At 40.8% G+C, this 59861-nt stretch overlaps 2 protein-coding genes across 4 annotated transcripts; one reads left to right on the top strand and one right to left on the bottom strand.

Annotated features, from left to right (window-relative positions):
* Nucleotides 1–12585: 12585 nt before the first annotated feature.
* On the bottom strand, nucleotides 12586–54642 carry AP3S1 (adaptor related protein complex 3 subunit sigma 1). Its single transcript, XM_077817341.1, has 6 exons — nucleotides 54438–54642; nucleotides 44832–44923; nucleotides 40769–40880; nucleotides 33175–33246; nucleotides 23493–23600; nucleotides 12586–13172 (listed from the first exon to the last, which is right to left on the bottom strand). The coding sequence occupies exons 1-6, from the start codon at nucleotides 54504–54506 to the stop codon at nucleotides 13044–13046; spliced, it is 582 nt and encodes a 193-aa protein (XP_077673467.1). The 5' UTR covers nucleotides 54507–54642; the 3' UTR covers nucleotides 12586–13043.
* Nucleotides 54643–54783: 141 nt separating this feature from the next.
* ATG12 (autophagy related 12) lies at nucleotides 54784–59603 on the top strand. 3 transcript variants are annotated; one of them, XM_077817345.1, is made up of 5 exons: nucleotides 54784–54957; nucleotides 55356–55492; nucleotides 57562–57624; nucleotides 57914–57976; nucleotides 58828–59603. In XM_077817345.1, the coding sequence occupies exons 1-4, from the start codon at nucleotides 54789–54791 to the stop codon at nucleotides 57971–57973; spliced, it is 429 nt and encodes a 142-aa protein (XP_077673471.1). In that variant the 5' UTR covers nucleotides 54784–54788; the 3' UTR covers nucleotides 57974–57976; nucleotides 58828–59603. The 3 variants fall into 3 exon arrangements, with proteins under 3 accessions (XP_077673471.1, XP_077673470.1, XP_077673469.1); XM_077817344.1 differs by having other exon boundaries at nucleotides 58683–59603; XM_077817343.1 differs by having other exon boundaries at nucleotides 57914–59603.
* The last annotated feature ends 258 nt before the right edge of the window (nucleotides 59604–59861 follow it).

Below are 59861 nucleotides of genomic sequence, written 5' to 3'. Positions count from 1 at the left end.
ATTGAGCTATTCACCATCCTCACCACCAGCCCCCCCAACACTCTTGCACACAAGAATGCCCCCTTTCCCAATGTTTGTGGAACTTCTGAATCCCTGGAAACAAAGGCTGGATTTTGGCCCTGAAACACAGTTCCTTTTAAAAAAGCAGATTTAGTCAAGTTAACGTAAAGGAAATATAAAGATATTATTATGTAGTTAGGGACAGAACAAACAACCAGTAAATATTCTCACTGGCCCTATGCTAAAAAAAAAAAAAAAACACTGAACAAAACAAATGCAACACTTTGGTCATTAGTCAGCAGAACTCTAAAACTTTGGCCCAATGCTTGCTGGTAATAGGACAAAATACGTGGAATGCCTGTGAGAGTGGACCTTCTCACAGTGGATACTTCCTCCATTCTTTGCAGTTTCCCCTTACGTGCTTTATTCTAGATGCAGTCTTGCCAGTGCTACCCAGAGCAGTACTTTTCATTCAGTGATCCATGGAGGAATGCATCAGTGGATCCAGCCCAAAATCAAAGAGGCAGATTCTTAGCTGATGTAAATTGTCATCATTCTAACGGCAACTCCCTCCTTCCACTGGAAGTATGACAGGTTATGTCAGCTGATAATCTGCCCCATAATTTGTTTTGATGTTTTTTATCTGACTACCCTATCACTTTGCAAACTCAACAGCATACCGATTTCCTGCCCATTACCACCCACGGGCCTTTAAAATATTACTGCTTTCCAAGTATCTCAAGCCAATTGAATATCTGTTTTTGATTATTATATCCCAGTTATATAAGCTTGCGTTTTTGTAGCTGAATCTCATTGTGTTACTTCCTAGTCATGTTTCTAACTTATCTTGTTTTATATCTGTCTCTACATATCTAATTCAACCCTTCTCTCCCCACATTTAACCTGCAGATTTAATTAACATGATATTTTTCTGCTTCCAAACTATTAAAGTTGTTATATTTACAGCTCTTCAAAATTTCATGGCAGAAGCGCACACACACTACTCTAGAAACATTACAGCTGGTCTTGGCAGACAATGATTCAGAAAGAAATTTAAAATTTCAGATATGTACTTTTGATAGCAAATATGGGCACCACACCATGCTCTTCAGGAGGTGAGTGAATAAAAGCTGTTTGCAGGTAGAGCTGAATTCAACTTCAAATTCAAAAATGAACATATCATAATAACAGTTTAAGTACTCGCAAAAAGAAAAGGAGTACTTGTGGCACCTTCGAGACTAACCAATTTATTTGAGCATGAGCTTTCGTGAGCTACAGCTCACTTCATCAGATGCATACCGTGGAAACTGCAGCAGACTTTAAATATAGACAGAGAATATGAAACAATACCTCCTCCCACCCCACTGTCCTGCTGGTAATAGCTTATCTAAAGTAATCATCAGGTTAGGCCATTTCCAGTACAAATCCAGGTTTTCTCACCCTCCACCCCCCCACACTGCATACCGTGGAAACTGCAGCAGACTTTATATATACACAGAGAATATGAAACAATACCTCCTCCCACCCCACTGTCCTGCTGGTAATAGCTTATCTAAAGTAATCGTCAGGTTAGGCCATTTCCAGCACAAATCCAAGTTTTCTCACCCTCCACCCCTCACCACACGGTATGCATCTGATGAAGTGAGCTGTAGCTCACGAAAGCTCATGCTCAAATAAATTGGTTAGTCTCTAAGGTGCCACAAGTACTCCTTTTCTTTTTGCGAATACAGACTAACACGGCTGTTACTCTGAAACCTGAGTTTAAGTACTATAATTTGTTACAATTTCCACGACTACTCTATTTTCAAACAAGGGAGCCGTTGAATTGCTGATACACTTTATATTTTAACTCATAGAAATCCAACTAATATTTGAAACCTTGGTCCTTTCAAAAATTTAACATGAGGCTAGCTCATCAGTTCCTGAACTTAATAAACAGTCTTTGGGCTGGATATTTTCCCTCTCCCAATTCTCCTAAACAAACCTTTTATCCCAGCTGCCAGGTCTTTTTAACCAGCTTCCTTCCCACCACACCATACCATACCTTTCCATAGCAGCAATACACCAGCATGATATTCCCTTTTGGCTGCCCAGTTTACCTCTAATTCTCCATTTTTTCCCCTTAAAAAGCAACCTCTTCCTGTGTTCCCAGCTGCCCACTGTTCCCATAACCTTCTTCTCTTCCTCCTCTCACACAACTATACAACCCTCCAGAAAACACAACCCACTATACCACCATCCTTTATCATCAGCACACATAGGTGTGAAAGTAGAATGAATTATATTGAAATTATAATTCATTAAAGAAATGCATCTGGTGGGTTTGTTGAAATATAGTTGTCAGGAAGAGAAACATTAAGGAGTGTGAGACAAAGGGTCCTCAAACTAATTAACTTAGAGCTCCTACTGAGCTAGGAGATTGGTAAATGTTAGTATGCAAATAAGATATGTATGTATATTTGTCAGTTTCTGCTTCCTTTTGTCTCTTATGTTAAATTGGCTTTGGCTGACCTGTATAAATAAGCTAGCTTGAGCTTTTGCAGGGGGCTCACAATCACATGGGTGCATTGACAAAGCGCTTTGCTAATAAACAAAGTGGTCTGACAAATTCTGTGAGCCTTGAATCTGACTTTGACAATTTGGAGGTCCCACCGAGATGGCAACCATCTTCACTGGGGCCGTGTGACTCCTGACACTTCTTAGGACGGCCGTGGCAAGCCGGCACCTGGGCATTTGGCTTGAGCGGTCCTCCGCCAGAACAGAAGGGTGCATGACCACAGTGACGTCTACGCCATCGAACCTGTTGGTTCCCACTCTGTTCTGGTAGGGATCCCGGGATCTGACATCAGGAATCTGGTCAGGTAATTATTTCTGTGTTTTGTCCAGACTGAGGACTGTCTTGTCTCTGTGTCTATCCGTCCTCCCTGTCGTGTGTTTGAGTCTGGGCGCCGTCTCCATCTGGGGATCGGCTGACCAAAGGGTTCCTGTCCCCACGGTCTGAGTGAGTGAAAGCTGCACAATCGCAGCCTCACCGCACCTTGGGTAAAACCCTTGGTGTGAAAGCAAGGGCGATTGAGGCAATAGCCTCTGGGCTCCTTTTGTGTGTTGCACTGGGCATCGCTCTGACGAACCTGACTTTCCTTCTTGTGTGATTGATGTGTAAAGTCCTCCTGTATGGGTAACCAAACGTCTAAGTCGGGACAGTTCCCTAAAGGAACGCCGGTGCATTTTATGTATTTTAGGAAGGGTCCAGACTCTTGTAAATTTCTGGAAAAATGGTCTAGGCTAACTCAGGAGAATCCCAAAATTCAGTGGCCACTGTTAGGATCCTGGGACAAAGACCGAGTAGACGTCTTAAAAGACAAACTCGGCCAACCTAAAACTAAATTGGCAAAAGGAGAGGTTGATTATTTCATGCAGTGGTGGGAAGAGGCAAATCATAGGTGGACAGAATCAAAACATGCCTCTCTCAAAGATTCTGGCTTCTATCCCACCAGATGCAACTCATTTTACTGTTGTTGATTTGTGCTCTGCTTTCTTTTCTGTCCCGGTTCACCCTGACTCCCAGTTCCTGTTTGCCTTTTCTTACAAGGGGCAACAGTACACATGGACCACACTGCCCCAGGGGTACACTGAAATCCCGTCGTATTTTTCCTAAGCATTAGCCCGAGACCTTGCTGACCTTGTTTTCCCGTCCAGGTCCACACTATTCCAATATGTAGATGATCTACTCCTCTGTTCCCCTTCATTGTCTGCATCTGAAACTGACTCTTTAGTGCTCCTTACTGCCTTACCAAATAAGGGTCACAAAGCTTCTCGCTCTAAACTACAACTCTGTCAAGCTTCTGTCACATACCTTGACTTTCTCTTCTCCCAGGGTTCCCGTGCATTTTCTCCCATCCGCGTCCAAGCTATCCTTAGCTTTCCCCGACCCCGCGCCCCACGCCAGGTCTGGAAGTTTTTAGGCATGGCTGGATTTTGCAGACAATGGATTCCCTAATATGCCTCCCTTGCAAAACCTCTCCAGGAACTCACTCGATTCTCTGTGCCTGACCCCATGCCGTGGCCCCCTGAGGCCAATTCTGCCTTTGTTTCCCTCAAACAGGGTTTGGCTTCTGCCCCTGCCTTAGGGCTGCCTGACTATTCTAAGCCTTTTACCCTTTTCTGCCACGAACAATCTGGGTGTGCACTTGGAGTTCTCACTCAGATGCACGGAGAAAAAAACCGCCCAGTGGCTTATTTCTCTGCCACTTTAGACCCTGTTGCCCAAGACTTACCTCCCTGCGTGCTGTGGCTGCTGCAGTGTGCCTAGTCGAAATGTCTGATTCCCTTGTTCTCTGCTCTCCTCTTACCCTCCTGGTCCCTCACTGACCTCACCCTGCTCCAAGACTCTGCCCCAGAAACCGAGAGAGAATCCTGGGTTGCCCAAGGTTGCTCTCTACATCCCGATTCTTTTTGGCGCTCGCCTACTGGCGCCTTTGTAGCCCCCTTTTCACTCTATCCGCCTCTGGCCACCCTGCTACATGGTGTATTGCATGTCGGAAAGGAGGGGATGGTCTCTGCTGTAACAAAGACAGGATGGTGGGCCCCCCATTTTAGCTCTTTTGCAGCCCGTCACTGTGCAGCCTGTACCATTTGCCAAAGCCATAATATTGGTAAACCTGTAAAAGTGGTCCAGGGGTTCTGGGGCCTGCCTCAAGCACCGTTCTTGCATTGGCAACTTGATTTTCTACAAATGCCTAAGTGTCAACAATATGAATTTATATTGTTATGGTATGTTTATTCTCCGGTTGGATTAAAGCCTTTCCTTGTCGCAAGGCTGACTCACTGTCTGTTGCCAAATGTTTGTTAAATCATATTATTTAGGGAATTCCTGCTACTCTGTCCAGTGATCGGGGTACACATTTTACTGGATAACTTATTCAACACCTGGGCCGTATATTGCATATCAAACCCCTGTTGCACTGTCCCTACCACCCACAGCGTGCAGGTGCAGTTGAAAGACTAAATGGTGTACTTAAGAATAAGCCTGCTAAAATTTGTGACTCTATAGGATTAAGCTGGCCAGTAGCCTTACCATTAGCCCTTATGGACATGAGATCCACTCCATCCCAAAGGCATAAATTAAGTCCCTTTGAAATTGTTATGGGACGCCCTATGCGAGCTATGACTACCATTACTCCCGTTCCAGATTTGAACTCGACTCACAGTGCGCTCCTTCAGTATTGCAAGGGACTGATGCAAGCTGTAAGTCACTTCCATTCACAGGTTCGAGCCGCCTGGTCCACGGAACCCACCTCCGACACTTGCCAGAACCTCGAGCCAGTGATTGGGTCTACGTATGGTGCCATCATCGAAAGAACGCCTTGGAGCCCCAGTGGAAGGGTCCTCATCAGGTACTGCTTACTACACGGATGGCTGTTAAACTATCTGGCATCGCAGCGTGGATACATGCTTCACAGTGTAAGAAGGCACCATCCCCAGAGAACCAATCATCACCTCAGGACAACGCAGAGTCAATTTTGACTCCAGAATAAGACGTAGAGGAACAGTCTGCAATACCTTACAATCTATGCTCTCGTAAGGGTTGCCAGAAGCAGACGCTGTTTCTCGGCTGCTGGTATCTTACAGTCTGGGGAGACCATGATGACAATTCTTTTATCCAGCAGCAGGTGTGGATAGCTCAGACCCTTAATATTTCTAATTGCTGGGTCTGCAGCCATATCCCAGCCCACTCTCAAACTGGTGTTCCTATCCTGGCTATCCTACTCAAGTCCCCAGACCTCACCGGAGGGCCTCGTCTGTTTAACAAAATATGGAACAGCAATGACACTTAGCCCTGGTCTACACTAGGACTTTAGGTCGAATTTAGCAGTGTTAAATCGATGTAAACCTGCACCTGTCCACACAATGAAGCCCTTTATTTAGACTTAAAGGGCTCTTAAAATCGATTTCCTTACTCCACCCCTGACAAGTGGATTAGCGCTTAAATCGACCTTGCCAGCTCGAATTTGGGGTACTGTGGACACAATTCGATGGTATTGGCCTCCGGGAGCTATCCCAGAGTGCTCCATTGTGACCGCTCTGGACAGCACTCTCAACTCAGATGCACTGGCCAGGTAGACAGGAAAAGAACCGCGAACTTTTAAATCTCATTTCCTGTTTGGCCAGCGTGGCAAGCTGCAGGTGACCATGCAGAGCTCATTAGCACAGGTGACCATGATGGAGTCCCAGAATCGCAAAAGAGCTCCAGCATGGACCGAACGGGAGGTACGGGATCTGATCGCTGTTTGGGGAGAGGAATTCGTGCTACCAGAACTCCGTTCCAGTTTTCGAAATGCCAAAACCTTTGTCAAAATCTCCCAGGGCATGAAGGACAGAGGCCATAACAGGGACCCGAAGCAGTGCCGCGTGAAACTGAAGGAGCTGAGGCAAGCCTACCAGAAAACCAGAGAGGCGAACAGCCGCTCCGGGTCAGAGCCCCAAACATGCCGCTTCTATGATGAGCTGCATGCCATTTTAGGGGGTTCAGCCACCACTACCCCAGCCGTATTGTTTGACTCCTTCAATGGAGATGGAGGCAATACGAAAGCAGGTTTTGGGGACGAAGATGATGATGATGATGATGATGAGGTTGTAGATAGCTCACAGCAAGCAAGCGGAGAAACCGGTTTTCCCGACAGCCAGGAACTGTTTCTCACCCTGGACCTGGAGCCAGTACCCCCCGAACCCACCCAAGGCTGCCTCCTGGACCCAGCAGGCGGAGAAGGGACCTCTGGTGAGTGTACCTTTTAAAATACTATACATGGTTTAAAAGCAAGCATGTGAAAGGATTACTTTGCCCTGGCATTTGCGGTTCTCCTAGATGTACTCCTAAAGCCTTTGCAAAAGGTTTCTGGGGAGGGCAGCCTTATTGCGTCCTTCATGGTAGGACACTTTACCACTCCAGGCCAGTAACACGTACTCGGGAGTCATTGTAGAACAAAGCATTGCAGTGTATGTTTGCTGGCATTCAAACAACATCCGTTCTTTATCTCTCTGTGTTATCCTCAGGAGAGTGAGATATAATTCATGGTCACCTGGTTGAAATAGAGTGCTTTTCTTCAGGGGACACTCACAGGAGCCCATTCCTGCTGGGCTGTTTGCCTGTGGCTAAACAGAAATGTTCCCCGCTGTTAGCCACTGGGAGGGGGGAAGGTTGAGGGGGTAGCCACACGGTGGGGGGAGGCAAAATGAGACCTTCTAACGAAAGCACATGTGCTATGTATGTAATGTTAACAGCAAGGATTACCCTGAAAGAGTGTAGCCATTGTTTTATAAAATGTGTCTTTTTAAATACCGCTGTCCCTTTTTTTTCTCCACCAGCTGCATGTGTTTCAATGATCACAGGATCTTCTCCTTCCCAGAGGCTAGTGAAGCTTAGAAAGAAAAAAAAACGCACTCGCGATGAAATGTTCTCCGAGCTCATGCTGTCCTCCCACACTGACAGAGCACAGACGAATGCGTGGAGGCAAATAATGTCAGAGTGCAGGAAAGCACAAAATGACCGGGAGGAGAGGTGGCGGGCTGAAGAGAGGGCTGAAGCTCAAATGTGGCAGCAGCGTGATGAGAGGAGGCAGGATTCAAGGCTGAGGCTGCTGGAGGACCAAACCAGTATGCTCCAGTGTATGGTTGAGCTGCAGCAAAGGCAGCTGGAGCACAGACTGCCACTGCAGCCCCTGTGTAACCAACTGCCCTCCTCCCCAAGTTCCATAGCCTCCACACCCCGACGCCCAAGAACGCGGTGGGGGGGCCTCCGGCCAACCAGCCACTCCACCACAGAGGATTGCCCAAAAAAAAGAAGGCTGTCATTCAATAAATTTTAAAGTTGTAAACTTGTAAAGTGCTGTGTGGCATTTTCCTTCCCTCCTCCACCAGCCCTCCTGGGCTACCTTGGTAGTCATCCCCCTATTTGTGTGATGAATGAATAAAGAATGCATGAATGTGAAGCAACAATGACTTTATTGCCTCTGCAAGCGGTGATTGAAGGGAGGAGGGGCGGGTGGTTAGCTTACAGGGAAGTAGAGTGAACCAAGGGGCGGAGGGTTTCATCAAGGAGAAACAAACAGAACTTTCACACCGTAGCCTGGCCAGTCATGAAACTGGTTTTCAAAGCTTCTCTGATGCGTACCGCGCCCTCCTGTGCTCTTCTAACCGCCCTGGTGTCTGGCTGCGCGTAACCAGCAGCCAGGCGATTTGCCTCAACCTCCCAACCTGCCATAAACGTCTCCCCCTTACTCTCACAGATATTGTGGAGCACACAGCAAGCAGTAATAACAGTGGGAATATTGGTTTCGCTGAGGTCTAAGCGAGTCAGTAAACTGCACCAGCGCGCCTTTAAACGTCCAAATGCACATTATACCACCATTCTGCACTTGCTCAGCCTGTAGTTGAACAGCTCCTGACTACTGTCCAGGCTGCCTGTGTACGGCTTCATGAGCCATGGCATTAAGGGGTAGGCTGGGTCCCCAAGGATACATATAGGCATTTCAACATCCCCAACAGTTATTTTCTGGTCTGGAAATAAAGTCCTTTCCTGCAGCTTTTGAAACAGACCAGAGTTCCTGAAGATGCAAGCATCATGTACCTTTCCCGGCCATCCCACGTTGATGTTGGTGAAACGTCCCTTGTGATCCACCAGAGCTTACAGCACTATTGAAAAGTACCCCTTGCGGTTTATGTACTCGGCGGCTTGGTGCTCCGGTGCCAAGATAGGGATATGGGTTCCGTCTATGGCCCCACCACAGTTAGGGAATCCCATTGCAGCAAAGCCATCCACTATGACCTGCACATTTCCCAGGGTCACTACCCTTGATATCAGCAGATCTTTGATTGCATGGGCTACTTGCATCACAGCAGCCCCCACAGTAGATTTGCCCACTCCAAATTGATTCCCAACTGACCGGTGACTGTCTGGCGTTGCAAGCTTCCACAGGGCTATCGCCACTCGCTTCTCAACTGTGAGGGCTGCTCTCATCTTGGTATTCATGCACCTCAGGGCAGGGGAAAGCAAGTCACAAAGTTCCATGAAAGTGCCCTTACGCATGCGAAAGTTTCGCAGCCACTGGGAATTGTCCCAGACCCGCAACACTATGCGGTCCCACCAGTCTGTGCTTGTTTCCCGAGCCCAGAATTGGCGTTCCACCGCATGAACCTGCCCCATTAGCACCCTGATGCATGCACTGGCAGGGCCCATGCTTTCAGAGAAATCTGTGTCCATGTCCTGATCACTCACGTGACCGCGCTGACGTCGCCTCCTCACCCGGTATCGCTTTGCCAGGTTCCGGTGCTGCATATACTGCTGGATAATGCGTGTGGTGTTTAATGTGCTCCTAATTGCCAAAGTGAGCTGAGCGGCCTCCATGCTTGCCTTGGTATGGCGTCCGCACAGAAAAAAGGCGCATAACGATTGTCTGCCGTTGCTCTGACGGAGGGAGGGGCGACTGACGACACGGCTTACAGGGTTGGCTTCAGGGAGCTAAAATCAACAAAGGGGGTGTCTTTACATCAAGGAGTATTTCAGGCAGGACTTCACGGAGGGTTCCAATAAGAAATGGTGCACCTAAGTTATTGTTCTTATTGGAACAAGGAGGTTAGCCTGGCCTCTGATTGATACATGGCTAGATTTACCTCGCTGCACCTTCTCTGTGAGTGACTGCAGTGTGACCTAGAGGAATGAGTCTCCTAGACAGGGGAGGAGGCAAATGAGTACAAAACAAATCTGGTCTATTTCTTGTTTTGATCCACTCCATCTATCTTTTACATCTTTGGCTGGCAGCAGACAGTGCAGAAGGACTGCATGCCATCCACATCTCATGGCTGCTCGGCAGAAGATGGTACAGTACGACTGCTAGCCATCCTCATCTCTTGCCTGCCTGGCAGAAGATGGTACGACTGCTAGCAATCCTCATCTCTTGCCTGCCCGGCAGAAGATGGTACACTACGACTGCTAGCAATCCGTATCGCCTGCCTGCTCACCATAAGACGGTTCAATAGGACTGACTGCACGACTAAAGAGAATGACCTGGTCAAGTCACTCTAAATTAAGTCCCTGCGCCCATGTCTGTCCAGGCGCTCCCAGCCGACGTGGCCAGGAGCACCACGGACATGACGATGACGGCTACCAGTCGTATTGCGCCATCTGCTGCCACAAGGCAAGGGGTTGCTGCTACTGTGTAGCAAAGCCGTACCGCATCTGCCAGCACCCAGGAGACATAGGGTGACGGTTACCTGAGTGGGCTCCATGCTTGCCGTGGTATGGCGTCTGCACAGGTAACTCAGGAAAAAAGGCGCGAAACGATTGTCTGCCCTTGCTTTCACGGAGTGAGGGAGGGAACGGGGGCCTGACGATATGTACCCAGAACCACCCGCGACAATGTTTTAGCCCCATCAGGCATTGGGATCTCAACCCAGAATTCCAATGGGCAGCGGAGACTGCGGGAACTGTGGGATAGCTACCCACAGTGCAACACTCCAGAAGTCGACTCTAGCCTCGGTACTGTGGAAGCACTCCGCCGAGTTAATGCACTTAATGCACTTAGAGCATTTTCTGTGGGGACACACACACTTGAATATATAAAACCGATTTCTAAAAAAACAACTTCTATAAATTCGACCTTATTCCATAGTGTAGACATACCCCTAGGAAGCGGTGGGAATAAATGCATCTAAATGGATAAGTGTGGTGAAGGGAAAAGGTCATCGGTGTTGGGTGTGTATTGGGACAGGGCTGGATCTGGGGAAAAGCCGTTGCCTTCAGCATATTGTGGCTAATGGTGTATGGGATTATTCAAACAAAACTAAAAAGTGGCGGGCCGGGTATGGAGATATGAATTTTTTTCTCAACCTGGGATCAAACAGAGAAATCAATCTCATGTTCCCCCTACAGTAATCTTAGTGAAAACAATACAATCTTTCAAGGTCATGCAAATAACACCACTCCTCGTAAGGAGAATTACCCTGTACCCTTTGGGGGATACTACTCCTCCTTTGCAAACACCTATATGACAAATGGGTGCAACCGACTCTTCCCGGCCTTAATAGGCCATCACTGGGTGTGTGGGACCAGAGTTTATACCGCACTACCAGCTAATTGGTCAGGAATCTGTTATCCTGCCCGACTCTTCCCACAATTCCGAGTGCTAGGAACCTTCCCTCGAGAACACCTCCGCAATTTCAGGTGAAAAAGAAGGGATTTAACAGATGCCCAATGGTATGTAAATAACATAAGCCCCTTAACCTGGGAAGAGGCCATTGGCGGTTCCGTCATACCATTAGGGGGAATAATACATCATGCAAAAAGGCTCCTAAGGTTACAAGCAGTAGTTGAAATAATGGCAAATGAAACCGGAGAAAGTTTAAGAGCCCTGGCCAAAGAAACAGGGGCAATCCGACAGATGGCCCTCCAAAACCGTCAGGCATTGGACATAGTGCTGGCGGCAAAAGGAGGGACTTGTGCTCTCATTGGAAAAGACTGCTGTGAGTATATACCAGACAACACCAATGAGGTAACAGATCGTTCTAGCCACTTAGAACAAATCACATATCTTCCCCACAAAGAGCCAAGATCTTTATGGAAGTGGCTAAGTAACCTTTTCAATTTCTCTGGCATAGGAAACTGGTTGTTTCAGGGAGCCCTAACTCTCCTGTCTGGAATCCTCATAATTTTTGTACGTTTTCATTTATTTTCCTGTTGTATCCAAAATTGTGTCAGGCATGCTACACAGATAGCTGCCCCAAACCAGAGTACTAATTTGATGATTTTAAATATCCCTGATGAACAAAGAGATAAAGAACGATTGATATGTGGAACCCAGTCATTGCGTAGCTTGACCAAAAGGAGGGATTGTGAAAGCAGAATGAATTATATTGAAATTATAATTCATTAAAGAAATGCATCTGGTGGGTTTGTTGAAATATAGTTGTCAGGAAGAGAAACATTAAGGAGTGTGAGACAATGGGTCCTCAAACTAATTAACTTAGAGCTTCTACGGAGCTAGGAAATTGGTAAATGTTAGTATGCAAATAAGATATGTATGTATATTTGTCAGTTTCTACTTCCTTTTGTCTCTTATGTTAAATTGGCTTTGGCTGACCTGTATAAATAAGCTAGCTTGAGCTTTTGCAGGGGGCTCACAATCACATGGGTGCACTGGCAAAGCGCTTTGCTAATAAACAGAGTGGTCTGACAAATTCTGTGAGCCTTGAATCTGACTTTGACATAGGTCAACATGAAAAGATTTTCAGAATTAAGAACACACGTGTGCCACTTTTGAAAACATCTTTTTGTAACAGAAGTCTACACATTTCTACCCATTTTTAATAGAGGCAAATTTCTTCTTCAAAACAATCTTGAATAATCTGTGTGTGAAATTCATAGTTCCAGAACATTCACACAATATTTTAGTATAATTCTTTTAACATTTGGACATCAAAATGATACATTAACACTAACACAATTTTTTTTATACACACGCTTTGCTCAACAAACAGGAAGCAAGTGATTTGTTGCTAAGAGTAGATTTCAGACAAAAACATGTTTAGAAGTCCAGTTAATTATGACTTTATTTAAACAAAAACAAAAGACAGTTTAATGTTTTCATGCAACACACACACTCTGATCTTAAATAATCATGACAAACAGCAAAAGTAGATAAGGAATGCTGCACTAATCATAGACCTTAGTGGATATACAAAAAGACTCAATATTATAGGTTATATAAAGTAAAGAATATCTTAAATACTTTTCCAAAATACTGCAGCAGCCAAGACAGTGATATGCCTTACAAGGGCATAGGAATGGAATTTAGAAAATCACACAGGAACTACCCATTTCCTTTAAAATCATTGCGCAAGACAAAAGCAACATTCAACTTCACATACTAATTTTACACAGAGTTTCTATGAAGTACCTTTACTTTTTATCCAAATAACAAAAGTTAGAAATGTCTTTGTTTGGTAAACCTCAATTACATTTTTCCTTGATTTTACCTGTAGTAGCCATTTTATTTAAAAGAGGGCAGGTTTGGAACTTTTATACTGATGTCACCAATATTAATATTTCTTGGGATCTCTGGAAGATTCATATTCTTTACAGCTGACACAGCCCGGGCTGGGGCTCCTGCTAAACCAGCCTGTATATAGATGTAAAGAAAAAAAATACAACACAGGTGAAGCCTATTACTACAAGTGGTATAGGCAGACAACACTAACATTTAAATTGTTTGCATAGTTATGAGATTAGAAAGACCAGATAGTAGTTTGGGTTGGAATGAAATGGGTTATTTGGAAATACTAAACCAGAAAGAGAAAACAGTTCACACAACGTCTAAAATATTATGGAAACACGCTGTGTCAATTTGATGAAAAGTATATGGGAGTAGGGAAGGACCAGAGGAAACCAGGCTAAGTAATATGTACGTTGTAAAACCACCACACTGAGATATAGCTGAAGCTAACATACTGTCTTTAACTTGTACTGATCCTAAAGCCACTTACATGATCCATAATCTCAAATCATTCGAGACACCTGCAATTCCTAAGAATACCGAGACATTAACAGTCATAGCTTAATTTTATTGGCTTGAGTCAAGTCAAACACTAAACAATTGTATTTAGTGTTAATTTCCTCTGCTCTGGTCTTTAATCAGTTAAAGTCATTCATTAATCTGTAAAATAAAAGAACATTTTACAACTAATTTTATTCTAGTACTGCCATTTAGACAAAGTTGCTGCCATGCCTAAGTACCACAGGCTAGATCCTCAGCTGGTGTAAACTGACATAGCTCTGCAAACTTCTATGCAGCTACACCAATTTACAGCGAACTAATGATCTGATCCCAAGTCTGTACAAGGGGCAAAAAACCCATACAACTCTTTATTTTAAAACATTTTTTGCACAGTAACTGGTTTTCTAATGATTTATTCTAGTATTTCTTTTAAAAAGTAATGACTTGAAAAATACATAAAATACATTTAGGATCAAAGGCCCATATTTTTAGAATTGCACCACCAACAACAAAAATGTAGTACTGGAATGTACACAACTGCACACAATCACAGTAATTACGTGCATGCAACTCTGAAAAGCTGGGCCTAACATTTTCAATGGAATGCAAAACAAAGCATGAATCATTTGAATTTCTTCTGCCCACTTACTAACGATGCTGATTTTTTCCCCTTTAATATTTAAGGGGAAAAAATGCTCATGAGTTAAGTTTTTTATGCCAAGCATTATTACCCTGTAGATTTTTTGTATGGCCAAATGACAAGTTGTATCCCCTGAAAACAAGGATTTGTAGTAGAAATACTGACTAAATAATTTCCAACTCAGAGCTCTATGGGATACAGAGAACCTCTCTCCATTATTAGTTTCTAAATACAGGTGTTCCTAATTGAAAAGCATAAAGAATTATTTAAAGATAGAAACTAGAATCAAATCACCATTGTATTTACTAGTGTGCAGAAAAGCTAAAACTTATTTTAAACACCATAACTTTCCCCCTTAATAAAACAACTCATTGCACATGTATGGTCAGATGTAGAATGTGAAAACAAGACTGACTGTCTTGCTGAAACATATGTAGAATTTACCTGTATCAGTATTTCAGGTTTACAACACAGGAAAGAGACCCATAAGCAGCTAGAGTGTTAGACAGGCTGCTGGCTATTCTCACTAATATTACTTTTTTAAAAGTCTGCAAAATGGTTTTAAAAAGCAAAAGGTATTTGGAAAGATAGAGATTTAAATTTAATATTCTCTAGATTAAGAACATCAAAACTTGTCTATCGAGGCTTAACATAGTGCTTAATACATTAACAATTTTTTTGAATTAAATTTACATAGGCAATTCTCAGAACTAACGATCTTAGAAAGCAATATTCCTGTACAATATTTATACTTGGGGGACTTAAGTAATGAGCTAATATAAACAAATGGCAAGAAAAAAAATGTAAAAGCTATTCCAATAAACAAAAGATTAAACATTTGGAGATGGAAGATATCTTAAGATTTTATTCTAAACTGGGTAAGGACCCTGAATTCTGAGTGAGCAACATGGCAAAAAAGGATGGTGGTTTTCTGGAGACGTCTGATTCATACTTGTTCATAATAGTATTTTCTGTAATTAATTACTGCTCAAAGTACAGTCTCTACATGTAATGTATAATGTTTTTAAAAGATAGTTTGTAGTATTTACAGTAATTGGGGTAAGGTGCATGTGACATCTGTGGTATCAGCTTGCAGTGGTGAACAAAACCCCCACAGATATGCAACAATTCATTAGATATTGCTACGCAATATCCAGATTTAAAGACGGACTACAACGTGGAACAGTATTTTTTCTCTCTACTGCTCTTTTACAAGGACTAAAGTTGATCTAAGATTTTCCCCAACCCTATACAATTTTGTTTTTATACAAAAGACAGAAAAACCTAAGATGAAATCCTCACTTCTCTGGACTTTTTATGCCCCGTGGAAGGGTTAGTGCAGTGCAAACGGGCTCTTAAACTTTCGGATCCAGCCACAGGAGGATCAGGGTTGAGGCAGATAGCTGTGAGTGTCTTCTGTGGACCCCTCACAAACACTGGCATAAGAGGCATGCCAGGTTGAGAAGGGCATATCAGGGATGGCACTGTAGCACTAGAGATTCCAGGCAGTGCTGCAGCACATAGGAAGCCAGACCATGCTGCCGTAACTTAATCGGTGCCCCATCCCCACCCTGGCTGTCTAAATGGTGCTGGGGAACATGAAGTACACCAGAACTGGGAAAGCTTGAAGCCACTTCATGGGCTGAGGCACAGTACAGAACCTCACCTAAAAAGAATACCAGAAGTACTGTACCCTGACTTCCCTCTTGTAGCTGGAAAACTGTCACCATCATCTCAACTCCATGAGAGAGGAAGTCAGGACCTGGTATTACTAATATAAAAACTCACAAGTAGAAATTTTTTAAAAAAAACCTTGAAGCTCACTTTATACATCACACAAGAGCACTGCCAAGCACAGCACTACCTTTTTTATTGTGGTTTGCCTTTAAAAAAACATAATGCAATGAGATAATGCAACAAGAAATTGATTGTAAAACCTCCTTTTTGATTTGAGAGTCTTGAAACATCTGTATTAATACACAAATAACTGTTCAGAAAGTTTTACAAGATACCAAAGAAAATGTGAATTTCCTCCTCTAACTTGATTTCTCTCTCTTTTAAATACAATATTGAGTTGCCGGAGAAAAATCCTTTGAGCAATTCCAAGAATAGGACAATGTAAACTGTTTTCCAGACAGAAGACGTAAATACTGTTAAAGCAACAACAAAAGCAATGAATTATACAATTCAAAACTTAAACAATGGGAAACCAGCAAAATACTATAAATAATGCACATGGTCCACATAGACAGACATGGGTGGCAATTTAAAACACAGATGTCTTTCTAGGTGACTAGGATGGAGATCCCGTACCCTAATTTAATGCAGATTAGGGTTCAGGCAAAAATTTACTCTAATTTAATGAAGGATAATTTTTCTTTTTTGAATGGACAAATAAAAACTTGAACATAACTGGCCATTATTTTTACCTACCTGCAGCTATCCTCTTTACATAGACTTACAGTCCCTGACTCCCACCCCAAGAAAATGAAGACATAATTGAGAATTATTTAAAATACCATAATTGACACCCAAAAAATAAAATAATTAAAATAAAATCAAAAATACAACACCACACTTTTAACTAAACTTCATCTATGACAATTTTGGTTTAAGATCAAAGAATATCCATGATAGAAGGACTACGGCATTTCAGATTGCCTCTTCTCTGCCTGCAAGTGAAACAGTTTCCAGAGTGAAAGATAAGGATTCATCTTCATACACTAGAGCGTAGACATTCTCAAGCCACCACTCCCTTTTCTCCTAAAGTCCTCCTCTTTATTAAATGGATTTGTGATTTGACATGTCTCATTTACATACTGCAATGCCCTTTTAGCACAACCATTCTCACAATTTTATAAGCACAAGACAAAGTCATACAGTACTTCTAAGACACACTGAACAGATTTTTAGATTAAGAGGTCTAATAAAAAAAATCTGACAAAAGGTATTACAGTAACAAAAAAAAGTAATCCACAGTAAAAGTAGTTTGTGTTTGTATTAAGTTGTTATATATTGAATGCATCAGCAGACTTATCAATGTTTAGTATGTCAAGTAGTAAACTGGTGATCAATTCTGCTATTTTTCTGTAATTCCTGCTGCCAAGAGAAAATTTAATTTATGAAAGAAAAAAGGAATCACAAGAAAAACTTCAAATTCAATTTGTTCATAAAAGGTTTGCGGCAGGTACCTGATGAGAAAGTAGTTACTGTAATATTGCACAGTATAGCTTTCAACTACTTTTATTATTCAATACTTTAGAAGAAAAGTTAGGGTGGCGAAGGAAAAATTATAACACTTTAAAAAACTAAGTGGCAAGCCTTGATCATGCAGTGAATTATGAAGGTTCACAGCAAGCAAAATGACCTAAGCAAGTGAAAATGACATTTTTCAAGCAAGTTCATGAAGTTTTAGAAGTACGGTATGAACTTGCATATAGCTGTTATTACAATGAACCAAACACCGTATTTTCCCCCTAGCTGCTTTGTATTCTCCATTTCACTGTTAAAAAATGTTGTACACTAATCCTGAAACACCTGACATGTTAATGCTTTATTCACAGCCACTGCAAGAATGTTTGTAAATCTGATAGTATACTTAAAGGCTTGTGGCTTCAACATGAATTATCAATGCCACATAAGAAACTTTAAATAATATGGCTGTTTTGCTTGAGATCAAAGCTAGCACATTCCGTTGAGTAGCATGAACAGAAAATGTTCTTCTATTTATCAAATGAGAAATTTCAATTCACTTAAATACTAAATATGTGAGGTATAATTTGAGGTCATTATTTTGTTAATAGGGCAGTTATATGTCACAATATTCTTTCCTGATAATCCTGGTATAATGTGTTACATGAAGATAACCCTAGAAATGTTGATTTCATTCACATTTTTTAAAAGATCTCAAGTACATAGGAACAGATTACTGGTGCTTTTGAAAGTTTAGGTAATATCCATGTATGCTTCTTACTACACAAATGGATAAATATTTAGCTTGTGGAGCTGTTGGAAGGGCAGCCTAACTGTTATAGTGAAAAGGAGGGACAAAAACATGAAGCTTACTTGAAAATGAATTAATGAAGGCTGAAACTCTGCTAGAGAAACTGGTCTTTTCCATATGTATTGGAATGCACTTGGATATCACTGCTGCTGGTGTTTTATACCAACTTCTCCTCCCAGAGGAAGTATGATTTCAAAGCAGCAGGGTTATGAATAGGATGAAAGGATGCAATACAGAATAAAAAGGAATGATCATGTTCTCTGCTCATGAGGTTAGATAAATGAACAGAATTAGAGAAAAAACAAAATGAAGTCTGCAGGTATATCAAAATGAGGCCAAACAGATAGAAGACTTAGACATACTCTTAGAAATTTCAAGCACTTGAATCACAAAGATAGTAATGGATGGGAATGATTTTTTGTTTGATTGTTTTTTCTTTAAATTGCCAGACCCAAAAATAAAAAACAGAACCTGCGAACACAACAGAAAACAAAAAAAGTAGCAATATGCCAAAAACTATTGAAAAATTAGCTCCTCTTTCTTACATAGTGAAATATGGCTTATTTTCAGTGACTTGAGGATGAGGATGGTAATTTGTTTAGATTACTTCCTTCATATAATACAAGAAGTTTCAAATTCAAGTAAAATATGTTCTTACCATATAAAATATTTCTACACTAAGCCTTTAAAATGCAGAATAGTAAAACCTGACTTCAGATAAGCTATACTTGTTGAAATATTCTTTAAAAAATCATTTTAAAAAGCAGATTTATTTCAAAGGTATTCTACAACTAATGCACATTGACATTTAAATTACTGTGTTGTACTTAATGTTTCAAATAACCAGGGTCAAAGGGGCAGTCGGCACATTCTGAACTTAAAATGTTCACTTCCTTGTCCTTTTCCAAATTCTTTTTTTTCATATCTGACTTGGATCGCTGGCTGTTGCTCCATAAGACTCCCTGTGAAAATACCAGAGTGTCTCCTGAAGAAGGAGCCAATGATCCACAACTTCTCTGGACATCAGCACTTGCAAAAGGAGAAAAATATACATTTGAAGTTCATTATGTGCAGACTGTCCTTTGACCCTATTCATTAGTGACATTCAGCACAATAACTTCAACCTTAAAAAGCCAATTATAACATCTGTAGGTCATCTTTACATTTCACCTCTATAATTTTAAATTCTATGGATTATTCAATATTTATTTGGGATTAAACTTTTAAAACAAAAATGCTTTGTTGTTTATGTGCAACTTGTTCTAAAATTTCACTCCAATACAAGAGCATAAAGGTTCTGATTTTTAATTTGAAATACTGAGTTTGGAAGCTGTACCATTAGAGCTAACACTCACTATGTTAAGGCTCTCATCGGTAGAATGTTCCTGACCATACACTTAGAGTTTAAGTTTTTCAACCACGTGACACTGCACTAGTAATGTCAGCTATTTGTGTGCTCAACTGTTATTCAGATTAATATTTTTTAATTAAAAAAAGATCCACAATTTTTGTAATTTAAATGCTGACACAAAAAAACCCAAAGTTAAATTCTACAATGTAGGAAGAAAAATAAAATAAAATAAAGAACATATGAAGTAAATGACAAGCTAGTAAAATACACTATGGCCAATAAAAGATGAGGGAACTACAAGAAGAAACTAGCACAAAAAGTAGGCTACAAGGACTGGCATGGGTATATTAACACATAATTTTTGAGTCTGGCCTAAATAATTTATTGCCTTTGACATCATTTTGCTTTCCCTTTTTGTTAAAAATACATTTTTTTCTCAAAGTCAGCAATACCTGTGTCTACCTGTCCTGTCTGGGAGACTGAAAGATAAAGGTCTGTAAGAGAGAAGAATGGAAAGAGCTAGAAAAGATCAGGAGGTTTGGAAAAATGAGGTCCGACTTAAAAGTAAGACTAAATTCACACCCATCTTAACACCCCAAATAGAACACAAGTAGCCCAGTTTTAGCTGTGGACCTGATAGCATCCCAATGATCTTCTCCCTTAAGCTTCCCTCCCTTAATCCCAAATCACAGTAATGTTTTTGGTTCAGAGGGATTGACCAGGAATCCATTCAGGGACCAACAATGCTGCTCCATAGTCACATGTGTCAGCAATGAAGCGCACGCGACACACTTCCCCTCCCTCCAGAAAGGGGCATATTGCCTCATATTCTCATAGTCCAGGTGACAAAGGATTACAGCCAGAAACCAAATCTGAGACTCCATCACAACAATGCAAAGTGCTACTATTCTGCCAAGGGCCCTGGCTAAGCAGTCTTTGGTTTGATAAAGGAGTTTGTTACTCACATTTGTGAATGCAATAAACACATGTTTAATTCTTCATGTTAAATTTCAACTGAAATCCAATAAAAAAAAATTGGAGCAGCTTAACTGTTCAAATGTTTGACATACAACAGTAAGGCAGACAAAATCTACATATAATCATCTTGCATTTTATTCTATTGAAACTGAACCCAAAACTGAACCCCACACCTATCCACCCACTTTATATTAAAATTTAAGTGAAATGTAAGTAATTTCTGAAGATGTAGGCTAAATATATTTCATGAAATTTGCCATTTTAGCTGCAAAAGGAAAAGCAGCTTATCTTTCATACAACTACTTTCTGGATCCAAGCATTTCTAATAGATGGAAACCATACTAAAAGTCAAGAGCTGTAAAGCGTTTGGAAGCCTTGGTAATCTTACGAGTATGAAGTACAAGATCCCATTGAAAACAGCCTCTGGAGAGCTTTTGTTCATTTATTTCTAAGGTTGTTTCAATCAAAGGTTATCAAAATGACAAAATCCACTGGTTTCTAAAAGTTGTCTGCTACAAAAGAACTTTAATATATACCATGTAGATATATGTTTCAGTTTAAGGTTTGTATCTTGTCAGTTCACCTTTGGGAAAATGAGCTGAGACACAATACCTTTAGTCAAAACGGAAACAGGAGAAGAAATAGAGATCAGGGAAGAAATGAAGATTAGGTATACATGTAACAAATGACTAATGAATTGACTGAGTAAACATTCACGATGGACTCTAGAATATCATAATATTACATTAACTGTCAGAGCTGAAAAAGAAACAGTAACTGTAATCAAAATCTGCATTAATGAAGAGCAGATTGTGAAGCTATCCACTCCATCCCAGTCACCAAGTATTTCAGTTTACTACTATTATAATTTTACCTTCTATAATTCATTGCTCTATACAACAGGCAAAATTGCTATGTGGCTAATATATGGAGCCAAACTTCTCATGAGCCAAATTAATTACTTGTTTGTATTTTTCTATTAGTTTTGTATTTCAGGCATCATATTAAGAAAAAGGTAGTTAACTTGCAGATGAGGTAGTGGGAAACAATAATTAATAGGGCTCACTGCACTCAACTGACAGATTTGAGATGAGTAATCAAAAGACTGTTCTCTGGCTGATTTAGCAACAGAATTAACAAGTTAGTGAATAAATACCTTAACTAGTGTTTTTAGGCAGAGCTTAAAGAAGTTCTTCAAACACCATGATATAGTAATCTTAAGAAATTATGCCTCTTAAACCTTAGGTTACTGTCTTGCTGTATCCATCATAGAAAACTATGTAAAGAAGTTACTCAGATAGATCTTACCTTATTTTATAAGGGGGAAAAAACAAACAACACTTACTTGGGCAAGATCAATACCTTCGTCAGAAAGTTAAACGGCATTTTGGGCATCTTATTAAAATTCTATAATTTATTATTGAGCATACATTGGCATAAACAGTATCATATCATTGTCAACTTGTGTGTTTCTCAGTCAGTGCTGTGCTGCTTCTTTGAAGCGACCAAGAAGTGGTGCAAAATGGAAAATCAGAGGCACAGACAGACTGAAACGGTTGCTATGCCAGATTACGAACTAGGAGTAACAGTATAAATGGCTGGACATAATATAGCTTCAGAGCTCATTTCTCATTTAATTTGGTAGATGTAATAAAAATATTTGTTAAAATGGAAACTATTAAATTTGCAGTGTTTTCCCAATTTGAACGATAGCAATGAGCTTCCAGAAAAAGATAAATTGGTCAGACACAGGATTATCGCCTCTCACAAACAAGGATCAGCCAAGGAGGTTTAGCTAACATATTGCTGGTTTACGCTGCAAGTGACACAATATATAAAGATCATAACATTTTATGTCACAGTTATATTACTTCTAGCATTCTCCCCACTGCAAATTAAATTCAGCAGTACTAAACTAAGCCAATTAGATATCAGGTTCTGCAGAATCAAACACTTGGCACTGAATTTATTTAAACTACAGTTATATCCTGCCAGTGAATTGGTGATAGCCATAAGTATAAATTTGAGCACATTTGCCTACTCAAATTTATCTGGCCACTGTACATACAGAATGCAATCTTCCTATTTGAAGGTACACTGAAGACCAAATCTTAGGGTTTCTCTGCATGAACAGTTAGACTGTGGCAAACTGAAAAGTAGATTCTAGCCAGCACTTGCCTACTGCAGTCTCACTGTCCATGCGCAGCCTGCTGACATGCCTGAACAGTTCATTACTGCGCTTTAATCTATATTCCTCTTTGAAATGGGACGAGCTCAAAGTGCTCTAACAAACTGTGCGCATCAGCAGGATGCACAAAAATAGTGAGACTATGGCAGGGTTGCGTGGGGTAGCTTCAGATTCTAGGTTCTGCAGTCAAATTGTTCATGTAGACAAACTCTTATTGCTGCAAATAATGGCAGAACTCCCATCTGTTAAATGGGACCAGGATTGGGCTTTAAATGCATAATCACCCTCCCACTTCCACCCCAGTTTATCATTTTGTGTTACAGTATTACTATGACACCGAATACACTACCACTTATTTAACACTTTACAATCTTGTTCGTATAGGTATATATATATATATATATATACAGGTATATATATTTTTTCCCTTAAGTTCTACAGCCAGTATTGGGTTCCATCATGAAAAAACAAACAAACAAACAAAAAACAAGAAGCCAGAGGTCTTGAGTGAAAGAAATTTAAAGGACTATCAATGCACACTGATACCAATGGCAGATGTGGCTTTGTTTGATAAAAGTAACAAAAGAATAATTAGCTACTATTCTATGCAGTTATCACACAAGATGAAATGTACCACATACTAAATGTGCAGTGTCAATGTTTAGCACTATAAGCAAGCAACTGTACCTCGTATGGTATTGAAGGACAAACAGCACAGGCTGCATATCATGCAGATATTATGATCATGCTTTAAGTTAAAGGTCATTATAGTCTCTCAGCCTTACCTCAGATTTCTCCAGTTTATTTTGTGCATCAATTTGAGTGACAATTTCATTCATGTTGGTCTCCAAAACCATTCCACCCATGACCATCTCAGCAAGAATGTTATGGACCTAAGAAAGGTCACAAAACAATATTTATTTTAATCAGCAAAATACTGTCTGAGCGTTAAGGTGCCAACTACACCACTTACAGAAAATTTATATTTCTGGGTAATATCTAAACAGCCTTTTAAAAATTGTACGGTACAGAAAAAGTTGACATGAGTCCAAAGTCCACACAGCGAGATCATCAGCACTGCCTGTTTGATGACTAACACCGGAATAAGTGGGAACCCTAGTCTCCATTCCCTTTTTAGTCTTTTCTGCAGAGACTGCCAACAAGGGTGCCAATTAATACCAGGTACACTAATGTTTTTAAGAAGGGAGCATTTATGGGATTAAAAACATTGTTCAGAAACATACATAACAGCAATGAGCACCTTGGACAGGCAGTTTTTTGGTATGAAATAAAAAATATATAGTTTAAGCTAAAATAACCAGATAACTTTCATTCCGTAACAAACCAGGCAGGATTAAGGGAAGTAGACTTCAGCTAGACAAGGAAGTTGAGTTAATATCTTTTATTGGATCAATTTCTGATGGTGAGAGAGACAAGATTTTGAGCCACACAGAGCTCTTCTTCAGGTCTGGGAAACAAAAAAGCAAAATGCAAGGTGGAACAGATTGTTTAGCGTAAGCAGTTAGCACACACTGTAAAGTGGCCCTTTAACACCTCTGCAGTCATAAAACAAAAAGAGGGGGTTAGTGGGTTATAGATTATAGTACATACATCCAGTGTCTTTGTTCAGTACATGATTTTTAGAGTCTAGCAAAATAATGAATTTAAGCTCCCAGGCATGTCTTTTGATAGTGTTGTGCATGTTTCCTTTGAGGACTGAGATGAGGACTGATAGGTCAGACACAGAGTGATCGCTTTGTGAAAAGTGTTTGCCCACAAGTGATAAGGTTTTTTTGTCTTTCATGATTTTCCTTTGTGAGCTCGCTCAAGCACGCAGTGATTGTCTGGTTTCACCCACATAATTGTTATTGGGGCATTCAATGGACTGGATGAGGTATATCACATGTTGTGATAGGTACATGTAGAATGCGTGGAAGGTGTGTTGTGGGGGCGGGGGGGGGGGGTGCCGATCATTGTAGCAGTGGAGATATTTCTGCAGGTTTTGCATCTGTTGTTCTGACAGGGCCTGAAGCCACTTTGAACTGATATGTCCCAGTCTGTGGGGAGCTTGCTTTTGATGATGAGTGTGGAAAGGCCAAGGGGCTGCCTGAAATCCAGAAGTGGGAGTTCAGGAAAGGCCTCCCACAGGATGAGGTACCCACTGAGTAAGGGTTGTAACCCTGCATGGGCTCAAGTGTGGGGTGGCAGGCGCCAAACAGGGGCATGTGGTCAGGGGGGGTCTTATCTCTGTATTGAAGCAGGCTCTCTCAGGGCATTTGGGTGGCCCATTCCATGACATGATCTACTTCTCTGGTGGAGTGTCCCCATCAGACAAAGGCAGCCATAATGTGCCAAGATTTACATCCTGTAGCACACGCTGAGGCATCACAGATTTCTTGGGGTGGCTACTGCATCCATGAAGGTAGGCATTGTGTTCTGTGGGTTTTTTGTATACGGTTGTCTACAGGGCTCTACTGCTGAAGTCAACTGTGGTATCCAGGAAGTTGATGCTAGTGTGGGAGTGTTCCAGAGAGAGTTTAATGGATGAATGGTGGTTGTTGAAGTTGTGGTGGAAATCTATGAGGGAGTTTAACCAATCTGTGCAGAGGATGAAAATATCAGTGATGTATTTCAGGTATATCATTGGTTTCATAGTGTATCGGTGCAGAACTTCTTCTTCAAAGAGGCCCATGAAGAGGCTGGCATATTGGGGAATCATCCTAGTACCCATGGCTGTTCCTATGGTTTGAAAGAAAAGTGTATGTTGCTGTATATAAAATTGTCATGAGTGAGGATGAAATGGATGAGTTTGGCAATGTATTTGGGGTAGATATGAGGATTGCCCATTGTCTTGTAAATATCTGAAGCAGACCGCGATTCCATCATTGTGTATGGGCAAATGACATCCATGGTGGCAAGGATGGTGTTCTTATCAAGGTTAATATTGCTGAATTTGTGAAGGAAGTCAGTTGTGTCCTGGAGGAAGCTGGCCCTTTGTGGGGTGAGTGGTGTGAGGTCAGTTTCTATGAGCCCTGATATTCCATTAGTAAGAGTGCCATGGCCAGATATGATGGATTTATCCGGGTTCCCTTGTTTGGGTACCTTGGGAAGCAGAAGATCTCTAAAATGGGTTTGTGGGGGATGAGTTTGTAGACTCTCTCTTGGTGTTGTCTGGGGAAGGTTTTGATGGTATCCTAAAGCTCCTGGGTAAACTGTAGTGTGGGGTCTTTTTTAAGTTCTTTATCATAGGTTGTGCCGGAGAGTAGTCTGTTGGCCTTGTTAATGTTGTCATCATGGTTGAGGACTACAATGGCGCCCCCTTTGTCTGCTAGTTTGATCATTATCTGGTGGTTAGATCTCAAGGACTGCATGGCTGTCCTCTCGGCAGTGGAGAGATTATGGTGGATCTGAAGTTTGGTAAGGATTTCGTGGTTAATTTTTTTCCTGAACCATCTTTTCTCTCTAATATCCTGGGACTGAAACAGCTACAACTGCGCCTGCAGACTTTAGATGTTCAGTCTAATCCTAGAAAATATCTGACTAAGATTGTTCTTGCCCTCCTAACCCCCGAAAATAGTTTATTACTGCATTCAAGGTTACTCTTTTCTTCTTGAGAGATTGCTAAACCATTACTTTGCCACAAGAGTTGGTTTGGTTGATAATTAAATGGAAAACTGATCAAACTTCCTTAGAAATGAAAACTTATGGAAATAAATCTATCAAAATGAAGTTCAGTCCCATTGCTGTATTCTGTTCACCTTTAAATCCATCTTATGGCATTTGTTTCCTGAAGTCATTCATTTATGTGAAACACACACTTAAGAGAACATTGTCCATTGCAGATGCTTTAACAACTTCTAGGTCAAAAGTTACATTTCTCAACATGACATCCTCCAAAACGACTCATGCAGAATATTAAATTTTTGTGCTTTGCAACTGCTACAATGCTACATTTACTAATAATTTAATTTTTTAAACAAATTATATGTATTTACAGTTAACATTGCTAATTCCCAAGAGAGTCTGAATTTTCAAATTGTCCCAGGTATTATAAATCAAATAATTTTGTGCCTCTCCAGTAAGCATTTTCAAAATTAGACAAATTGTTTTTTAAGATACTGTTTGAAACACAGTTTAAGTGTGTAACACACACCATCTAAGTACTGTGGCCTACTCTCTTCACCAACTTATGGCAAAGCTATTCTAACTACCTCTAAGTTCTCATGAAAATTTGATTACATTCTCAGAAACGGATAAGTAATATAACAGATGTAGGTTCAATGAACTTGAACCATAAAAAATTGTAACTACGTGGGATGTTTAAAAGACGAGGGAAGACCCAGTGGGGGGAAAACCTGCTCTATTCATTGCTTTTCTTTGCTCCAATTTAGAAAATTCACATGGTGAAAACGTTCCAGAACATGTATTTAAAACATTTACCATACATGTAGCTGCAAAGATGCAGGAGGCAGTTTCAAAAAGAGTAAAATTGCCAACAAAATCATCTTTATAGTTCAAAAATAAAAGCCATTTTGAAGATGAAAGTGCTGATGAAAAACATTTAAATCTCTGAGCCCTAAATTGTGGAATCAGCCCACTATTACTACATTAACAATTCTTTGAGTTATCCACATTGATTCAGATGTATTCTATGCTTATGTCCTGGTTTCAGGCAAAATAGTTTCCATACATGAATTAATCTTGGCTATATATTTAGTAATGTGCAGTATTTCAACCCCACAGTAACTGTAAAGACAACCAACATTTGATAACATTTGTAGAGAGCTAAAGAGTGTGACGTGCAAGCAATCTGGCACATCAAAGCATGCTTTTTTCATCATTTTGGCTATTTGTAACATTTCCCAGTTATGGCGACAGATCAAAGAAAGAAGCAAACAGAGACAAAGTATAATGAGATAGCAAAATGTGAGGCACTTATGTACTGATCTAAAAAGAACCACCACAATTCCTGTTTTTGTGCTACAACTTTGAAGGAATAGTCTAAAGAACAGTATTGAAAACTAGTTTGTTAGTCTATTTCAGTTGAAACATGATAAACACATTCAGAGAAGAATGAACAGCTCTCTTCCCTCACGTGCCTCTGCTGCAGAGTTTTAAGAGTCAGACTATCAAACATTAAGGGAAATGATTAAAAAAAAATCCTTATTAGGGTGGATTATTTCCCCTGGAAAGGATGTGCACACTGTACATATGCCTTGTAACACAGCCAACAGAACCGGCCTAGAAAGAGTAAACTAAGGGTGGAGAAAAAGAGTTGTCACTCCTCCAATACTGGCTTGTACCTAGATTAATTCAGCACCTTCCAAATTCAGAATTAAAAAAGGGGGAAAAGTGTTATTTTGGCTTTAATATATTATCTAGATCATTCAAACTAATTAAAGCGGAAGAAAGAAAAAGAACAATCCCCCGTCCTCCCCCAGTAGTTTTTATTCATTTAGACAAGGAAATAGTTTATTGCACTATATAAATGCACAATTTCAGTAAGAGAAGCACATGACTAAAAAAGGCTTATACCAAAATGAGGAGAGAAAACTGATCCATCGCCTAACACTGTGAAATATTTATCACAAAATCAGATGTTCTGAACATTTTGCTGAAAATCTGCAAAAACTGATTTCTCTCTCTCACAGGACTCCTTTCCCCCCTCCCTCTCCCACAGCATAACATGTCACTTTATTAAATAGAATCAACCAGGAATGAAAATTAAATCTTTTTCAAACAACGCAATTTCATTCGGATGGAAAGAAGTTTTTTGAATTTAGACACTGTTGGCCATTGCTCAGAAAGTGAAAATTTCTTAGTCACAAAAGTAGCTCTGAACAATGTTTTTGCACCAAAAAGTAAGTGGTGGTCATTTTCATAAAGGCAAAAAACATTCTGGGGAAATCGTAGCATATTCATTACTAACAAAGGCCTCACTCAAAAAAATGCTACAGTTCCTAGAGCTATGGCTAAGACGACTGAGGAGCTACAGTGTGAGAGGCAACAAGAGCAATGCTGGATTTGGTTAGCCTTGGAGGAGGAGACAGTACATGATGAATGTGTTTTTATCTCACCAGTAGGCAGACGCTCTGCAGTATGTAAACGCCAATCATCCTTCATTAACCAAGAAACAAAAGGTTCTTTTGCAGAGTTGTGATCATAAAATACCTTGCAGACAAGTTTACATTCCTTTCTCACCCTATCTCACATCAGATATGCCAATTGGGGGAGGAAAAAGCTGTCCAAACAAGGATGTAGAAGGTCCTTAATTTTAAAAATATGCACAATAATTGTAAGATAAAAGTTTAAAACTGTAAGTTATTCAAATTATAGCCTGAATAAACTAAAATATAGTTTATGCATAAAAGCTATATTTTTACATTGTTTAACAAACATTTAATAAGCAAAAGTAGTTTATATATCAGATTTTTGTGAAATTCTATGAGACTTGGTCACTGCTTTTCTGGTTTCTATATGTATAGTACACACACAATATGGTGGGCGATAAATGGTAATCTGGCTCCTTTTCCTCAATGAGTAAGGAGTAAAATTTTCAGACCAATCTTATACAATGAAGAAATAAATTATGGAATATTTCTTCCATCCTTCACTAAGGCTCTTAAGTACAAATATTACCGTTTTCCATTGCCACTTGTAGATTTGCACTATTTTATTTTCTCTTTACAAATATTACTATCACCATCTTGCCTGCCATGCATCAGAGTCTGTTATTTTAAAAATCGAACTAAAAAAAGAGAGAAATCAGTCAGCACTAGCATAAATGCCAAGTGCAAATCCAGCTTTGGGAAAATACTTCCACTTTGCTCTGGCAGAATTCTTCTTTTGACCTAGCTACTACCTCTCAGAGAGGTGGATTAATTACATCATCAATGGAAAAAACCCCTTCATTGGTGTAGGAAGCATCTACACTACAGTGGCAAAGCTGCAGCACTTGTAGTGTAGACATAGCCTACGGTTCATAAATTACAAATGGCTGAATAGACTTTATCTACACTTAGACAGAAGCTCTGGATGCCACATTACAGTTTAAAATGAGTCTCAAATTCATTCACTGTAAGATCAGAAAGGAGCATTGGGATCATCTAGCCTAACCTCCTGCACATTGCAGGCCACAGAACCTCACCCACCCAACTCCTGTAATAGACCCCTAACCTCTGGCTGAGTTACTGAAGTCTTCAAATCATGGTTTAAAGACTTTAAGTTACAGAGAATTCACCATTTACACTAGTTTAAACTTGCAAGTGACCCATGCCCTATGGTGCAGAAGGCGGCGAAAAAACCCCAGGGTCTCTGCCAATCTGACCTGGGAGAAAATTCCTTCCCAACCCCAAATATGGCAATCAGTTAGATCCTGAGCACGTGGGCAAGATCCATGAGGCAGATACCTGGGAAATAATTCTGAGCCCTCCCCATCTAGTGTCCCATTTCCAGCCATCGGGGATTTTTGATACTGGCAGTCGCCAATGGGCCACATGCCATTGTAGGCAGTCACATCATACCATCCCCTCCATATATTTATCAAGCTCAGTCTTGAAGCCAGTTAGGTTTTTTGCCCCCACTAATCCTCTTAGGAGGCTGTTCCAGAACTTCACTCCTCTGATGGTTAGAAACTTTCATGTAATTTCAAGCCTAAATTTATTGATGGCTGTTTATATCCATTTGTTCGTGTCTCCATACTGGCGCTTAACTTAAATAACTCCTCTCCCTCCCTCCCTGGTATTTATTACTCTGATCTATTTATAGAGAGCAATCGTATCGCCCCTCAGCCTTCTTTTCGTTAGGCTAAACAAGCCACGCTCCTTGAGCCTCCTCTCACAAGGGAAGGTTTCCATTCCTCGAATAATTCTAGCAGCCCTTCTCTGCATCCTGTATTAGTTTGAATTCTTCTTTCTTAAATATGGGAGACCAGAATTGCACACAGTATTCCAGATGAGGTCTCACCAGTGCCTTGTATAATGATAGTAATATTTCCATGTCTCTACTGGAAATACCTCTCCTGATGCATCCTAGGACTGCATTAGCCTTTGTCACAGCCACATCACAATGGTGGCTCAAAGTCATCCTGTGATCAACCAATACACCCAGGAATTTCTTCTTCTCTGTCACTTCCAACTGCTAAGTCTCCAGCTGACAGCAAAAATTCTTGTTGTTAGTCCCTGAATGCATGACCTTGTACTTTGCACTGTTAAATTTCATCCCATTTCTATTCCTCCAGTTTACAAGGTCATCCAGATCTTCTTCTATGATATTCTGGTACTCCTCCATATTGGCAACACTGCCCAACTCTGTGTCATCTGCAAATGGTATTAGCACACTCCCACTTTTTGTGCCAATGTCAGTAATAAAAATGTTAAATAAGAATGGTTGCAAGACCGATCCCTGAGGAACTCCACTTGTAACCTCCCTCCAGCCTGACAGTTGACCTTTAAGTATGACAACTGTAGTCTCCCCTTTAACCCATTCCTTATCCACCTTTCAATTCTCATATTTCATTTTGCATTTATATTCTCATATTTCAATTCTTAATCCCCAGCTCTCCAATTTAACTAATAATTTCCCATGTGGGAACTGTATCAAATGCCTTGCAGAAATCCTGGTAGATTAGATCTACTGCATTTCCTTTGTCTAAAAAAATCGGTTATCGTCTCAAAGAAAGATATCAGGTTGGTCTGACACTTTTTGTAAAACCATGTTGTGTTTTATTCCAATTATCATTAACCTCTACGTCTTTAACTACTTTCTTTTTCAAAATTTGCTCCAAGACCTTGCATACAAACTAACAGGCCTGCAGTTTCCTGGATCACATTTTTTTCCCTTTCTTAAAAATCATATTAGCAATTCTTCAGTCATAGAGTATGACCTCCTTGTTTACAGATTCATTAAAAATCCTTGCTATTGGACTTGTAATTTCATGTGCCAGTTCCTTTAATACGTCTTTATGGATCAGTTACAAATCCACTGAAAAAAAACTAATAGCCAGAGTAGCTCAAATGAGACAGTTATAATCCTGGTAACCTTGTTCATTGCACTATCTTGAACAGGGTCACAATACAATCCAAGAACTGTAGAGATTAATGCCAGTATTTTCAAACCTGCAGGCCTTAAGTTAGGCCACTTAGCAGAAGTGTCCTGATTTTTCATCTTCGGAAAAAAATAAATAAGGCCACTTTTGCTTAACTATGGAATTTATGGCCTAATTTTAGGCTGCAGGTTTGAAAATATTGGCCTAAGCCATTAGTGGATTCTGTCTAGATTCAGTTACTTTCTTTGATGAAAAAACTGTTTTGTCATAAAGAGAAACCCACAAGGTTATAATAAAATATTTGTCTATCACTATTTGCAATCTCAATATTATCAGCATAATCAAAAAAATTAATTTTTAGGAGCAAAACCAACTTCTCTTTTGGGATGGGGAAAGCACAATTAATTTATTACTGTGAAATTTTAATGAACTTTTCAGGAGTATCAAATCAGTTCAAACACCAACACAGATCTATTGAAATTTTCAGTGATCAGTGTCAACAGGTAAGCATTCTTTCTTTAAGAAGGATGCGGTCAGCTTGCAATCAGCTATTCAGCTTCAAAAGGTGAGTTTCAGGTAGTACACTTGCCTTTCTTCCTCTTTCCAGTTTTTGCTGCATCAATATCACATTTCCCTTTAATGTTTTTCTTGCTCTGTTGAGATGTGAAAACCTCTCACAAAGAGGGGGAAATGACTGCACACACAGAACAGATATATGCACAAAGTAAACACAATGAAAAAATTGAGAGGAATAACCATTTTCCTCCAATCTCTCTCAACTATAGTCATTTTAGATGTTACTTGTAGTCAGAAGTTTACAGTGTCCTTGTAAATGACAGACTGCATTAGTAACAGCATGTCCTTATACCAGACCAATAAATAAGTCAATTATACCATCTAGCTGGGAATTCACACAGAACCTTCTATTTAAACATGAGAAAAGACATTAATATGTATCAGGGGGTTCAGTACAGAATCCATCCCACCCTCAGTATACTAACTTCATTTCTGAGTTATGTTCATAATAAAATATGTGAAAGGCAATTGCTGGATTTGGAATGCTAAAATCCAAAGTTAATGTCAATTCTGAGTAACATATCATTAAAAAAGAAACCTGGACGAAAATATTTCTTGGAACCATCAGCTTCCCTCATCGAAGAACAATATTCTGGTATCTCAGGTTTTGCATTTATACACACAGTTACATTGCAGACACCTCCTAAGTAAATGTACTAATGAATTTCATTAAAGACATGTTCCAGCACACTTTTTGCACTTTAAAAATAACTTGATAGAAACTGACAAGATTTCACCAACAACAAGGATAGGCTTGTTATACACTCTGTCAGATTCAGGACCAAATGTTTCTTGTCAAGAAGAATGTTTGGTTCAACTGATATTATAGTAGCTCAGCACAGTACCTTGTCTACATGGAAAATTAAATCCAGTTCACAGACGTTTTCAAAACATTTGTCTAGTGTTTCGACGAATACCTGCGGAAGAAAAAACAAAGCAAAAGGTCAAGGTTTAAGAGCAACGCAATCATTCCAATATTTATGAACTTCAGACGTGGCACATATGGAAAATAGAGATCATGTAGATTTTACAAGGCCTACTGTATCTGAAAAACATGTGTGGTTAACACTATTATTGGGATCCTCTAATGTTGGCAGGCCCCAGGCAAAAGGGTATGTAAAGTAAGACAGCTTTTAATACAGCTCTGCAACGTGGCCAAGGGATTACACATATACAAAAGTTAAAGAATAGTCACACATTGAAAGAACATTCCAAGAAAATCTATACTGCAATTTTATGCAGTTGTGATCTGAACTGTTTCTTCTAATTTTATTGGGATGCCAACTATCTAGTAAAAATGAATTTCAGCTGTTTATTTTTACCAATTTATTATTTATATTCCAGTAGCCCTTGACGGCCCCAGCCTGCTTCCACTTCTCTCCTCACAGAATCTCGCCAATTTCTTCCAAGAGAAAATTGCTAAAATGTGACGTGACCCTCACACTTCCCTTGGCTTGCCTTCTCTTCCCCTCCTACAACCCTCTCTTCCTCGTCCCCTGTCACAGAGGCAGAAGTTTCTCATCTACTTTCCTGCTCTATCCTCTCCATTCGCCTCAGTGATCCCATCCCATCATTTCATCCCCTCCCTTCTTCTTCTTCTTAACCTCTCATGCTCCTCTGGTTCTTCCTCCCACTCCCATAACTCAAGCATGACTTAGTCTCTCCCATCTTAAACAACACCCATCCTTGACCCCACTTGCTTCAACTACTGCCCATTTCCCTTCTCCCTTTCAACTCTAAGTTCACGGAATGAGCTGTCTATAACTATTGTCTGAAGTGCCTCTCCTCGAAATCCATCACAGACTGGTTTCAGCCCCAGCACTCCACTGAAATCACTTCTACCAAATTCTCTAATGACCATGTCCTAACCTAGCTAAGAACTTGTTCTCCATCCTCATCCTCTATCTGTCACCCACCTTCTACACAGTCAACCATGCTCTCCTTGAAATGCTGTCCTTCTTTGGCTTACATCGCTCTCCCCTCTCCTTGTTCTCCTAATCGCTCCTTCAGCAGATCTTCCTCATCCCTCTTCCATCTTTCTGTGAGGGTTCCACAAGGCTCTGTCCTTGCTCCCCTTCACTTCTCCCTTTGCATCCTATCTCTGGGTAATTTCATCTGCAAACACAAATTCAATTACCACATCTCTGCTGAGCACTCATAAACCCATCTCTCTGCTCAAGACCTGTCTCTTTCTGTCCAAACTAAAATCTCAGCTGGTGTCTCTGACATCTCCTGTGGATGTCTAGCTGTCAGCTCAAGCTCAACACACGTAAAGCAGATCTTAATCTTCCCCCATGTCTTTCCCATTACCTGCTTTCTCAATCACTGGACAACACCACCATCCTGACAGTCACCTCGGTGTCATCTTCAAAGTGAACATCTCTTTATGTCCAAGTCTCGCAGATTCTTTCTGCATAATATCTTAAGATACAGACTTTCCTTTCCATCCATACAAGTAAAATTCTCAACCAGGTTCTCATCATACCACGTTGCAATTACTGCAAGATCCTTTTATCTGGTCTTGACAAATGCAATCTTGCCCCACTCATATCCATTCAATATGCTGCTGAATGGACCATTTTCCTACCCCATTGATTTGACCATGTTGCACCTCTCTTTATATCCATCCACTGTGCATTCCCACCAGCGGAAATATAGATACCTAATGAATTTAGGCAACTATAGGATTAGACGGCAGCGAGCAGGGGTTGAAGATCTCAATGATGCCTAAATGTTTTTGTAATGTAAATGGATTTAGGTGCCTCTGCCTCTTTATGGATCTAGACCTGTGTTATTTCTTAAATGGATTCAATACAAGAGTTACTATGATAATTAACCTTACAAATAAATATCTTAAATTTAATTGAATACTAACCCCAACAAGCTGCCTCTTTTCTTCATGCTTAAAAAGTACTAATTTTCTTCATATAGCTAACTGTTAAGACACCAAATGTCTTCTAGAAACAGGGCACGTTTACAAATGATTAGTTCATATGTTAAACTGCTTAAATGATGTTTACAATGTGGCTCAGAGAAGCCATGATTGCCCAGGGGAAATTCTCTTAACTTCTGTGTGCCTCAAGGGGGATGTATATATAAGGGCAGTTTTGTCTAGCATTTAGCCACAAAAATAAGTCTAGAAAATATAAAAAAAAATCCTCTATCTAGAGGAAGTTATCCTGATTCTATTTATGTTTAGAGGTTGGGGGTGGGAAAAAGCACAGGTTTCCAAAGCACAGACAACAAAGATATTTATAAATTCTGACCTTAAGACACTCATTTAGTGCCTTGAAAAATGTTCCTTTATACAAAATGACATTTTAAAATAAGGCATAAGAAGCGAAGTGTCTTCAGTAGCGATATTTATGTTCACAGACAGGGGAACAGAAAAGGAGCAACTGAACAGTATTTCACTCTTACACTGTCCCAACAACTAGGACCTCTCCTCACTCCTCACAACAGCCTTAGATCCATAACTTCAGTGGCTGCCCTTAAAAAATTTTATTTAATTAATGCAAATATCAGGGTATCATAATTAGTTATCTAAGACAATACAGGAAAGTTTTGGAAGATAACCACTGAAGCCCAAAGACCTCTGTCTACACAGCATAATCATTAAGCACTAAATACACTGGTAAATTAAGAGAAAACTATTAGTTTTGCAGAGCCCCACAGTTGGAATTTTCACAAGATAAAGATTTCTATTAATAAAATAGTTGAAATTTCTCAGTCTTCTACTGGTAACAGCTGGGATTATGTGTGACACTGGTAGGGCAGAAGCCCAGAATCAGACTGTAAACAGGTTTATAACCTTTTATGTCATATTCATTTTAAAAAGTATTACTCTAGAATACAAGTTATAAGAAGGGGGATTAATTAAAATTAAGTATTTTTAAAAAGTCTCAGAATAACTGCATCAGTGGATAAAATAAGAGCCAACATGCTTACAACACAAAATTTATTTTAGAGTCAAACATGTGCACCAAGAGATAAAAGCACACAGATCTCGAACAAGGCAGTAATTGCTTCAGATGCGTTAGCACTTATGGGTCATGAGAACCAGGGGTTTCTTTCTCCTTAAGAGAAAAACTAGTTCAAATGTACTATTGGGATGCCACTGCAGCTGAGACTAACTATAGGACATTAAATTAATCATGAAACTGACATCCAAGGAATTGCTGGCTACCTACTGACTTTCACAAAGCAACTTCATAAAAAAGATTGAGCAACAATGCAGGAACAATGTGAGTCACAGAACTGAGAATTAAAAATGACTTCTGCAGGCAAATAAATCTCAAGCCAAGACCTGGTGACTAGAGATGTAGAAATAGCGTGTTTTCCGTAACTAACTATGCTCCAAAGTGAATTTTTAGCACCCCCTTGTGCTTTACTTTTAGAATTACATGAATTATTACAATAAAGCTGTATTTTATTTTTTGTTTTAATTTTACTCAAATATTAATAAACCTAAATACACACAATACTAACTATAGCATACATAATCAAAACGTCAGCTTGGTTCTTAGTGTTATGGTAAGACAAATTAAGAGTCCATTGTCAGCATCAGGGCCCACTGTGCTCAGCAACATAACAACACAGTCCTTGTCCTGAAAAGCTTGCATTCTATATAGACAAAGTGGGAGAAAAAGGACACACACACAAGCAGAAGATTGGGAACTGAGGGACAGAACGACTAAATGACTTGCCCAAGATCACACAGGAAGTCCGTAGCAGAGAAGGGAATTAAACTCAGATCTCTGAAGTCCAGTGTTTTAGCCACAAGACAAGACCATCCCTTCTCCTCTTGCATTAAGTACTCACATTCTACTACAGCATTAACGGCTGAAAAAAACAGATAACTAATCAAATGCATCTAAAACACAGATACTATAAAACGATAAATCTATATAAGAAATATTATGGAATGTCTATTTCAGATCTAGAAAATCCTGTTTGTATTTGGTGTCAATAGACCTACTTTCTAAACTCAGGTTTTCGTGTGTCACCAAATCTAGAGAGCACTAGCAAACCTCAAGAGAGATTAATCCAGTCTGCCTGTGAAAGGGTTTTTACTACAGTGCAAGCTGTAATGTCATCATTCAGACAACTGGCTCAAAGTGATCTCTGATAGATGCATGGGACAATCATCCAGACATTTAATACCTAAATGGTTGGACATTAGTAGTTATAGCAGTAAATAAATGCAGCACCACCACACATGGGGCTGACTTTGAATGAAACTTGGAAGCTTTAATAGTGCTGAGTATAACAATCCATGTTCCTAGTGGAGCTGGTCAGCATGAGTACATTACACTTGTTCTACATAAACTATACTGACTTCCCCTCTGCTTCTGGGTGCAATCTGAAGTATCTGGTTTACTCTATAAAACCTTATATGGTTTAGCAGGTGGCTGCTTTAAGGATCACAGAATTCCCTGTGCACTATTAAAAACTGCTCAAGTCAGCTGAGATGCTTTTGCTGAGAGTCTTTTTGATCACAAGCTCCTTGGGACAGGGTCCATCTCTTCTTACGTTTGTGCCAGGTCCTGCACAACAGGACTTGGGTACTGACATCTGGGAACTACTGCACTTGAAGCACTGCAGAGGTTAAGTTTCAGAGTAGCAGCCGTGTTAGTCTGTATTCGCAAAAAGAAAAGGAGTACTTGTTGCACCTTAGAGACTAACCAATTTATTTGAGCATAAGCTTTCGTGAGCTACAGCTCACTTCATCGGATGATTTCCACTGAATGCATCCGATGAAGTGAGCTGTAGCTCACGAAAGTTTGTGCTCAAATAAACTGGTTAGTCTCTAAGATGCCACAAGTACTCCTCTTCTTTTTACAAAAGGTAAAAAAAAATTTTGAGCATTTCCAGCCTCCAGTACATAAGAGGGAGGTCAGACTGTGGAAATCACTCCCTCTGGTGGTCAGCCAAAGCACAAATCTGTCAGTTTTCAGGCAAATCTGTCAAATGGACCTTAACTACAGTTGATTTTTTTAAGTTTTCAATTTCATCAACCAGAAGAAAGTTTTTTGGATTTCTGCCCAGCTCTAACCTAAACTAAAAGGGCTGACCTCGTACTAGAGCCAGTCAGGAATTTTTCAACTAAACATTTTCGTTGGTAAATGCCTATTTGTTGAAATCAAATCTGTCTGCAGGATAAGGTTGGTTCTGATGAACATCCTGTGGGAAAAAAAGATTTGAAAGAAGTTTTGAAATTGCTGACTTGTCCCCTGAATTTCAGTTCAAAATTGAAGTTAATTTACAGTAAAGTAAAAAAAAATGTAAAGGAAAAACGTAAGTGAAATATTTTGAAGTTATCAAATGTTTCAACTGAGCCAATCTGAATTTTTCCCCGGATTTCTGGTTTGTGAAAATTTTAGACGGACTTTTTGTCCCAAGTTGGGACAGGAAAATTTTCTGAAATCTCAAAACTTCTTCCAGAACAGGAAAATCATTTCCCACCCAGTTCTACCTTGTGTCTTACATACCTGTTTGAATTAATATTAAGCTTTTTGGACGCCAGACTTGTTAAAGATTACAGTAGTCTGTTGCCCCAGGACCTCTAGGTTTAATGTGCCTTTAAAGATTGCAATATTTGCATGTGATTTACCTCGCTCTACTTGGATGCATCTACAGTCATGACGACTTAAGGTTAAGAAATTAAGAAATCCATCTTTCAGACCAAACTGCATTATGCCTCCCATAAAACTGTCTGATTGCACAAATGCAACTTGCAAGGCTCTGTACAGCTTTTAACCACTGAGATCTCAGTATTCTTTGTGGGTACTTCATGGGGAAGTGAGCCTTAGAAGTCAAGACTATACATAAGGGGTAAAATTTTCAAAAGTGCTACAGCAATTTAGAAGCTTAAGTCTCACTGAAAGTCAAAGCGACTTGGCACCTAAGTTAGTTAGGTTCTTTTGAAAGTTTGATGCGACTCTCCCTCACATTGCCATGGCTCTGGCTGTTCACCAAGGTTCTAGTTTCATTTTGCTTACTGTGGCTATAATATCATAAACTCTACTGAGAGAAAAAAGATGAACCAAGGCCTTGATTTCCTCTTGTAACACTTCAAAGGAGATTTAAGAATAACTCACATTTAACCCTGTAGACTTTACATACCCACTGATAATGATGCTAACCCATAGCACTCTCCCTTTTCTAGTTAATCACAAACACCAATACAAAGAGCCTTTAAACAATTTGTATAGAGCCTTAAAAGTGATCGTATACAAGAAGTGTAAAATTCATAACACTTAAATATCTGCAGTATTAAGGTGAAAGGTTTCACTAGTCCCTCCTGACATGAGAATCCTCTGAGGCAGAGACTGGAAGCTGGACAAACATGTACAGTATATCCTCTGAGTGAAAGTCAAAGATTAATATCCATGGAACACCTTGATCTGTTAAAGGTGACCTAGAAAGCATTTATAAATATATTGTTTCCTTCCCACAGTTGTTTATGTTTCCAAGCATTATAGCTTCCACAGGGAAGATGTCAAACTGGTATTGGGAGATGAAATGGTGTTCATAGGTTGAATTACTTCTTGTGATAGACGTGCTTTTGTGAAGAAGTTTGAGAACAAAGATTTAATTTTGATGATGATTGCACACCTACCTAGAGGCTTCAGTATGCATAAAGCCATTGTCTTAAAGACACGAAAAGGAAACACAGGCTAGACAGTGCCATTGGATAGTGGAATTATTGGGAGGTTGCTGAAGTATCATCATTGTACATATCAGAGCACAGCAAGAAAGAAATCAGTTGGAGTTGCATAAGTGGCCCTGCAAAATGCAAGGGATCAGACTGGATAACTCAAGTGGTCTTTTCTGATCCTACTGTTTCTAATTAAGAATGAAGATGTATATTTTGTAGATAGAGTGAATATTCAGAAATACCTGAGAAGTTGCATTAAATATTAATTTGCTGCTCTTCTCACTTTGTAAATATTTTAACACATTTGAGTAAGAAGATATGCTACAAAACAAAGCAACTCTACTCTGTAGAGCAAACAGCTGTGAAAAGATGATTCATTGTATGTGGTAGCCAATATCTTGCAGTGTTCAGACACTACAAAATGCCAAAGTGAGCAGAGAGGAAACAAAAATCTAGGAAAACAGCCATTTGAACTGAATGAATCTGTTACCAAAACTAGACCCCAATTCTCTGCAAAGATGCAACAAAATATGGCAGATTATAATTTAGGCTCATTACCTGTCAAATGAACTGTTTTCTTACCTAAACATTAATTTGTGAAAAAAGAACTTTCTCTAGTAATGGTAGGAAACTGTACAATGATTAACACAAGTATGTTGTACTTTACACTATAATGGAAGTCATCTTTATTTTCAAGCAATTCAGAAAAAGGTAAGCCAGAAGGCAGAAACACCAAGTATCTTTAAAAATATGGCATTTCCTTTAAAAACAACACTTACTTGTATTAGGTCTAAAATGCCAAGTTCACTTTCTGAAGAATCCACACAGAAGACAAAGTACAACGTGGCATAGTGTCGGTAGATTAGTTTGTTATCAGATCCACCTATTAGTCTAAATAAAGAGAAGCTAGGTCAGTGTCAAGACAAGATGAGCAAAAACTCATTAACAGCAAATTATAAACTTTTCAGGATACAGTTTAAATTTAAATTACATCATGAAATAAGTATATGTTGAAAATACTTCAGCCATTAACAGTATAATAGAGAACCTCATAATTTAATGTAAAGGTGCTCTGGAAAAAACCAAGCCAAACCAACATGACATCTTAACTCTGAATTGTAATTACTGTTAGTAAATATCCTCCTAGACAGTAGTAAGCACACCGATATATGCACCTGCACATCAGAACTATGGCAAACAGATCAATAAATACACTCTTCCACTAAGATGTGTGCAAGTGTCACTCTGACATTCTAGCAGGCACTGAGCAGAGAGTAAGGAATATTACTCAGAAGGGGGTCGGTCACATGCCCAAGCATCTTTCCCAGTCCCACTCAGGGGAGCCATGGAGAAGTTGAAAAAATTTAAGTACACATGCACTGAAGTCAGTGATTAGTACACATGGATTGCACGGATATTCACTTAAACAAAATTTATGATCTTAGGGATAAACTGAATTAATACAACAGTTGTGCTACAGAATATTTGACATTACAGAGAGTATGAGTGCATTGCACTCAACTGGTTGTATTACAATATTAAAAGAGATGCAGAAATTTAAATTCCTTATATTTCTCCTTAATCATCAAGTTAGTGAACTACAAAAAGAAGAGTTATCTTAAGTGAATCAACAGTGATATGCTTCAGCCCATCCTCTATAGCCTCCCCCTGAGAGAAACTTTTAACTGTAAATATCAGAAGGCATGTATCTCTCTTCTTTAGGTGGCTAAAAATTCTATGTTAAGCAACAACATGGTTCATGTATAAATGAAAACATTTTGTGATACATGGGTATACAGGTATTAAGCTGATGATTCTGAACATTGGGGAATAAGCCATTAAAAACCCCTCCTAAACTGGATTTACAGAAGAAATCACCAGAGTCTAATAGATCACAAATCTGCACAAAGAAATGATCCCTCTAATTTTCTATTCTTTATTTGTAAGTTAAAACTATTAAGAACCTTTAGAACACCTGCACTTTCCACACAGCTTCACATTAATGCTTGAAGAGACAAGTCCCATGCTCCCAAATACTAAACAAAAATAGCTAAACAAAAAATTTACAGAGTTTTCGTGATTTGAAAACTTAAAAAAAAAAAAAAAAAGCGAAGTAAAGGTTTATACGGTGTCCTTAATTTATGACAATTATCTAGATATTGCAGTGCATGTGAAGTTGTTCCACACTTATTGCTAGAACCTCCAAGTACCTTACAAGTATTATATTACAATTATGCCCAAAATGTGCAAATTGCTCTACAGAGATACAGGAAGACTGTCCCTGCTTGAAAAGCTGTATCAAATGGGGACCTGAAGAAAGGAAACAAAAGTTGAGCTTGTGCCACCCACCCCCCATACTTTTTTTTTTTTTTTTGCGCACTTCTTTATGATGTATAAAAAAAATGCCTGAAAGGATGGGCTTTTGCTCTGTGGCTTTTCTTTTTTTTTTTTTTTTAAAACATTAGAAATTCAGGTCATGTCCAGCCTGGAAGACTAAGCTAACTGGAGAACTACTGCAATGATACTTCCAAGAGTGAAGAAAGCAAAAGTGGAATAATTAAGAGGAGAAAGGATTGTTCGTCAAATGTTAGGCCTTGTCTTGACTAGGAAAACAGGTCATGGTTGGTATCATGGTAGCTACCACAACTTTGATCATGATTGTGCTCCAAGCGTAGACACAGCTTTTAACATGTTAACTGGCTTTAGTCAACCCTAGGTTCCCCCCACAGAGGAATGCAGCTAGTTAACTCGTGTTAAGTGTCAATAGTGGTCTACAAAGAGACCAAAATCATGGCAGCTAAAACAATGTCAATCATGACCTCTTCTCCCAAAAATTGTGGTTTTTGTTAATACCTATGTAACTTCAATTACTAAAATTTTGAATGAACGCGTCTCTTATTTCAGCACTTCTGCCCTCTGTTAAGGTGTGAGACCTCACAACAAACATGCTCTAAGATCGCAAGGAGTAAAAAAATTTGACATTTTTACCTTAAAAATCCAATCATCACTTCAGCATTGACAACACCTGTCATCAAAAATATCTGCCTCCTTATCAGCCACCCCAATACATCAGAGGAAAACACTCCACAGTTTTAACCAAAGGTCAAACAAATATGCTTTATTTAAACACCAGGCTCAGAGGGCACAACTAAACTAGGAAAAACAGACATGTTTTGAAACACATTAGCTAAACACATTGTAAACAGGATTTTGTACCTAGTGTAGACAGGGAAAGTCAAGTTCAAAAACCTGTTACAAGGGAGAAGCCTAGGGTTGATCATGGCCAGCAAACACAACTTGCTGTCTACACTGTGCAAAAGACCCACTTTTAAAAATGCGTTTGCTAACACAGTTTTTAAAACAATCATTTTTCTTAATCCAGACTTGCTCTGCAGCTGTGTTTTTCAAACCGTGGGTCGTGACCTAGTACTGGGTCACGGCATGTCAGGCACTGGGTCGCCTTGCTCTCGTCAGCACCACCGACCGGGATATTAAAAGTCCCGTCGGCGGTGTTTCCCAACTAAGGCAGGCTAGTGCCTACCTTTTCCGACACCGCACTGCACCCCAGAAGCAGCCAGCAGTGGGTCCGGCTTCTAGGCAGGGGGCCCACGGGGCTCCGCGCACTGCCTCCACCCTGAGCACCAGCTCCACATTCCCATTGGCCAGTTCCCAGCCAATGGGAACCAGGGGGAGGGTGGTGCCTGCGGGCGAGAGTAGCACGAAGCCGCTTGCGCACCTCTGCCTAGGAGCCGGACCTGCTGCTGGCCGCTTCCGGGAAGCCTGCCTCTTCACCCCGGCTGCGCTGCTGACCGGGAGCCACCGGAGGTAAATCCGTGCCCCAATCCCCTGGCCCAGCCCTAATCCCCCCCAAACCTGGAACCCCTTCCTGAACTCCAAGCCCCTCATCCCTGACCCCCCCAAGGCCTGCACCCCCAGCCCAGAGCCCTGACCCCCTCCCGCACCCCAACCCCCTGCCCCAGCCTTGAGCCTCCCCCCAACCCAGAGCCCCTCTTGCATCCCAAACCCCTCATCCCCGGCCCCAGCCCAGAGCCCCTCCCACACCCCAAACCCCTCATCCCCAGCTCTGTTGGGTCAAAGGCATCAACAGTTTTCTTCAACTGGGTCCCCAGAAAAAAAGTTTGAAAACCACTGCTCTACAGACCAGCAAACTTGGACTCTGGCAGAAATCCATGGAATCTTTAGGCCAGGAACCCTCTACCAAGAGCACACAGCATCCAAATATTAGGAGCTCAGGCCTAAGTACCCAGTAGACAAGTTGCCACTGATTTCAAGTTTTGCAATGGTGTAGTGAAAGTCTCTCAGGTTGACCTCAAAGCTTTAGCTGGGCTTTGGGAATATAGTTAGGTGCCATCTAGGCTACTATATATTTGTTTCTGTATTGTCTCTGGATCAGGGACAGCTGTGTTGTAACCATATCCCCTAATTCAGTTACAACCGTACAACAGACAGGGCCCTAGAAGAAATATTTTTGTTTAAGTCAGAGAACACTTTATAACAGAAGATAGTTATAGCTACTTAACTGTAACAGCGTATTTATTACCAAGATACAATGGAGACGGGTAGATGGTCTTTCTCATGGGTGCATCAGAAATATTTAGACAGAAATTTTAACTAAATTACTGCTGTAGCTACCGAAAGCTTATGCTCAAATAAATTGGTTAGTCTCTAAGGTGCCACAAGTACTCAGTTTCTTTTTGCAAATACAGACTAACACGGCTGCTACTCTGAAACCTGCTCTAAGATATGGTACTCTTGAAGGTTTTTGTGACAGCCCTTGCTATTCATTAATACTAGAAATTTCTGTTAAATTTCAATACTTACAAGCCTCCTTCTAAGAAATTACAAACATTTTCATCACGTTTGGATACCAAATGGAAAGTTTCTCTAATAATTTGTTGCTGTGTATCTTCACTCTGTGGGAAAAAAAATGTATTTTACTATCAGACTAAAGTGGATTAGTTAACAGTAATTTATATTTATAGGTCATATAGTTTGCACTCCGTTTATTAACAGCACTAGCAAGACAATCATCTTTGCTGCCTTCTAATCAGTCAACCCTCAATTTATTGTAACACTATTTCATTATCTTTGAGGTCCGTCATTAAGCTATATGGTGACACTTTTCTAAACTAAACTGAACAAAGCTGTTAAACAAGTTGCATCAGTAAATAAGTTTTACTGCTCTCAAAAAACCTACATTGATTTAACATAAAGTTTAGGACAAGTTATTTTGAGTAGAAACATTCCCAGAACCATCCCTGATAACTGAAATGTAGACTGAACAAAATGTTATTTTGCATTTTAGATCTTGTCTACAAACAAATTTCCACCAGTTTAACTGAATATATGTTTTTAGTTAAAGCAATACAACCCCCTGAATTGATGCTCTTAAACCAGTTTGAAGACTGTGTATTGATTTGGTTTATATCGATTCAGCCTAAGATTTACCATTTCAAAACCTATTTAAGATAATCCACACAGGGGTTTGCAGTGCATTACCGAAAATGATTTTTTTTAAAGTATCTTTAGTACACCAGTACAAGTCTGGGTAAACAGGACCTTATCCAAGAGTTGTTCAGGAACCTATTTCACACTTTTAAATTATGGCAGTGGGCCTACATTCTAGAACCACCATGAACCACCATGAGAGTACAACTTTCCAATAGAAAAATCACCCAAATTTTTCAGTAGTAACTCTCCCTATCCTCTCTACCAGATTAGACCTTAATTTAGTTATGGAAGGGGTCTGTCAGTTTTGCTATCAACAAAGCTACACATTCCAAAAATCTCCAGAAAACTGGAAGAAAGCTAATATTGTGGCAATTTTTCAAAATAGGTAAACATGATGACCAGAGTAATTATAGCTCTGTCAGCCTCACATCAATTCCAGTCAAGATAATGGAGGATGCGATAAAGAATTAAAGGAGGGTAGTGTAATTAAGGTAAATAAACATGGGTTTATGGAAAACAGATCCTATCAAATTAACATATTTTTTGATGAGATTATAAGTGTGGTTGATAAAGGCAATAGTGTTGACATAATATGTTCAGACTTCTGTAAGACAGTTGACTTGGTGCCACATGGCTTTTGATTAATAAACTGAACATACAATTAACATGTCACACATTAATTGGATAAAACAATCAGCTAATTAATAGTTCTCAAAAGGTAATTGTAAAATGGGGAATCGTCACACAGCAGGTGTGTTTCTAGTGGGATCCTGCAGATATTGGTTCTTGGGCCCTACACTATTCAACATTTTTATCAATGACCTGGAAGAAGACATAAAAATCATCACTAATAAAGTCTGCACATGAAACAAAAATTGGTGGAGTGGTAAATAACAAAGAGGATCGGTTAGTGATACAGAGCAATCTAGATCACTTAGTAAGCTGTGCACAAGCAACTAAGAAGCACTTTAATACAGCTCAATGTAAATGTATACATGTAGGAACAAAAAATGTAGTCCATACTTCTATGACGGCTGATTCTACCCTGGAAAGCAGTGACTCTGAAAAAGATTGGGGGGTCCTGGCAGATAACCAGTTGAACATGCGCTGCCAGAGGGGTGCTGTGGTTAAAAGAGCTAATGCGATCCTAAATGGATAAACGGGAATCTCAAGTAAGAGCAGAGAAGTTATTTTACTTCTACATTTGGCACTGAAATGACCGCTTCTTGGAATACTGTGTCCACTTTTGGTGCACACAATTCAAGAAGGATGTTGATAAATTAGAGCGGGTTCGGAGAAGAGCCACAAGAATGATTAAAGGATTAAAATATATGCCTCATAGTGATTGAGCTTTTTGAGTCTATCTATTTATCTTAAAGAGACGAGTAAGCAGTAACACGATTAAAATCTGTAAGTACCGACATGGGGAACAAATATTTAATAATGGGCTCTTCAGTGTAGCAAAGAAAGGTATGACATTATCCAATGGCTGGAAGTTGAAGGAGACAAATTCAAACTGGAAACGGCATATATTTTTAAATGGTGAGAGTAATTAACCATGAGAACAGTTTACCAAGAGTCATGGACTCTCCATCACTGACAATTTTTAATCAAGATGGATGGTTTTCGAAATAATCTGCTGTAGGAAGCATTTTGGGGAAGTTCTATGGCCTATGTATACAGGAAGTCAGACTAGATGAACATCTGGTCCCTTCTGCCTTGGAATCTATGAGTGTCTTATTTTATAAGCTTGACAAAAGACGACCTGTTATGCTCAGTGCAGTGCATCGGATACCTAGCAGAGACAGGAGAGGTTTGTCTCCAGAACTGGGTTTTGTGCCACTTAAATCTAAATCTGCAAAATCCTTTTAGAGTGCAAGCCTAATTTTCATTGACCAGAACACACAAGGGAAGGGAAAAAAGTGTGTAATTAAAAAGACTTAAAATACAAGCACTGGAAGTCAGATTGGTAACTAACAAGCATTTTCCAGTAGCTATTATGAAGTACTTATTCAATGAACCAGGTAGCTTTTAAATTCAAGTGAAGCTGGGGAAATCAATGATACATAGCCATTAAGTTCCACAATTGTTACATGGTACAATTATGCAACTGGTGGTGGGTGGGGAGGGAGGCTGTTCTTCAAATTAACATGTAATCTTCATGTTCTTTTTCCTTTTACATTTCTTAGCATAGCTGTGCTTTTTGAATTTCAGATAGTCCCCCACCTCCCAAACACAGAAACTGGATTACTTCATTTAAGAAGAATCTCTTTCTTATTGGTTAACAACATAACAAAGTCAGTCCGTGTGCTAAATGTAAATTAGGTTCACTAAATACTAGAAGTTTCCTCTGAAATTGTACCATATTACAGGTTCTCAAATATGGATTTCAAGAAAGAGTGGGAAATCGTAGGTATCACCCACAATTGTATGCAGAACACAGGTTCCATCCCAAACCCAGAAGTCTACACAGCAATGAAACAGCCTCACAACCTGAGCCTGAGTCGGCTGGCACAGGCCAGCTGCAGGTGGTTCTTTGCTCTGTAGATATATCCTCCGCCTTCGCAAGATTTTAGGCAAGGGCAGTTTTCTAGCACAATTCAGAAGTGTCCGGTTTTAAACACTGTAGAGGACTTGCACTTCAGAAAATATTTTCATTTAAATTGTTTAGTTTCATTCATATATCTGTAATTGTTCACCCAGACGCAGAATCTGTTGTTCTACTGAACTGTGGTTTTTTGTCCTAATTCCAGTACGGGTGGTGCAAAACACTAGTGTAGACAAGGAAAGCTGGATTTGCACAGTGCAGCTCACCCCAGTTTCAAGTACAGGGTGAGCTGCATTGGTGCAAAGTGCAGCTACATTCTGGGCCAAAATTAAATACTGTATTGTGGACATACTGTTAGGTAAACTAAAACAAACAAACAAAAAGACTTATCACGGTGCCTAGGGCATACTAAACGAGTTGTAGATGTGTAGAAGGAAAATGTAAACAAAGCAATGATCATACACAAATATTTATTCAAAGTAACAGTAACTACAGTACAACCTCAGAGTTATGAGCACCAGAGATATGAAGTGACCAGTCAACCACACTCCTCATTTGGAACTGGAAATACACAATCAGGCAGCAGCAGAAACACGCCCCCCCCGCACCCCCCCCAAAAAAAGGAAATACAGTACTGTAGTGTTAAATGTAAACTACTAAAAAAAAGGGAACTTAGCATTTTTCTTCCGCATAGTAAAGTTTCAAAACTATATTAAGTTGATGTTCAGTTGTAAACTTTTGAAAGAACTACCATAACGTTTTGTTCAGAGTTACAAACAACCTCCATTCCCGAGGTGTTTGTAACTCTGAGGTTTTACTGTACATTCTACTGTCACTAAACTATGGATCAAACTAATTAGTGTTTTACAGTTGCTGCAAGATTATTGGAATTCTGAAGCTTTTAAATGTTCCCACAATTTTACTGCTCCTCGGGCAAAATAATCCTGCTTAACAGGAAGGGACAGCAACAAATCTATGTCAAGTGGGAGCAACCCCACTGTCCTTCAGTTCTTTGGACAAATGCAGCTTAGGAAAAAGGTGGGCAACCACAAAGCCATCCCCCTACTTTTCCCAGAGCTGCTGCAGCTGCAACAGGCATGGACAATAGCAAGGAGACATACAAAAAAACAAATCAGTGATTAAATAAATCTTAGGATAGGAAAGAGAAAATAGAAGTGAACTGATTCATTTTAAAAAGAAAAGGAGTACTTGTGGCACCTTAGAGACTAACCAATTTATTTGAGCATAAGCTTTCGTGAGCTACAGCACACAGTATGCATCCGATGCATACGAAAGCTTATGCTCAAATAAATTGGTTAGTCTCTAAGATGCCACAAGTACTCCTTTTCTTTTTGCGAATACAGACTAACACGGCTGTTACTCTGATTCGTTTTAGTAAGAGTTTCCTATAGTCAAGTTCCTTTCTGCTACCAATCCAAGTAACAAACACTGTAAAATTAACAGACAAAGGAAAATAACAAAATCCCTTCCCTGAAATGTCTGAAACCCCCCCTTTGAAATTGGGAAGAAGAAAGGGAGATTCACACACACAAAAAATGAAATTGAAGTCTTACAGACATAGCCGGCCTGAAACTCTTCACATAAATTTTAATTTTGAAATGGTAAATCAAGATAATCAGTTTGCTGGCTGATAAGTGCTAAGAAGAGGTAGTGGGTTTCTTGACCTGTGTTATAGTTTCTCCAGGTTCTCTTTCCCAGGGAGGGGATGAAATTCTCTCACTCAGAGAGAGTGGTTTTCTGCCAGCAATGTACTCATTTATTAAACACTGGCAGTGCCACCCAATGAGCCACAGTCATCATTTCTGCAAAGGTACGTCCTTGATCAAACATGTTTTTAACAGTAAAAGTTGTGAAGTTATATAATTCTGAACAATGCAACCTTTGTGTATTTGACTGACTAGCCACAGACATCAAAAGTGAAATCCTTTCCATTGGTACTACTTTTAATATTTAGATGTATGTAATTTTGCTGAAGACAAGTGTTTTTGTGTATTTTTCTGCACCCAATGGTAACTCCACAGCTGGGAAATACAGCACACAGCTTAAAAGATTATACTTTAGTTTTATCCTGGGTTAACTCTTTTGTTTTGTTCATTCCCCAATCAAGCCTGCGGTGGTAATTCCTGACTCCAAAGCACATATTTACATAGAATTTTGCATAAACTTCACTTTCCCACAGGTTAAAAAAACAAACAAACATGTGCATAGAATCACAGAATATTAGGGTTGGAAGAGACTTCAGGAGGTCATCTAGTCCAATCCCCTGCTCAAAGCAGGACTAACACCCACTAAATCATCCCAGCCAGGGCTTTGTCAAGCCGGGCCTTAAAAACCTCAAAGGATGGAGATTTCACCACCTCCCAAGTAACCCATTCCAGTGTTTCACCACCCTCCTAGTGAAATAGTGTTTCCTAATATCCAGCCTAGACCTCCCCAACTGCAACTTGAGACCATTGCTCCTTGTTCGGTCATCTGCCACCACTGAGAACAGCGTAGCTCCATCTTCTTTGGAACCCCCATTCAGGTAGTTGAAGGCTGCCGTCAAATCTCCCCTCACTCTTCTCTTCTGTAGACTAAATAACCCCAGTCCCTCAGCCCCTCCTCGTAAATCATGTGCCTCAGCCCCCAATCATTTTCGTTGCCCTCTGATGGACTCTCTCCAATTTGTCCACATCCCTTCTATAGTGATGGGACCAAAACTGGACGAAATACTCCAGCTGTGGCCTCACCAGTGCCGAATAGAGGGGAATAATCACTTCCCTCGATCTGCTGGCAATGCTCTTACTAATGCAGCCCAGTATGCCGTTAGCCTTCTTGACAACAAGGGCACACTGTTGACTCATATCCAGCTTCTCATCCACTGTAATCCCCAGGTCCTTTTCTGCTGCTTATCCAGTCAGTCCCCAGCCTGTAGCAGTGCATGGGATTCTTCCTTCCTAAGTGCAGGACTCTGCACTTGTCCTTGTTAAACCTCATCAAATTTCTTTTAGCTCAACCCTCCAACTTGTTTAAGTCACTCTGGATCCTATCCCTACCCTCCAGTGCATCTATCTCTCCCACCAGCTTAGTGTCATCTGCAAACTTGCTGAGGGTGCAATTAATCCCATCATCCAGATCATTAATAAAGATTTTGAACAAAACTGGCCCCAGGACCGACCCCTGGGGCACTCCGCTTGATATCGGCTGCCAACCAGACATCGAGCCGCTGATCACTACCATTGAGACCAACACTCTAGCCAGCTTTCTATCCACCTTACAGTCTGTTCATCCAGTCCATACTTTTTTAACTTGCTGGCAAGAATACTGTGGGAGACTGTATCAAAAGCTTTGCTAAAGTCAAGATATATCACATCCACTGCTTTCCCCATATCCACAGTGCCAGTTATCTCATCATAGAAGGCAATCAGGTTGGTCAGGCACGACTTGCCCTTGGTGAATCCATGCTGACTGTTCTTGATCACCTTCCTCTCCTCCAAGTCCTTCAAAATGGATTCCTTGAGGACCTGCTCCCTGATTTTGCTGGGGACTGAAGTGAGGCTGTATTGGAAGTCTGTAGTTCCCCAGGTTCTTTCTTACCTTTTTTAAATATGGGCGCTATATTTGCCTTTTTCCAATCATCTGGGACCTCCCCCAATCGCCACGAATTTTCAGAGATAATGGCCAATGGCTCTGCAATCACATCAGCCAACTCCCTCAGCACCCTTGGATACATTAGATCAGGACCCATGGACTTGTGCTCGTCCAGCTTTTCTAAATAGTCCTTAACCTGTTCTTTCACCACTCAGGGCTACTCACCTCCTCCCCATACTGTGTTGCCCCATGCAGCATTCTGAGAGCTGACCTTGTCTGTGAAGACCAAGGCAAAAAAAAGCATTGAGTACTTCACCTTTTTCCACACCATCTGTCACTATGTTGCCTCCCCCATTCAGTAAGGGTCCCACACTTTCCCTGATCATCTTCTTGTTGCTAACATACCTGTAGAAACCCTTCTTGTTACCCTTCACATCCCTTGCTAGCTGCAACTCCAGTTGTGCGTTGGCCTTCCTGATAACACCCCACATGCTCTAGCAATATTTTTATACTCCTCCCTAGTCATCTGTCCAAATTTCCACTTCTTGTAAGCTTCCTTTTTGAGTTTAAGCTCACTGAAGATTTCACTGTTCAGCATCTGCTGCTGTTCATTAATTTTTTTCCTTTGTATGAGAATCATCACTTTTCTAATACTATAGGAGTTTACAGAAAAAAAGTTTGCTGACTGACCTCTACCAAAGGCTGTAAGCCTTTTTCTCATGTTTTCAATGCTAGCATCTCTGTAACTACAGAGGCACGTAATGGTGCACAAGAGATACAGAAAGGAGCGTAAAAGAACTCTCCAAAGCATATTGTTTAAGATTTTAATTCTTTTTTCCAATATTTTAGACAATTACTATGAATCTGCAGTAACGGCTCCATAGTTAAAGCTGTAAATCATTTTTATGGGAAGTCAGAATTCTATATTCCCTCACCTTCAAAATAAATTTTGTTTTGATATTAAACTGTTTATGACAGAAATAGTGCATGAATGATTTTTGGTCAAACTAAATTGTCAGTCGGGTGGGAAAGCTTGAGAGCTTCTGTTTTTTCTTGTAAAATCATCTCTCAAAAAAACCACTTGGTTTAGAATAACTATTTAACAGTCCTGGACAGTATTATTAACAGACATAATTAATGGTCACTTATTATTTCATATACAGGTTGGTGCAATATTTTGGAATGTGAGCAAAAAGGAACAGCAGATGGCTGAGGTCTCTGTCTCTATAAATTTGGTCAGCTCTGAATCAATTAGGTTATAAGAGGTTAAAAAAGTACTTTGGGAAAAGTAATTAATTTGAATATATTTTCTTGTATTTCAAAGAAGAATATATAATGTCTCTACATCACATCTCTAATTTTAAGACAGTAACCACGTTATCACCTATCATGATTTTTAAATTTTTAAAAGAATTATGATTCAAACACATTAAACAGATATAACTATTTAAAATGAATATTTAAGACTATTGTTTTAATTTCTGAAATACTAGAAACCCATAGTTTCACTACAAACCTTAACATGAAACCTATTATCAGTGTCCATCCTCTGTCTGCCCAACATCCTCTTACCTAAGTTCCCTTTAAGTCCTCTCTCTCCACCGCAGCCCCGGGGCAGTATGCACCCCAAAAACCTCATCCTCAGAGCCCACACCTCCAGCCAGAGCCCTCGCCCCCCTGCACCCCAAGCCCAACCCTCTGCCCTAGACCTGAGCATCCTCCCACACCCCAAACCCCTCGGCCCCACCCCCACCACACATCACCTCCATATTGGTGCACATAATAGAACTCATTCGGCACATGGATGTAAAAAATTAGAGGGAACATTGCCTTTTACCCCAAATTATAAGAGATCCTGAGTTACCAAGTTTGGATATGAATTAGACACACACCCAAAAAAATTAAAAGCTGGTCAGAATCAGGTATTTAGCTCAGTTCCAGGTCTGCATCTAAGCAATGTACTGGAAAATCATCTTCGCTTATCACATATTCAGTATCAATCACTGTTACTGGGAGCCTCAGTATTGGTGGTGCATGATTTTGGCTAATTTGCACTGGAAGTGCCTGTGCCATAATCAACTACTGTGTTGTAGATACAGTTCTAAGCTCTGGACTACCATATGGGTATGTCAGATACGGTTGTGATTTTTATCGTTACACTGATACCATTTTAAGCCCACTATGGATGCAGTTATACCAGTACAAAGGTACCTAACACTGGTATAATTTATTTCCCTTTCTAATCTAGAATAAACCATACTTGTATAAGCACTTTTATACCCGTTTTACTGCTTCTACACTAGGGGGTTACTGCTTTAATTATACTCGTATAGTTCAAACAATAAGACTTCCTAGTGCAGACAAGCCCTGAAGTCAGACATGGGCCACCAACCCCAAAGAGACCCAGATCACATCAATTGCCTGCTGATACCAAGACCCGCCAACACCCAACCACCTACCAGCGAGAAGTCGCCGGCCCGCCTACAGGGAGCCTGCATCCGCCACCCTGCACAAGAGTCGCCTGGACCCATGGCTCAGGCCGGCGGGTGCTGGGAAGCGGGCAGAGTGACAAGGGGTCACCTCTGAGCTGCGCTCCGGCGGGCTAATAACTGCACCGTCCCCCAGAGCAGGGGCTGCACCCTGATGGGGAAGGCAGCCCACGGCACAGACCCACTGCCCGGCCCTTCCCACTCCTCGCTACTGCCCCTATCCGCACCCCGCCTCTCAACAGCCTCCTGAGGCCCCGGACTGGCCACACTCCTAGGGCGGGACAATCTCAGAGAGACAGAGACCCCCCGCCCGCCGCCGCGCCCAGCGCCCAGCGCCCGCCCCCGTACATAGCGCTGGTAGAACTTGGAGAGCCGGGGTTTGCCGTGGTTGTTGAAGATGAGGATCGCTTTGATCATGGTGAGGCGGCGGGAGGAGGCCGCTCCAGCCGGCCGGGTCACTGCGAGCTCTGCCCCTCCCCCTTCACCCGAGCAGCAGCTCCCCCACGACTCGGGCCCAGAGCGGAAACAGAACAGCTCCCGCTGCCCACGTGACACGAAGTCACCTGACAAGGCGGTGCGGCTCATCGCGATTGTCAACATTCGCTGGGAATGGTGCCCTTCGGTCACGTGATCTCAGTGGCCCCTGCCAGGAGTTAATATGGGTCACGTCACGTCCGCCCTTACTTACCTGTAAGCAATATGGCGGAAGTGGAGAAGCAGCTACCGCTCTCTCCTCAGGATGGTAGCCGAGGCGAGTGTGGAGAAGATCCCCCGAATGGGGGAACTGCGGTGGGGGTTGCCGAGCCGGCTCCCCCTTCAGCCGGCTCCCCGGTGACCGAGGAACCCGCCGAGGACACCAAGAAGAAAAGTAATAGGAAAAGGAATTATTGCTCTGGGGGCGGGGCGAGATCCTGGGTTCGCTCTGATTGCCAGGCGCATTGGCTAATCGGGTGAAAGAATGAGCCGCCTACTTCAGCTAGTTTAACCAATTAGAAAAAGGCAGAGGATACGATCGGGACGAGGGGGAGAGAAGAGGAGAAAATGTTCCAGTCCCGTCGTACGGGCGCCTTGGTATCTCCCGGCCGCGCGTGGGCCCGCAGGACAGCGGCCAATAGCTTGTCCCGGCGCGAAGGGGCGGGGCGGGGTCTGTCGCTGTTGCGCTGTCGGTGCGGCGGGCTGCCTGTGCCTTGGGGCGGGGCTCCTGCCTCTGCGGCGGGCAGGTGCGCGGGGCTGGTTTCCTTCGCTCAGTCTCTGCCTTCGCCCTAGTTGACGTCCTGCTGAAGGCTGTGGGGGACACGCCGATCATGAAGAACAAGAAGTGGGCCGTGGAGAGGACCCGCACCATCCAGGGGCTCATTGACTTCATCAAAAAGTTCCTCAAGCTGGTGGCCTCGGAGCAGCTGGTACGTGCCTTGCCTTGTTTAGTCTCTGAGCCGGGGAAAGATGCGGTGGGCACTGGGGCTGCTTGGTGTCTTGTAGACTTGCCAGGTAATAAAAGGGTGTTGAAGTGCGGGGCGTGTGGAGCTGGCAAGGCTGCAGTCCGTGATGGCATCATGTTGCCTGCTTCTTAATTGTGTAATTTGCTTTGTATGGTGACAAGGGAACTCTCCACCGGGAACCTGAGAACAAAAGGGGCTGGTAGTACTTCCTGACCTTGGAGCCCCTACGGTTGCAAAGCTATGTTAGCATCACCCCAGAATGCAGCTGCAGCCTGCACTAGGGAAGGGGTTTTTTCCATCAGTGTAGGAACACCAGCTCCAAAAACAAAGTTAGCTACCTCACCAGAAGCATTTTTCCATTGACCTAGATGGGTCTACATTGGGGTGAGGTAGGGTGACCAGATGTCCCGATTTTATAGGGATAGTCCTGATATTTGGGGCTTTGTCTTATATAGGCACCTATTAGCCCCCCACACCTGCGTCCCGATTTTTCACACTTGCTTTCTGGTCACCCTAGGACAGGGGTCCCCAACATAGTGCCTGTGGGTGCAGTGGCACCTGCTGAGGCAGTTGTGTGTGCCTGCAGGACACCACGCCGCCGAAATGCCGCCGCCGAGCGTGGCCGCCAGAGAACAGCCCACCGAAATGCTGCCGAGAAGCGTTGCCGTTTCTCGGCGGCATTTCGGCAGCAGGGTGTCTGGTGCCTGCCACAGCCTCCTGGGAATAGGAATATGCTATTCCCACAGAAAGGTTGGGGACCACTGCCCTAGGATGAGGTTAGCCTAGCTAGGCTAAGCACAAATTCAGCTGTCTAAATAAGTGAAGGAAGTGAAATACATATATAATAAAACATAAGGAAAACACAAATCACTGTAGTGCATACAGGAAAAAATCTCAAAACCCTTATATTAAATAAAAGCTATTGCATTTTCCTTATGCAATTGTATAGTGCCTAGCACACCAAGGTCCTAGGGCTCCCAGGCACTATAGTAATACAAATGATTAATAATAATATAGATACATACATCTATGGTCTTACCATCAGTCTCAGACACTCCTGTTCCCCTGGAGGCCAGTTCCTGGTTTTCTTTTAATAAACTTAGACGTTTTCAGCACTTAGGTCTTGTCTACACTAGCGGGGTAAATCGACCTAAGTTACACTACTCCAGCTACATGAATCATGTAAAAGGAGTTAACATAGCTTAGGTCGACTTACCGCAGTGTCTTCGCTGCACTGCGTCGATGGGAGATGCTCTTCCATCAACTTACCTTACTCTTCTCAGAGAGGTGGAGTAAGGAAGTCAACTGGAGAGCGCTCTGCTGTTGATTTAGCAGGCCTTCACTAGAAGGGGCGGCAAAAGGGGCAGCTGCCCCAGGGCCCGGCGATTTAAAAGGGCTTGGGGCTCCTGGCTGCCGCTACTGCAGCAGCAGCCGGAGCCCTGGGTCTTTTAAATCACTTCCGGAGCCCTGGGCAGTGAGGGCTGGGCAGCGCAGAAGGGCTGGCTGCGGGAGGCTGATCCCCAGCCCCACCCCTTCCACCCGAGGCCCTGAAATTACTGGTAACACTTTTATGTTACTTTCACCCCTAGATAAAAGTTTCCATGGGTATGTTTGATGTAAAAAATTTTATACTAGACAGGAGGTCTTGGTGTTGGATATTCAAAGCAAAAGAGGGAGGACCAGACCATTGGCTTGATGGCAGTGTGCAAGACAAGTGCATGATTGCAGGTCCTAGTACAAATGGGTAGCATGCTCAGACTCTGGGGAAGCGGGGGTGTCTCACATTGTTCCAGCAAAGACCCTGTTGGCCAGTTAAAGAACAGAATTGGTAGGTTCCATGCAGTACCTCTCTCCCTAAATAATGGTGGCTCTGATGCAGAATTTTCAAGGTGTAAAGAGAGGTAAATATGGTGAACAGAAGGTAGCCTTCACCATATCCCTGCCAGGGGCACAGGTTTGAAAAAGTGCTCCTCATAGGTAGGAAGATAACTCCCCAGGCAGATTTTTTCACTTTCTGTTTTCTTCCCTCACAGTTTATATATGTGAATCAGTCCTTTGCTCCTTCTCCAGACCAGGAAGTTGGGACACTCTATGAGGTGACTTTAGTTTTGAGTGTTATTCTTTCTTAATATTTGTTTAGTAGAATCTGTCTGTACCCTTGTCTGCCTTTTTAAATCTGCTATATGCCTGCCATGCCCAAAGTGGTGACATCATAAATTTGTCACATCATGGATAACACACATAAATATATTAATAACAGGTGACACTGTTTCATGATGCATTTGTCCAATAGTAATAGTTTAATTCATGAATGGACTGCTTCATTGGTAATCTAACCCCTTGTTGCTTTTCTCTTTCTCCATTCCCTTTTCTTTCCCCCTGTAGTGTTTTGGAAGTGATGGCAAACTTGTACTGCATTACTGCAAATCTCAAGCGTGGGGATGAATGGTAAGCAGCCACTGATGCGTAGGACTGCTGGCCTTCAGAAAGGAAAAGGGCTCTGATAATCTTCAGAAACCATGCCCATGGACATGCTGAAGAGAATTGTACATTACTGCCTATGAATGTATTTTATTCTGTGCATTTATGTACAAAATGATGCAGATGACTTGCATAAAAGAAGAGCTACATAGGCTTTTCAGCCACGTAATTCTTTCTTCATTGTGTCATTTGTGGTATGGAAATAATTTTGCATGTGCCATCTGTAGAATAGAGCCATCTTTCCTGCTGCAGAGCTCCTTGGTTGCCACATATGAAAGGACATTATTTCATGCCTTGTGAACTGCATCACTCTCCATTGCTCTGAATGCTGTATTGAGGATTTAGCTTCCCTTTATTAGGAGGGATATTTATTGCACATGTGCACAGGGATTTAGTTTACGTCTGACATAATGTTCATCTCTATTATGTGCAGTTTACTCTTACATGTTGTGAAGTCTTTACTTTGAATGCGTAGTGTCTCTCTTATGCCTCACTTCAGGCAAGTATTTTATAGTGTTTTGTCTCATAAGTAACCTATATAAACAGTTGCACACAAGGTAGAAGATGTATTGTCATAGCATATAGTCTCTCACACCTTAAGCTATGTGAGTATCTGATACAACTGCATTTCTTGAACTATTTTTTTAATAAAATGTCTGATTTTTTCCTTTAGCAATAGCAAGACACATGCTTCTCAGCTTTTTCTTAATTGTTTCATATTTTCACGAAAGCTATAATATGCTTGGGAAAATGTCCCTGGCAGCTCTCACCCACCAGTAACAGCAGAAAGAGAGTGACCCAGCTATTGACTCTTTCAGTTCCGTGGAAATAGATGTTGGATGGCTAAAGCCTACTGTAAGCCTGCTTCCACTTGTGCTCCTGGTCCCCTGCTTCATCTGCTGTATCGTCACTGTTCCATCAAAAGAAATGCAACACAGCTTCGGGACATTTTTACAACTGTCACAAAGTAATCACAGGAAGTGGCTCTCCTGAAGAGGACTTACTACCACAATAATGGGAAGAAGGATACTGAGTCTCCATCCCACCCATGCACTGACATCTGCCCTGTATGGGAAAGGAGGTTTGCCAAACAGCTCTGTTTAGGGATGGGCAAAGGCTTAATCAAGTTCCTCTACCAAATAACTTCCCTTGTTATTAACATGAAGGAATACTAAAGAATTATCTGCAGCCTGCTGATCTATTAATATGTGATTGTAAATTTGGCTGCTTGCTAATATATGCTACCCAAAAGTGTGGCTACATCCTCTGCATGCATAATTTTTGTTCTCTTTAGGATGTTTTAATAAACTCGGTATTTTTTTCATATTGAAAGCTAAATCAAAATTCTTTGATTTCAGCTAATCAAGTTGCAACCAACTCTAATTTATGCAAATGTGTTGATTAATTAAATGTGTCTGTGTTTAGATGATCAGAATTCTGAAGGTTTATGAATAGGTGTGTTCTAAATCTGTTTCCAAATGAATTATTTTAGTGATAATTACTACATTTTTAGAAAACTGGTATAATACCCAAGGTTATAACTCCTTATTTATGGAATGATGTCTTCCAATAAATACAAAAACATTCTAGAACAGTTAAACGAGTACTCCTTTGATTAAAATTCACAACCAGAAAAATAAATACCTGTTATTCTTTCAGAGCCAACTATTGGGTTGCTCTGAAGCAATTGTAACCTTGAACAGCCACTAGAGGGTACTTGAAGATAAAAAGACTTGCATATTTTTCAATAGATTTTGAAAGTGATATGGAATTCCCGTTTTGCCTGCTAAACACATGTGCGTTGAGGTTGCTCTCAAGCTTGTGGCTCCTACGTGGCAATCTGTTTGGCTAA

This window comes from Eretmochelys imbricata, chromosome 5 (assembly GCF_965152235.1).
Source record: "Eretmochelys imbricata isolate rEreImb1 chromosome 5, rEreImb1.hap1, whole genome shotgun sequence".
Lineage (NCBI taxonomy): Eukaryota > Metazoa > Chordata > Testudines > Cheloniidae > Eretmochelys > Eretmochelys imbricata.
Note: the sequence above shows the minus strand (reverse complement) of the source record. Positions and strands in the feature narration are given on the sequence as shown.

Excerpts from the sequence above, each read along its gene's own strand:
- AP3S1 (XM_077817341.1), bottom strand. The coding sequence starts at position 54,506 with ATGATCAAAGCGATCCTCATCTTCAACAACCACGGCAAACCCCGGCTC. Across the intron at positions 33,247-40,768 it reads GCATTTTAGACCTAATACAA|GTATTCGTCGAAACACTAGA; the intron begins GTAAGTGTTGTT and ends TTTCTTCCGCAG. Across the intron at positions 13,173-23,492 it reads ATAAACTGGAGAAATCTGAG|GCTGGTTTAGCAGGAGCCCC; the intron begins GTAAGGCTGAGA and ends ATCTATATACAG.
- ATG12 (XM_077817345.1), top strand. The coding sequence starts at position 54,789 with ATGGCGGAAGTGGAGAAGCAGCTACCGCTCTCTCCTCAGGATGGTAGC. Across the intron at positions 55,493-57,561 it reads TGGTGGCCTCGGAGCAGCTG|TTTATATATGTGAATCAGTC; the intron begins GTACGTGCCTTG and ends CTTCCCTCACAG. Across the intron at positions 57,625-57,913 it reads AAGTTGGGACACTCTATGAG|TGTTTTGGAAGTGATGGCAA; the intron begins GTGACTTTAGTT and ends TTCCCCCTGTAG.